Source organism: Motacilla alba, chromosome 3 (assembly GCF_015832195.1).
Source record: "Motacilla alba alba isolate MOTALB_02 chromosome 3, Motacilla_alba_V1.0_pri, whole genome shotgun sequence".
Lineage (NCBI taxonomy): Eukaryota > Metazoa > Chordata > Aves > Passeriformes > Motacillidae > Motacilla > Motacilla alba.
Genome location: NC_052018.1, coordinates 12315266 through 12387354, shown reverse-complemented (window position 1 = coordinate 12387354; position 72089 = coordinate 12315266). Strand labels below are relative to the sequence as shown.

General features: G+C 38.8%; 1 protein-coding gene across 9 annotated transcripts; it reads right to left on the bottom strand.

Annotated features, from left to right (window-relative positions):
* Positions 1-13781: 13781 nt before the first annotated feature.
* On the bottom strand, positions 13782-69761 carry CYRIA (CYFIP related Rac1 interactor A). 9 transcript variants are annotated; one of them, XM_038131335.1, is made up of 14 exons: positions 69580-69761; positions 53780-53827; positions 51921-51989; positions 33274-33353; positions 33006-33085; positions 25410-25531; positions 24363-24468; positions 23205-23341; positions 23043-23120; positions 22651-22767; positions 22477-22556; positions 20883-21009; positions 17079-17200; positions 13782-15947 (listed from the first exon to the last, which is right to left on the bottom strand). In XM_038131335.1, exons 5-14 carry the CDS (start codon positions 33076-33078, stop codon positions 15884-15886), a joined length of 1026 nt encoding a protein of 341 aa, XP_037987263.1. In that variant the 5' UTR covers positions 33079-33085; positions 33274-33353; positions 51921-51989; positions 53780-53827; positions 69580-69761; the 3' UTR covers positions 13782-15883. The 9 variants fall into 9 exon arrangements, with proteins under 9 accessions (XP_037987263.1, XP_037987262.1, XP_037987264.1 ...); XM_038131334.1 differs by lacking the exon at positions 33274-33353; XM_038131336.1 differs by lacking the exon at positions 33006-33085 and having other exon boundaries at positions 69580-69759.
* Between the last annotated feature and the right edge of the window lie 2328 nt (positions 69762-72089).

Sequence of the window (72089 nt, the reverse complement as noted above, 5' to 3'; positions counted from 1 at the left end):
GTGCTAAATAATAATGGATTTGACCCAATTTTCTTTTGTGGCTGAAAAGGAGTGAATCTGTAAAGCAAAATTTGTGGTGCTGACATGATGTCGTCCCCTGTATGCACATTTTGGAGGTTTTAGATAAGACAGATCTATTTTGGTGACGTGAAATGAATGGTCATGAGAAGCCAGAGCTGTGAAGCAAACTTTTGGAGCACATCACCTGGTTTGTTATCAGGGAAAAGTAGGGGTTTTTTTGTGTTCTCCAAGATAATTCCACCACATGGGTCAGAGACCTGCTTCAAAGACTCCATTCCCCTGATATAAATAAAAAAATTAAGGCAGATACACCCAAATATGTTGCTTAACTATTACCGTTATATGGATATGGATGCAAACTCTGCCATGTCAGTCTCCCTCATCTCAGACCCAGTCATGCAAAATGCTATATTATTTTGCCTATGCAAAATAAGCCACAGCAGTCCTACCCCCACCACACACATTCCATTTGATGGAGAAGAGGGGGGAAATGCAACTCACCTTTCTTCAACTTGATCTGCAGATTGGACATTAAAGAAGTGGGAAATATGTGTCTGATGACCTCTGTGCTTGTAAATAAACCATGCCAAAGATCACAGCTTGGCTCACACCCATACATGTAAGGTCTCTTTCCTCCAAAACCAGGGTCTTCCCTGGTAAAAGGCTTGTTTTCTTGTAGTGAAATTGCACATACCTCTTACCCATCTCCTGATTTTTCTTGTGTAATTTTTTGAGAGTTGAATAAAAAGTTTCCTCAGAGTCAGATAAATCTCTCTCTTCGAAAGAGTGGCACTGCAGCTTTTTTTCATGGGAATGACAAAGCTTTCTGAATTTGTTGTCCATTCCAGCAGAGACTGGTGAAAGAGGATGTGAGATGAAATGGTATTTCTGACTGGGAAGCCAGCATGGTGTACCCATCCTTTATTTTACCATCTCCAAGAAGCAGAATGCAGAGTGCATGAGCACACTTTAAGTCTGCAGCACCTACCACCCGACCTCAGAGACCAATGCATCCAAAATCCTCCATGCTTTGCACAAAACTAGTACAGCTAAAACCCATTCTGCAGGTTCTGTGTGTGTAGCTTTCCTGGCACTGATGAAGGTGCTGCTGATATTCAGGGGTCCCAATCATCATCACTTCTAGAGTTGGTAGTTCTGTAGGTGCTGTGGAGTATTGGGTAAAAATTACATTTTATCCTCAGTTCACACTGAAATATTCCCTGTCTTCTATTTTTGCCTTTTTTTATATAGTTCTATAACTGAAGACCAAAAATAGTATTCCTACAGACAACATGGTTCCACAGGGTTCAAGCATCAACAGTCCATATTTTGACTCAGAATGCAGTGCTAGGTAAGTTCACATCCTGTACTTGGATTAATTAGAGATGCTCATTAAATAGAGCTATTCTGATTTGTGCCAAATTAGGAGATGTTTTGATATGGAGAAAAAGTTCCTCAAAATTAGACACAGCATCCTTGAAGACTGATGAAGGAATATATTCCTCACAGTTGGCAGGAACAGTTTTTTGATTTAACATCTCTGCACATATAAAACTCATGTCCAAGGATTCCCTAAAAGTGCAAAACAATACTTGTCCTTGGAAATTACCAACTTAGCATTAACATTGTTGCAGACATACCTGCCTATAAAAAATTTAAAAAAACCCAACAAAATAAACAAAAAATCCATATTAATCCAAAATAATTCACTTAAATGAATCTCTTAAAGGAAAAATAATCAGTAATCAGTAGTTCACTTCCAGAAGGCAGGTGTGTATCAAAAGATTTGTGGGTGTCAATTTCTTCTCCCAAAGAAAAAAACGTCCTGGTAAATGGACTAGAGAATACTTCCAATGCATTTGTAGGTAATAGCGAACGACTATTAGTGAGTGACTAAAGAACGACTGAGAATGCAACAAAAAGGTTCAGGTGCATCTTGCTACTAAAAATGGCGCGGTTTTCCTGTTTTCTCTCAGATACATTCATGCTGGAGTTGATATTGCACATGGTATATGGGGAAGTGACATGACACCTGGCTGTGTCATTTCAGCCACAGACTTTGTAAAGGCACCTTGCAAATGCACCCCAATAAACACTGAAAACCAGAAACAGATTTCAAAATCTTGACAAGTGGGAAATTCACTGGAAATAGGATTAAACAGGATAGGAGTAAAGTACTGTACTTAAGAAATACAGATGTCCATTGCAGGTGACTTACAAGATTTTAATTCTCCCTTTGAAGTTTTGGTGGGTTTTGTGTGTTTGGTTTTTTGGTTTGTTGTTTTTTGTTTTGTTTTGGTTTTTTTTTTAAGCCCATGGTGACTTCTGATTGCACTGTCTTGATCCTGTACTTCTGTGTTCTGTGCTACCTATGTGGGTTTTGGGTTGTCTTTCCAGTTTGGTTATGATTAAGTAGTAGAGCAAAACAGAGAGAAGGCTGTCCCACAAGTCAGTGACCCGATACTAAACCTGCTGCCAATGCTTACTGCACAAAACACCTGTAGCAATCCCTGTGTTCTTTATCATTGTTTCACCTGCAGCCTCCAGCTTCTGCCTTTTCAAACAAAGCAGGAGACAAAACAAGCAAAAAATCTGCTCTCCCAAGCAAAAATCACTTTTTTGTGAACTTAAATGACATGGTTAGGCGGCTTCACATCTCTCCTGCTGTATATCCAGAATTAAAGCTGACGCTGATCTCTCCTCAGTTCTCAAGGAGACCTTACTCAGGTGGAAACCTTTTGGAAGGGTTCAGTTCACCAGAGATCTCAGCTGCCTCCTCTAGATATCATTCTATCTTTATATGAATTTGCCTTCATAGAGAGGCACTCAGAAACTGTACCTGCACCCTTCTATTCTTCAACAGGATACAAGGAATATATAATTTCCATACTGCACTGCCCCCATTACCTTCTCACTATGAATGGAGCAATATTATGTGTATCTAACAGATAAGATTTCTCTTCTTAGGCTTTTACCACAGGGATAATAATTTATTTCCTAACTTTTAGATTACAGGAAAAGTTTGTTGTTTTTCTTTTTTTGAGAATTGCCTTCTTATGGGATTTAAACTAACAGTCATACATAAAAATATAAACAATATGCAAAAGAAGAGACTTGGGCTCCTCAACCATGTTTACACAGGCATCTGAGTAAGGAAACCCTTGTTCTGAGCCCCACACACATCATTCTCCATGGAGTGTGGTTTGTAAAAAGCTTTATTTTTCCCTTTTCCAACTCAGTCTGAGGCCTTTCTGTGTTTTTTTTCTGCTTTCCTCTCCTCCAGTCCTGTACATAGCTCATTTTTCTCCTTTTATTCTTACTGCTGCTGTGTCCTGCTTCCTTCTTTGGCTTCTTCGCAGGATGCATCCGAGCTCAGATTCCTGCCTTTCAGCAGGAAGACCAGAGGAACACACTGCAGGGTCAGCCCTGCTGGGGACAGTGAGCTCCTCCGAGCTGATCCTGAGACCCTTGGCTGCTGGCAGCACAGGGAGCCACAGGATGGGGAACTCCACAGCTCAGCATTTAGCCTGGGTCAGCCATAGCTCACATGCCTCTGGTTTTACTCTGCAGACATACTGAGAAAAAAGAAAAAAAAAAAAAACAACAACCAACAAACCAAACCTAATCAAACAAAAAAAAAAAGGAAGAAATTCATAAAATGTGTAATACTTAAGTTTGCTGCCAAAACATTGTTCTCAACAGTTTATGCTGAAAAGAGAGGAGTCTTTTTATCCCCAGGTAATATCAAACACTGATGGAAGTGAGATAAAGAATGGGTCACAAAATTTTGCTGTTGTTTGGCATCTATGTTTATTAAATCTGTCATTATAACAATTAGATTTTCATTTGTTCTTGTCTTACCTATTTTGACTATCTGCTGATAAATATTATACAGCAGGAATATAGGAGTGAGAGTAACATTTTACCCATATTCAATTATGGTACACATCACCTTTCTCAGATTATATTTAATTATCATTCATAGCTTTCGCAAACCACTCATAGTTAAAGGGCAGTCAAATAAAGAAGAAAAACAAATGTAGTCTCTGACTCCAGGGTATTCATGCAAGCCCTGTTAACCCACTGATTAAATTATCCAGCCTTGCGTAATTATTCCTGTTCTCTGATCTGGTAAATAAAGGCAAAATGGTGGCTTTCCTAGTGAGACCCAGCACAAGGTAACCTTATCCATTAATTTCTACTGAAGCTTTAAAAATATTATTGTTAGAATGTTAGTATTTTGCCTTAACATTCATAAAGTTCAGGACTACTACATTTTAAATCAATGATGGTGTTCCAGCAGGGTGCAAGGTACAAGAGATGACATCCAAATGCTTTACGTTTTAGACTCCATGGGAGTGGTTGTATTTCATCAGCTGGCTGCATTTTTATTTAATACCACTTAATAATTAATCACTTAATTGAACATTTTCCTTGATACAAATGAACAGATTTTGGTGTTTGTTTAAAGGAATAACTACACAAAAAGTATAATGGAATACAAAACCTGTCGGATGAACAATTTTTTTTCCCCACCCAACAGCTCTGTCTCCTTGAACCACAGTTACCTGGAGTAAGATCCAGTGTCTACACAAAAAGGCTACATCACTACTAATAAATTGAACATGTGCAGTCGCTGGCCAGTGGGCTGACTTGCAGGATGTGACTACAGCCATGCCCTTGCTCTGCTTCTGCCTCCAAAATAACCCAGTCCCAACTGACAGAGCAAAGGCTCAAGCTGTACACAGACCTTTGTGGGTTCTTGGGTCACAGGGTGGGAGCATGGCTGAGGAGGCTCTCAGTCCGCACCCTGTGCCCTGTAGAGCTGGAATGTCTGCATACCAGAAAGGGGGTTTATTTGCCCTGTCTACATTTATCTCGACCACATTGCTCTAGCTGCTTACAGGCCATCAGTGTGGGGTAGTATCAAAAGCCTCATGGAGGCAAATGAACATGACATTGCTGCTTCTTCTGTGCTTCTTCCTTCTGTTAAGGGAACTGCTGCTTGGACATGGTCTGTTATCTATGCAGGCTTGTTTTCACACCCCTACCTGACTTCTAAGAGCAGGCACATGGCACCTCCCTTTTGGAAGTAACTACACTCTGTGGTAACCCATTTCATCAAATTCCTTACAATGAAGTTCATCAGGCCCAACCTACTTGAAGATATTGCAATTAGCTAAGGCTGGGAAGCATGGAATCAATATTTAAGGATATTACTTGCAGCATATGAGATCAGCTCAGTTGGTCAGTGCAGGATATTAATAATACCAAGATTGTGGATTTGATCCCCATATGGGCCATTCGCTTAAGAGCTGGACTTGATAATCCTTGTGGGGCCCTTCCAACTCCAAATATTCTGTGATTCTGTGATATCTCTTACTTGCTGTGGGATAACAGTGAATAAAGACTAGCTAATGGACTGAGCAGCAAGTAGCACTACAAAGCTCTTCTGTTACCAAGGGTTCTGTTTTCTCATCTCAGTATTGTGCCACTGGAAGCATAATTCTTTTCCTTTCTCCATCCGTTTTAATGCTTACACATTTTTAATATTTTATGTTGAGAAAGTTTCTTTCTCTATAAATATCTCCACTACTATCAATGTAGAAGCAGAGTACCTCTACCAAGTCAATGCTTATAGGAAACAGTCTCTGTTTTTAAACATTCCAAAAAGCTGAACTGCTCTGCAATGTCTCAAGTTCACTGCCTAGTTCTAGAGGCTTTTTGTGGATCTTAAATATTTCCAGGTCTCCCTGTCTCTGGTTGTTTGCATTCACCTCTCACGTTCTGATTTCACTGTTTAAAGGGCAAGGAAAGTTTACTGAATGGAAAGACCTTGGAGTCTACAATATCAAACAGCAGAGTGACCTCAAAGGAAAACATATTTCATTAAAAAGAAAAAAGAGTTTCCTTGCAAATCCAGCTTGTTTTACCCACCCAGATCTGCCTTTTTGCTGCCTCTGTGGTGACACATGTTTTATATGAATCTATATTAAGATGAATTTTAACCTACAAATAACTAGATACAGCTATGCAGTAGGAGGGAATTCCTACAAGATGATGTAAAGTTTTTTAAGCAGTAAAATTAAAAATAGCACGTAAAACCTGACCAGTAGATTTGGATTTGAACCAAGGCAAAACATTTGGGAAACATTATCAAGTTTATCAGGGGTAACATATCACAGAAAATCTGCTTCTGTTTATATGCCATTTATTATTCATTTTTGACATTTCCCTTTTTTCCTCAACCTTTTTTACCCCTAAGCAAATATATGTTAGACTTAACTGAAATGTGAGATAACAGACCAGTCTCTTAGTTTTCCTCCTCTGTAAGAAAAAGGCAGATCTGAGTAGAAGTAAAAGAAAAGTTCTATGAAATTTAAGTAAAGGAGAAAAAAAAGTTGCCAGAGTAGGACTTGTAATAAGGGAGAAATCTGTCTCACAGTGAAAGCCCAGAAAAAAATAATTGCCTAATAAGATTAAACTAAGGGCCAAATTCTGTCCCTCCCTATGCTGTCTTGCATTTCATGATGTATAAATAGCACATGAAAGCCTTTGCTTCATGTAACACACCACATGTGTGATAAAGGCTGGTTTTTATGTCTAGGACACTTATATTAATGGGATTATGCCAGCAGAGAGTTCTTTGCCCAGGACTGGCAGAATGTTTGCAGTTTATAGTAATCAAGTCTAACTCAGGGAAAAATATAAGCAATAAAAGTAATTTCACTCTTATTAAACAATTTAGTCCCCCAACTTTACTTAAATTCTCACTTATACCATCACAATAAATTTGAGAATGAGCTGTATGTTTAGCTGCACCTGATCTGATCAAAACAAAGGTAATCATGAAAAGTCAGCTTAAAGCTGGTCAGACAAGATTCATAGAGTCTTTCTACTGAATGCAAGCTAAAGCTCAAATTTTAATTATTTTGTAATTTTTTTTCCATCAGTAGTGTGTAAATTTCTTCAGTGGATTCCAATGCAAAATATCAGTATTTTTTGAAAGCTGTTATTGAACAGTGGTTTGTTTCAATGCTGAAATCTCCAGCTGAGTTGAATGTTTACTATTCTTTGCTAGGATGAGGAAAAGTTTTGGAGTGGTTTCAGGAGCAAATCTTTCCTGTGTGCTCTAGAATCCACACTTAGACCTGGTTCTATCAGCAAACACTCCTTATATCTCAAAGAAAACAAACACAGTAATGGGCATAAAATGGGGAATATATTTGTTTCAAAATGCAAGCAAATCCCCAGAATATAATAATATAAATAGATATTATTTATATTTATTGTTTAGTTTTATTTTAGCAAGTGCTGTTGTTTCTAGAATCTATGTGATAAAAAAGCTCTGCAATTTTATGAGTTGTTGCATACTGTTGCTGATGTAAATGCTTTGATTATCTATTGAATAGTTCAATTTGAACAATTATTTGTAATTAGAATTAAAAATTACTTGCAATTACAATTAGGATTCTTGTTATTTAGACATACAATGAGTGCAGAATTGTACCCAGACCTTACTAAAGAAATGCTGGGTAACTCTCCAATACTGCGGCAGAGCAAAAACTTGTGATTTGGCAAATGTAAGGTAACATGCCTTAAAACATGGTATTTAGAGGACATTTATTCTAAGTGGATACAGATGGAAGAGACCAGAGAGAGTAAGTCAAAGGAGTTCCTAGTAACCCAGTAAGGTTGAACTGCTGACCCCTGTTGAGGAAATTAGCATTGCTGGTGATGCTGTCAGGTAGCTGAGTGCTACTAGACAGAGAAGATGATTTATAAGCACACATGAAGAAAAAGGTACCACTCGTAAGAGTGAAGAAGTTTTGCTTGACCTTTTTAAGGTTTATTTTCAGCTTGGCAATTTGAAAGCTAATGACTCAAACAGACTTTGAATCAGATCCTCAAAGATAAACTAAATTAGAATGAAAACCATGTCATTTATTTTATAATGCTGCTTGTGTTGCCTCCCTCTTGCTGTTGCAGAAATCCCAGAACAGGATAGCAACAGATACTGCTCAAAGCAAAAAACTTTCAGATACTGAGAACACTTAGATGCTTTGTTGCCCTGCCTGAAGATGAGTGTAAGAGCTGGCATTTCATCCAAGGTAATAACCCAGGATCTCCACAGGCAACAGTGGAGAGACAGAAAATGGGGCCCATGGGAATTTCATGACGTTCAACAAGACCAAGTGCTGGTGCTGCACCAGGGTTGAGGCAACCCCAGGTATCACTCCAGGCTGGGGGATGAACAGATCCAGAGCAGCCTGGCCAAGAAGGACTTGGGAGTGCTGTGGGTGAGAGGCTGGACATGACCCAGCCATGTGCCCTTGCAGCCCAGAATGACAAATGTCCTGGGCTGCATCCAAAGCAGTGTGGGCAGCAGGTGAGGGAGGGGATTCTGCCCCTCTGTTCTGCCCTGGTGGGACCCCACCTGCAGTGCTGCATCAGCTCTGTGTCCCCAGCACAGGAAGGACATGGATATGTTGGAGTGAGTCCAGGGGAGGCCACCAAGATGATCAGATGGATGGAGTATCTCTTTTCAGGGAAAAGTTGAGAGAGTTGGAATTGCTCAGCCTGGAAAAGAGAAGGCTCCGAGATGACCTAAATGTGGTCTTCCAGCACCTGAAGGAAGCCACCAAAATAGACGGGAGTTTTTACAAGAGACTGAAGTGACAGGACAGGTAGGAATGGTTTCAAACACAGTAGGTTCAGTTTAGGTATTAGGAAGAAATTCTTTAATGTGAAGGTGGCGAGACACTGGAACAGGGTTGTGCAAAGAAGCTGTGGATGCCCCCATCCCTGGAAGTGTTCAGGGCCAGGTTGGATGGGGCTCTCGAGCAACCTAGTCTACCAGGAGGTGTCCCTGAGCACTGCAGGGTGGTCAGAACTGGATGAATTTTAATGTCCCTTCCAACTCAAACCATTCTATAGTTTCTGAGGACAAATTAGTCTACCCTAACACAAAGAACAAGGGTCTTTAGAGGTCTTTCTCTCCATGCCCTTTGGAGGACTGCGTATGTGGTATAATTTGCTACCTCAAGCATTTAAAACCTATGGCTGTTCCAAGTGCTCTGCTTTGAAATATCCCAGGAGTAAGCCTGTAACACCTGTCACCTGTTTTTTCAAGAGGTTTGTATCAGGCAGGATAAAAAACTCCGTGCTTCAAACAGTGTATCAGGTTAATATCTATATAAGCAAAGCTGTGGAAGAACTGATCTATTTAAAATGGAGGCAAAAAATACATTTTCTAATTTTGAAAAGAGAATTAAAAAAAATACATTACTGCCCTTAAAAAGAAGGCGAGAGGATGACATTTTAGGAACTCTGATACCAGTATTATGACCATGAATTAGTTTCACTTTGCTCTTAAGATCATGGAGGTAAATGACCTGATATTGCCATGTCTAGAACACTATCTTTCATTTTTATGCTTTTTGACCCATAAAGTCATGGGTGTCCCAGAATTCTTCCAGCAGAATTTTCCAATACAGCTGTGATACAATTGAATGAAAGCCCCAGGAGAATTGAACTTTTCACATACATGCAAAACCCCAGACTGACTTTGGCAAGGCCAAATCTCTGCTGTTTTCTGGGCCTTTTGTTTCACGTGGTAATGTTCCTACTAGTACCTGGCATGAAAATAATCTGAATTAAATTGAAGCCTGTGCCTTTCAAAGCTAAAACTCACAATGTTTGCTTGTTAGACTGACTAATTTTTATTAAGTATGGCATTTCAAATTTTACTTGGGGTCAAAGACAAATGAATTTTTTTTCTTCTAATTTAATCAGTATGAAAGAACTGAGGAATCTCTAACTTTCCAACATGAACAGAGATCAGTTTCTTGGGCACCTGTGTCAAACTCTAACAAAATTGTTGTCTTTTCTCAGCTCAGTTACACTGCACCTCTTGATTTAAACTACTCACATACTCAGGCAATATCTGTAACAGTAAACCCTCAGTTTCTATTTGAAAAAAACAAAATACAAAAATACTATTACTCGTTTATAAAATAATCTTGTCTCAGAAGTAATATTTTTCAACAAAATGCTTAAAGTAATTTTCATGTAGCATGCATTTACTTTTGCTGATTCTATTTAACCTAAACTTGTATCATTTTAAACTCTGGTCAATTATATTGCAAATTACAAGAATAAAGAAGAAAAAATTGGTCTTATCTGTGTATCTAAATTAATTACAATTGTACAATATATAATCAGAACAGTGGGTCTCTATGTGAATCTGAAACCACTGAACAAAAGGAATCTTAAGCTTCAAATTTAATAAAGCAAATGTCAATCTGACAGGCTGTGTAAAACAAATGTGGCATTCACTCTGTAGTTTCAAAACACAGCTGCAAACAGGCTACAAAAAATCTCTCATTGTATAAGTATCATAGCTATTACTATGAATATATACCTGAATATGGGGAATTCAAAATTACTCAGAACAAATATCTTCATTTAATTTGATACACAACAAAAATCTCCACAAAATCTTTTAATTAGGTTGGCTATATAACACAACTTTTCTTTCCCCAAACTAAAAATTTCCCTAGAGATGTAATACCTGCTTCAGTCGTATATTGATATATTCAGTATCTCAGTAACTAGAACACATTTACCTGTTCAGTAAATTAATCTTAGAAACCTAATTCAACTCCCCTGTAAGGCATCTAGTTTGGGAAGGTTTCTATTAAAGAGCCTTTGAGCTCTGATGCTGTACATTATTTAAGCCTGAGTTTAATAGTCAAAGTGCCTGTAGTTTAACACAGCCTCGTATGCAATACAAAAAAAAATTGCCCAAACAAAACCAAAACCAAACAAAAAGAAAACAGAAACAAAACAATCTCCACCTTACATGAAATGGAGAATTATCACAAGCCACAAAAGCACTTTTGACTCAAGCCACATACAAATAGTCTAACCTTTAAGTTCTGGGAGCAATTTTAAAATGTCAAGATATGTCAAGTTCTTAATACCTAAGTCTACATATTTAATTGTCAACAGGCAAAATACCCAAGACAAGAGAGTTATATTAATTCCAGCTTGAATCCAAACTAACATGTGCTGGAAAATAATGTTTCTTCCTCTTAAACTAGGGAATAGTGCTTGGTGGCCTGTACTTTAACTATATAGTTATTTTCTAGAACACCTACTACATTGTTAATTTTAGCTTTATTTTCAAAGCAGTCAAGCACAGGAGATCTCTGCAAGACTATCATGTTACGCCATTGATCCTCACAAGGAGAAGACTCAATTTGCTCAGTAATAAGCAACCTGGGTCAAAGGCCACAACTGAGAAAAGACAAAGGGCATTGTTTACACCTGTGTCAATCAGAAAGCTCTATTGAAGTCAGTGGAGTTATATTTGACTCAAATCCTTATGAAAAACTTCTGTGTTTGCTGAATCTGGATTATGTGGCAGCCAGGAATTCACATGTATTAGTCTGTAGCAGGAAGCATTACAGACTGCTACATTAAAATACTAGTTTGCTATACTGGCTTTTTAACCAAAACTGGGTTTTGTTCTCTTATTGGCAATTCAAATTCATGTCACTGCCTCAGCCTGCTCACTTGCACTGTTACCTAGTGTGCTGCACAGTACGAAGTAATAGATTCTGTAATTTTGGATAAGAGAGTTCATCTGAGGCAAGGAAACAGTAATTAGTGTCCTACCTCTCCCAACTATTTCCAACCACAAGCAAACTTTTGGATATGCAAGATTTTGTATTTCTTGACTTTTGATGTTCACAGAACACTTCTAACAGTCCAAAAACATTAAAAGCATATTTCTGACTACACAGCCGCAAGATGATTTACAAAAAAGACTTGGGAATTTCAATTTAGCTTGTTCAGGGATCTGGTTGGAAGCATTGCATAGAATACAACCCCAGAGAGATTTGTCCAGGAGAGCAGAGCTGGCTTACTTTCAAAGATCACCTCCTCCAAATTCAAGACAGGTCCTTCCTGACAAGCATGAAACCAAGCAAAGATGGCATGGCTGGACTTAGGAAAGCCAAGGCCCTTCTGAAGTGAAATTTGGTGAAGGACATGAAGGTCAATAAAAAAGGAATTCTATATGTTTAGTAGCAACAACAGGAAAGGTACAGAAAATGTCTGCCTGCTACTAAATGGGCTATGGGACCTGTGACAGAGAATACAGAAAAGATCAAGGAATTCAGTGTCCACTTTGCCTCAGTCTTTTAAGGGGAGGATTTGCCTTCAGGAATCCCAGGCCTCTGAAACCAGAAAGTCTGGAGCAAGAAAGACTTGACTCTGGGCAGATCAGGCATCAGGGTGGGAACACTTAAACAAGGCAGACCTACACAATTAGTGGGATCTGATGGGATGCACCATAAATGTGGAGTGAGCTGGCCGATGTCTTGTTTATCTTGACTTCAAGGCTTCTGGCACTTTAACTTCCTCACAGGCAAACTGGTGAACTCTGGATGAGATAAATTGGCAGTGGGGTATACCGAGAACTGGCTGCACCCTAAGCTCAAAGGAGATGTCATCAGCAGCACAAAATGCATATTGACAGTCAGTAGTGGTGTTCCCCTGTGGTTGGACTGGGATCAATACTATTTAACACATTCATAAATGAGCCAGAGGATGGGGCAGAATGACCCTCAGGAATTTTGCAGCTGATACAAGACTGGGAGGAGCTGTTGAGACACCAGATGGTTGTGCTGCCATTCAGAGGGACCTTGACAGAATGAGAAATGGACATCTGTACTGCTTTGGTTCACATGTGGCATGAAAATGTGATGCTCCATTTCCCAAATGGGAATCTACTGAACTGGCACTGTATTGTCATAGGAATATATTGATTACACCAAACTGCTCAAGAAATAAATGGGGGAGGAGGAGGACAGATCATGTCATATGAAGAATTTATGTCTTACTTCCAGTTCAGATTTAGCTGAAATACAACAGAGCAAGCAACACAGAGAGGACTTCTTGTTGGTTTGTAAATTTTAGTAGACATGGAAAATGAAGACAATTTATCTGAGTGATGTGGTCTACCAGCGACCAGTAAATGCAATTTCAGAAGCTATCTTTCATGACAGCCACTCAGTAGCAGCAGAAAGCTTAGAAGTCATAAATTATGTTTCAAACACATTCTGTTGTTCAAGGTGACAAATCTTAGTCTTTCAAATTCATACAAACCTAAAATAGTATTTTATTCCACCACAAAATTAGCAAAATTCTTAGGGCTCTTCTGAATCCAACTATTTACACTCATTTATGAGCATTCTGAACTACTGTCATTATGAAACTTAAATATTTATAATACCACAAACATGTACTCTTACACAACAAGGAGACAAAATGAGAAGAAGCATTGACAAAATGGAGATCAATAACTTTGATCATTAGTCTATACAGATCTTCTTCCAAAAGTTATTAATTTGAATTTATCTTACAATTACATGAATAATCATCTGATAACCTTATTGATTATAATCACAACCTGAGATGGCCCCCATAGGTCAGGATGACTAATGTGAAGATAAAGAAGTCAGAGATGGGATTTATGCCCACAGCAGTATTAACAATTCCCCTTGGCCATGATGTCAAACAAGTGCTAATATATGTCAAAAAACCACAAATTTTTTTAAGTGATGTGAGGTTATACTGTTGCAGCACACAAGTGAAATAAGTGCTTTTAGGACTACTATATGATCCAAAACTTTAAATAAGGTATTTCTCAAACTGTTTATGTTGTCACTAAATATAGGGAGTCCCAAAGCTTACTGTACCAAATTTTTTATTATTTCAAACAAACTTCTGTACAAAAACATCAAAGCAGGCCAAGAAATCCCATGACTTCACAAACAGCACATGACAACTCACAGAATTCTTTAAGGTTTACATTTTTATTATACAAGTGACAAATAGTTTTTCTCTGGGCTACTTAAAGATAAGACTTCATTGTTTGACAAAAAATTGCAGGTAAGCATATATTAACTTCAGTTACCAAAGCTCAACAGAATGGCCTGTCATCCACCTAATTTACCTAACTGGAAGTGACTATGAACAAAGCAGGATTTTCCCTAACATACATTTTTAAATGTCCTCCCATTAAAAATGGAGCCTGTAAACAGTGGATTTACTACTGTGAAAAAAGTGTTGTCATTGCTTTCAGAAAAAGAAAAAGATCTAATGTGAGTGAATTCTAACTCCCTCCCCAACAACAAGATAGCAACTGGAAGCCGCACCTGCAGGGGTGTGACATGAATGCTGGAGTTGTGGTGCTGTCCAGCATCAGAACACGCATGACATTGGCACCTGTGGGTTCTGATCAGGTCTGAGAAACCTCACAGGGGTTGCTCTGCTCAGAAATAAGCTCTCAAGTTAATCCCTACTCCAGAGAACTTGTGACATTAATACTGTTTAAGGACTGAGTTCAATGACACAGTTTGTCACAGTGCAGCCCAGTTCCAGCGGACCAAATGCATCTTCAAAGTCTTAAGGTAATGTTTTTAGAAGAGATGTGCATGAAAATTCCAGTGAAAGCACACAAACCCTGATTTACCTATATGGGGATAAGCAAATACAAATCTGAATCTGTGCACAAGCACTGGAGTTTCCACACATACATGCAAGCAAAGTACACAAAATCAAACACATTTTCTGAACGTGACCTCTGCAAGAATATGTACAGCAACTGCAGACCACCCACTAGACACACATAACAGAACATGAGCACTTTGCTGCTTTTGGCAAAGTATTTCTATTCCATTAACTGGAAAATTTACCAGAAAGCAAGAACAAACAACTCAGCAAGTAACTTAACTTCTTGAAGTATCAATCACATCTCAAAAGCCAGTGAAGAGCAGTCAGCTGATAAATATTTCTGTGTTGACTGAGTCATCTAATGAATAACACTACCAGGAACTTAATGGAGCTCCTAAGAACAGATCAGCTCTTAATTTTAAACCATCCTTAGCCTGATGCAGCCGATATGAAACCAGGGAAGTTTGCTACAGAAGAGTGTAATAGTTTAGATCAGCCAAAAAATTACTGGCTAGAGCTGTCTGGTAGTTAAATGTTCACTGTGATATATTTACACTGACAAACCTTTTCCAGTTAAGTCAAGGCATTAGTATTTTCCCTTTCCTTTCTAAATCTAATAAAATTATACAGAGTTTTCAAAATCTGTCAATGATCTTTAAGCATATTTTCTGTTTATTTATACTGCATCTGAAAAAAGGATATCAGTTTCCTCAGTTGTTGAAAGGTACGGGTTATACTTAATTAAAAAGGTAAAATTACTTGTTTGAAATACATTTTTGGATGCCAGACAGCACATAATCCATAAAATTAGGTGGATCTCCACTTATTACAGGAAAGACAATGCATTTTATGAGTGATGAACATTCAGGTATTCTCCTATTCATACTAGTTGGACAAGATCCTAAAACTGTCCAAAAAACTGTGCACATGTTCTTCAAAACATACCAAATGAATTTTGCTATCTCTTATATTAACTTTATTTTTCTTTAAAGTTCATTTTCTGTGGTACCTGTGACATTTCAGTTTGATTTCCATTTTGTCTTCACTACTACTTCTCTGATAGAGAAGATGTTTAAGGATTAAAATGCACAGATAAACTGTCTTAACTGAAGTATCTAAGTAAAAAAGTATTTTAAAAGTCAAAAGATAAAGACTAGAATAAAAACTTAGGTTGCACTATATAAAGTCAGGCAGGTTATGAACAGATTCATATATTTTAGCAATGTGAAGAAAATGGTTATGTAAATACACACAAGTATTAACATCAAACTGTATTAAATTATGTAAACATACACATCTTCTGTGATCAATACAAACATCTACTTGTCTGTGGACACTACTGCAGCATAGCTCGAATTTGTTTTGAAGTAGATTCATCATTCAGGTGTTTTGTAGTGAACCTAGAAATCACAAGTTAAAACAATAATTTATAAAATGAACAGAGATAGGAAGTCTGAACACTTGAGCCTGTTTTTAAAATCAGCACAGTTCAGTTACACAAAGGAGGAAGTTACATGTTCCTCTACTGATCACTGGAATTTAACTGCCAAGAATCTCGTGCTCTTTATCTTCTAAATATCCTATGCAATAAATTATTCCCTGCTAAAAGGTGAAGAAATGTGGCTAAATCCTCTTTGGTATCTGTCTATGACATTGTCATAATCTTGGGTCAAAATTATCTCTCATTTTTTCTAGCTAAAAGCCTCAAAATAAGCAAAATCATGAAAAGATGTAAGAAATATGGTAAATACTAAAATCACTTAGGAATCTAGACTGAATTTTGGCATAATCTATGATTTTAAGCAGTTTTCGTTAATCTTCTGAGAGGACTGAAGAGCTTCAGTGTGGTTTTTTTTTCCGTTTAAACCCAAGCATTCTCCACTGTTTATGCTAATAGGGAGACTGATTATAACATAAGCTTGAAACACACTTGATACCTGTAGATTTAACTCCACATCAACTTTAATTAAAAAGACATGATAAGCAAACGTGGAAGTGCAGTTCTCCCTCTATCCAAGCATTCAACAGCTAGAGAACTCAAAACAGTTCTGAAAAACTTGGGTTTGACAACATTCTCAGCTTCAGAGAAGCGTCAGACCCCTCTGTGTCCTCCTTCCCAAGACAGCACCATCAACAGGACTGGGATTTAGGATGCTGTTTTCTTGAAGCTGAATAATTTGGCAAGATTAAAAAAAGAAAAAAAAAAAAAAGTCTTACTGAGATGGAAAGGGAAAAGGGAAGTACTTAGGGTTTGAAATATAGAAATCTGACACTTCATTTCTAAAATGTTCTAGATTCTGGGGTATTTTATATAGCAAATCTTAGCTAGGATATACTGTTTAAATATTAACATTTATTGTTTATTCAAATGAAAGAAAATGGGAAGAAATTAGTATTAAAAAAACCCAGGTGATGAAGAGGAAACCTGAGAGGACAATCTTATTAAATCAATGTTCTAAAGTGAAAAATCTTGAATATAAAGAGATTGGGATAAAAAAAGGAGGAATTTTCAAAGGCTGAATCACACATACCTGAGAGCATTCAGAAGTCCTTCCACAGAGTCAGGTGGTTGTTCCTTTAAAACTTTTATGCATCCCTTCATCTGGGAACAGAAGCATGCCACTATTGAACAATAATATATGAATTGCACTAGCTGAAAACAAGGAAAAATTCACTATATACAGGCAGGTTTCTTTTCTTACTGAGTGCTAATACTGCTTTACATGACACAACAAAGCATTGCAACTTACTAAAATTATCTCAAGGTTAAAAACTTTGGAGAAAACATCTACTTTAGAAGTGTTTGTAGAGAGTAAATTATGTATCAAGTGTCTATATTTTAACTTGCAGACTGCTTCTTCAATTCCAAGTAAAAATTACAAAAATCAAAACCATCTGATACAAGCTGAAAAAAAAGAGATTTTGGGAGATCTGTGTCATTGCTGTTAACAACTCTAAGAAGAGATGTTTCAACTTTAAGTTTTATTTTTATATTTGCATACAAGGAAGTAATTTTCAGTATTCAGTTTTTAGTTGTAAAACTAACCAGTGACAACTTATTATTTGTTTCATAACTAGTGGTTAAAAATTTAATCTAAGAAATCCGTGGTGCTGATTTTAACACCACACTGAATGAACATCTTTATGAGGACTGTAAAAAACAGGCTGAAACACTGTCCAAATTCACAAAAGGGGAAATGAAGCAGAGAAAGCAGGAGTAGAACTCATTTGACCCATTGTTCAGACTCCCTAGCTAGTCAATAGAGAGAAACAAGGAATTCTTCTAACCTTTTCAGAATATATCTTCCCCAGTAGTACTTTTTTCTTCCCACTGCTATGAAGACATCAAATCTAGCTATTCAGAAATTAGCCTAGATTAATTTCAGCTTATTCAAAATGACAGATAAAGACACAGCTGAGTCAAGACTTGAATCCTTTAATTTTCCAAGTCACACTGGAGTGCTAAATCTACATGTAGAAATTTCTTTGCAGCTGAAGAGCATCTCTGCCTTATTAAGGAAGCAGATGATGAAACACTTAATTTAAGTCAAGGTCCCATTATGTGCCAGCAAAAATTAGTCAGAAAATGTAGCTCAGCATCCCCGACAGGGAGCAGCCCAACAAACACTGCTCACTGCTCAGCTGGCTCATTTCTACCTGAAAAGTGTAACTAGCTTTGCAAATAACAGATCACATGAGATTCTCAGGCTAGCACCATGTGTTTTGAAGTGACACAGTTATTTTTCCTAAATTAGAGAAGCTCAAGCTCTTCAATTAGAAGAGCACATCACTCACTACAGGTTTACATGTCCCAGCAGATCTGATCAGACCAGACCAAGTCAAAGGGGATAAAAATTCAAACAATTATTTTTCATTTCTCTTAGAATCAGAATACCTAAGACAAGTAGGATAATGTTGGTGTTTAGGACTCTTCCTTCTGTTTCTTTCTCTCAGGGAATTTTTCTCCCATATGTGTTGCTAGGAGACAATAACGACCGGATACTCAAAAGAGACAAAAGAAGTTGCCACAGCTCAGGGGAGGAGAGCAGCTGGCTACTCTCTCTTTTTACCTGGGGGTTTCTCTGGGAAAAGCAGAGAATTGGGTTGGGAAAAAGGCAGTCGCTGAGGGGAGAATTCATCACCATTGCAAGGCTCCATTTCCTGCTGCCTTTCTTCTACCGGGAGCGGAGCTCTGCTCCTAAGAGCGGCTGCTGCACTGGGACCTTACAAACACCCCTCTCAGGAAAACAAAGGACCCTTCGCCATCTGCTGGGATGCCTCAGCGCAAACCCCAGGGTCCCAAGCCCGCCTTTCCCCTGCCCTGCTCAGAGCCAGGCTGCGGCTGCCCAGCCCCTGTGTTCCTCTTCCATGGCTCCGGTTTCTCTGGTGCAACGTAGCCCTGCACCCCCTGCCTGTCGGGACGGCCCGCGGTTCCAGCTACAGCTGCAGAATTTCTGACACAACTCCTCCACCACCCTGGGGCTTTTGCTCCTTTCTGCCATTCCAGCTTGCTGGTCCCGAGGAGCCCGCTGGGGCAGTGGGATCGGCGGCCCCTGGGGCTTTGTACAGAACGCCTTTTTCCCATCCCGCCATTGCCGCCTGCTCCCCGAGCCCGCGCCACAGCGCCCCCTGCAGCCGCGGGGGAATCAACGCACCCGCCCTGCCCGCCGGGAGCCAGCAGCGCCCCTGCCGGCTGTGCCCGGAACTGCACCGGAGGGGACAGTGCTTGGGGAGCAGGAACACACTGTTCATTGGGTTTTCTGGGGTTTTTTCTTTTGTTTGTTTTTGCTGCCATTGTTGTTGTTTGTTTGCCTTGTTAGACACTGTACATACCAGTAAAGAACTGTTATTCCTTTTCCTGTACCTTTGTCTTGCGCTTAATTTCAAAGTCATAACAATTCAGTAGGAGGGGGTCATATTTTCCATTCCAAGGGAGGTTCTCTCCTTCCTTGGCAGACACCTGTCTTTCAAAGACAGACAGATGTCTAAGCTAGGAGACTGTCATTAATAGCTTAAGATACAGCCTCCAGTCTTGAAAAGGAAAGGGTAACATACTCCACTGTCCCTGAAATTCTCTTGAAATGGCTTGAATGGCTGAAGTGGCTTGAATGGCTTGAATTGGAGAAAATAATTTGTTTACCACAGTAAAACAAACTCATCATCTGAAACATTAAGAGACTTTTTGAATTACAAAAAAATCATGGAGCTAATTACACACATCAAGATTTGGGACAATGTACTTTTTTTTAAACTGAGTTGTACATCTCCTGCCTCACATTTACACCTACCTAACTGTCCTGTAAGATGACAGGGCTTTAGGATAGATGTGAGAAACAAAGTACCCACAATGTACATTTGGTTCTATCAGAATTTCATTTGTGTTGCCTCTGTAGGCAAGAGACTGAACCAGCATTCAAGAAATCTGCATTCAGGTCTCAGGCTCTATCTGTTTCATGACCTTGAGCAAATCTATTCACCTCTGTGACAAATCTTTCCCTCTGTAGAGAATCAAAGAGGGAAAGATTTCAGAATATATCTTCCCCAAAGAGAAGAGAATCAAAGAGGAGACGTGGCAAAATTCTGGTATCTGCAGATGCAAAATGCTAAGGAAGACCCAGTGTCATAGAGAGCAATAATATATGGTTTTTGTCTTTTCTTTTGAAGAAGTCTCTCTTGCAAAGCGAAAGACTTGGCATCTTTTTCATTATTAACAGCTTATTTCTGCTGAAAGAAGTGGTGTGTGAGATTTAGGTTTGTAAAAACATGTAGAAAAGACAAGAGTACTCTTTTCATGTGCTTGCAGTTTCTCAAATGGAAAAATAAGATTGATTTCTCTGTGACTGGCCATGTGAAAGATAAAACTGAAGGGTCATTATCAACATTACAACAGTAACATTTCAGTTCTGCTACTTCAGATCTCAGGCAAAGCAGAGACAACACTGAATATCTACTTATTTACAAGAGAACTACTGCCAAAGACGAGCATTTTGGCATCGATATATTACATGATTTAAAAAAAAACTATGAGCACAGAACATATTCCAGGCTAGGTATGATATAAAATTATTTTAGCCTAACTATACAGTTGGCAAAAAAGCAGATGTAACTAAGAAAAATTATTATCTGTGTCTGGAAGAAAATAAAAAGGAAAAAGGCTGGTCCTTATTTTATTTTCAAAGAAACTGATGTATCAAAGAGCACAGGTGAAGACAAATTCTAAATTGTCATTCAAAAGTAATTAAAGTTATTTCTACCAAGCCATAAGCTTGTGCTGAAAAAGAACTGCAGACTAGTACTCTCAAACCTACAGAGTATTAAAGAAAGGCTTCTCTTACATCAATCTTTGATGTCTTTGAGAAAGCTCCCACAGGATGAACGTGATCATACAGGATAATAACTCCCACCATTACTCGCATGCAGAACATAAGGGTCTCTTCACTGGTGAATCTACTTCTGTACTCTCTGGAAGACAGAACAAAAGAAATAAAGATTACAGACCTTTTACTAGACAATTTTAAAAACTAGACTGGGAGTGCATGAAATCTGAACCAAAAGTATATTTTAAGGTTGCAGATGCACATTAGTAAGACTTTAAATATCAGTGAATTCTGTAAGCCTGTGCCAATTTACAAGAATGGTTAGAGAGTAGATAGATGTAAACCTCTCATCATACCCATGCACAGCTGAGAGCCTCAAAATGTATGTGATGATGGCTTAATAGAAAACTTAATGAAATATGATGGGGACTGATCTGAAACACTTCAGTTTAATCTCAGAAACACCACATTCAGGGACCTCAAAGGAAAGCCACTGTTTTTGCCTAAATTCCTACTTTGGTATAGTTCAGTGGGATCCAAGTTCAGCAGCTGGGAAGTTCAGGGCTTCACCAAGGTGGATTGTAATAGTCATTGTGCTCTCTCTCTCTCTCTCTGTGTATTGTAGTACCTCTCAGTCTACAATAACTTCCACTTTTATTCTTCCACAGCATTGTAACTTGAACAGACTTGAAGGTGACAGAAATTTTGATGTGAAAATGCTTGATTATCCCACAATTAGAATTAAATATCAGATAATCTTCTAGATGACTCACAACTTTTTTCTCTGCTTTTGCCAAAAAAAGAGCTGACTCGTAAGGCTACTTTTCAATTACCACTTCTATGATGTCTCAGGATTGCGAGATGAGTCCCACCACTACAGACACTTCTCCAGAATTTTCATGAACAAACACAAACCTCAGGAGTTCTACCTTTTACATGGCTCCATGAACAAATGACTCATAGGCAGAAAGACTACCTTGACTCTATCTTATACATGTTTTCCAGTCGAAGAGACATCTAACCTAAAATATACTCCACTAAATGCATAGCAAAATATAGAACCCCACCGGCTATTACTGTCTACACTAGCAGATATGAACACAATTGTATAGCTGAATATGTTTATATGAATGGAAATTCATACAGCTGGTTTTTTTCGTACCTAGAATAAGATGGATGCATCCAAAAAAATATCTACTTAAATGATCCTTGGAATAGCCCCTGTGTGTTTGCTAAAGTACTGCCTGGAAGAGCCAAAATCTTGCCCTCTGTGTGCTAATTGAGGAGCATGGGCAAGCAGGAGGCCTTCTGCCCCAGTTAGACAAGACACAGACATTGAAGCCTGCGATTTCATAAGATTATTGCACTTGTATTTTAACCTTTTCAGAAATGCAGGCTGACCATGTAAGCTCTCCCCAGCAGAACTCAACACTGACTGGTAAGAACAGGAGGCAAGGCTTTCTAACACCAGGTCATGCTTTTTATACAAAAGAAATAACAACTTAAGGCAAAGATACAGGAATTCACTTGGAAAAAAATGTGTTATCCCAGGTGGCTAATCAAAATATAAGTTCTATAATACAAACCCCCCAAGATTTAAGATAAAACTTACGGTGTTTCCAACATGACTTTACATACACTAGCCATAGTGCTTAGACAGTCCGTTGTATTTTCAATTGGTAATGTTTTGTTCTGGAAGGGAAAGAAAAAGGCAGTGTTCAGTAAACTACCTTGTAAAATTAAAATCAAGAATGTCTGTGTTAGACCCTTCTCCCCCTTTACATACTTCTGATACAAAATGTGTCGTTGCATTACTGAGGGTTTTCAGCATTGGTGTGGCCTCTGCATAGAACAGGGACATCCTATTGGCCATTTCGTTGTTCACTTCATTCTCAATGTCTAGCTGATGAAAACAGGAGAAAAAATAGTCAGTAAAGCTCTTTAAAATCTTGCCAGCAGCAAGAAAAAGATGCAGTATGTGTTCATGTCAGAAAGCAGATTGTTACTTGAACAGTCCTCTCTAATCACTTCATCCGGACTGCTGATTAACTCTCAGTGTGAAGGAAAGAACATGACAGCTACTGAATCAAAAACAAAACCTTTACCAAAAATGGCATAAATGCATCCTGATAAATAAATACCTCACTGCATTCAGCACATCAGAGTTTATTTACTTACATGCATGTTGTTTATTCTGTTGCGACTTATTGTCCGCCTGTAATAACTGAAGTCATTCTGAATTGCTGGGTTTCTCATCTTCCAGGAAGAGAAAAAGGAAATAATCAGTTTTGGTTCAAAATACACAGCAACAATCAACATGTATTGAAAGATATTATTAACCTTAAGTTCATCAAAACGAAGAGTAAAATGTAAGATTTCTGCAAACTCTTTTGCTAGAGCCTGTTCCCGTTCCAGGTGTTGAGTTGGAGTGTAGGGAGGGCATGTCAAAGATTCCAGTAAACTCTGCAGGGCTTTCTCTGAATAAAAATCAGAAGCACAAATTGTAGTCAGTCCACACAAAGTTTTAACTACATATCTAAAAATACTGCATTTGAAGGAAAGAAACCCTCCAAACACGCTGAGCCCTAAACATGTTTTTTCTTACTATTCTGAAGTGAGAAGCATTAATTAAAGACACCTGCCTCTTCAGGCTCTGCCATTTTCTCTCCATTTTGTATCATTGAATTATTTTCCATTTTTGTCACCCTTTATCTGGGATCCTTATCAAAAAGTCTAGAGGAGGCATTTTTCTTGCATTCAGATATTCAATGCTTTCATCCTCCTCAATTAGCCATCAGCTCAGTATAGAGATTATTCTGGCATCTCTGTTACTAAAAGTGTACTCTCAGGCACTGATAGCAATATAAATCAGTTTCTGTGCCTGTAATTACTAGCATAACTCAAAAAGTGAAAGACATAGTTAGAGGATGTTGTAGAAGAAACCTCTTGCACTAGGAGACCTCTCACTACATACATATATTTTTATTCCAGAGTTCTAATTCAAAGAGTAATTATTCACCTTCTTGTTTATTGGGATGACAGAGTCAGTGTACAACACGTCCAACTTTGGATTTTCACCCTGTGAGAGAGTTTACTGATACACTTTCCCCATTATCCCTGCTTTTAAAAAGTCTCAAAATATGACTGGCTTACATTCCTTTTAAAGCTCCAGGGGATCTAAATTACGAAAAATAAATTGCATTAGTCCAACATGGACCAGAGAAGTGCAGAAACGTGGCAGGAAATCGAGAAAAGCGGTGTAGTTTTATCATGTTTTTTGCTTGTAGGCTATTTAGGTAATATAGAAAACTAATGAAATATGAAATTAAGATTAAAGAGACACCTTAGTAAATGCAATTGCAGTTAAATATCTGATGATATCAGACAGAGATAATATTAATTCTAAAAGTCTTTAAAAAAAGTTGGTGGAAAGACAAAACTTCCTCTTTCGTTATATATAAAAAAGCTATAAAACAGATGTACTAAAACAGGGCTCACCTAATCTGAGTGAAAACTCATAAAAGCGCTTTAGCCTTACAACCAGGGGACAGACTGAATTCCATGCTTTTTCTTGCAGCTGGATATCATTGGGATTTTGTATTGCCTGAAATGAAAATATTACTGTAAAGACCTGTGATAAATAAATAACAAGCAAGAAGTGGCTTGGAATTTTCCTACATTATTTTAAAAAGTATTGTAAAACACAGAAGAATTCTGAGAAATTACATTGCATAGGATTCAAAAAAATACCATCACCTTTTTCACCTTCCTTCTCCCCCTGTAACATAGTGTTTTAAAATCATTCATTACACTGAGCCATTGATACATAGAAATATGTTCTAGCATATTCTTTTGGGAGCAAAACTATTGTAAAAGCATCAGGTAAAATCTTTTGTGTACCCACTGGTTGCAAAAGTAGCCTTTTTTCAGGTTTTAATGCTTTTGAAAGCTTCAACATGTTGTGGTTTTTAAGCAACCAACCCCTCACATTTGTTGATAACCCCTCAACATTATTTGTTGGTAAGAGTATCAACAAATCTGATGCAGGAAAAGTTTTGGTCACCTGAGAAAAATTCTGAGTTACAGTTCAGAAGTACTTCAGGACCAGTTTCAGAGAATAAGATGCCTCTAAAGTGGATGTGAAGTTATAATTTACTGAGGTTCATTATTCCACTTACAGAATAGAACAACTATTTGTATCATGTATTTCTGACACCTGAGTATTACTTCTTCCATGTCCTCAAATTTGACTTCTGCCATGAGGTACATGAAACAAGGTATATGAAATGGTGCTTCTTAAAGTGAAAAACAGTAACTAATTACTAACAAAAAACCCGAAAGAAGTTCCAACAGCCATCATTTAATTATTTCAAGCTAGAGCTTTATACTGAACATTATGTGTGATCTGTTACGTTATCTTATAAATGCATTTTGAGGAGATTTTCACTTGAGTTCATTGAATGTACTTCGATAGACACCAGAAGCAAGGAACACATTGAGTTTTGCCTGATTTTGCTTCCAAAGAACTGTCATTAACAAACATACATCTCTAATTTCTTGTCCAGCTCCTTTGTAAGCCTGAAGGTCTGCAAGCATGCTTTCTGAGTCCTGTAAAACTGCACTGATCTGGTTCCAGACCTCCCTTTCTCCATCCGTGGGCTGTGCATCTAAGAAAGAGAAAAGCAAAATGCACAAAGTCAAAAGGAAGCTGCAGTACAAATGGCAAGATTACACAATTCTACTTAACAATACCATATGCAGCTTGAGTATGTGTAACTCCATTCTGATGTAGTTTTTTTTCCAAATATACAATTATACAGCCATTCTGCTAACATCCAAGCTTCTGCTTTTTATAGCAAGGAAGGAAGAACAGTACAGTTTTTGTATGCTCTGGCTCATAATGCCTCTTCTCATAATGCAGCATTTTAAAGAGCAGCAGTATCATAAAGCAATGTTATTAGAAAATAGGATAATGCATCAGTCCCTCTCTTTCATGAGCTCCATGGCTCAATTACAAAGAATTGCTCACTTTTCTTGCAGCTTGGGGATAAAATCAGGCCTTTCAATGGATGGAGCAGTGGGATATTGCTCCACTTTGACTTTCCTCCAGGCTTCCTCAACCAGGGTAATTTATTTCTCCTTTTGTAAAACAGTACTGTTAAAAATAATTTACTGTTAAAAATAAGATACAGTACTGTTAAAAATAATTTTTTTTCTTATGTATGTCAGGGATCATTCCTGCCACTAAAATAAATATAGCTCTGCTAGTTATCAGTTTTCAGGGTGTGAGTGACCTGTAGACCTTTACTGTTGAGAGAAATGACATTTGAAAGTAGATCAATTTTCCTATTCAAATCTCCTCCGATGGGATTTACACAGCAGTGTGACACCAGGGAGTGATGTTATCCCCAGAACACTGACACATGAGACAAGGTAGAGATCTTCTGTCTTCTTTTGCTTTAAAGCATAAAGATGACAGGCACTGACCAAAGACTGGATGACCTACATATGCGATTGCAGTCTATATGTGAAGGAACAATGAGATTCTACAGAGACACAACTATTTCTTCCCTTAGATTTGTATTAGCTTATAAAGATAGAATGTTAATTTTTATGAAAGAAAAAATTACCTTGAAGTTGAATCTTAGAACTTAAAGATTATTTGAATTAAAAGCAGTGAGGTAAATTCAGTTCAAAACTCACCAACTAGGATAAGCTATTGTATTCATCTCTACATTAATAGACAAGAAATATTAAAAACACTTATTCCATTTAGTTGCCTCACTCTCCTTAAGGAACCTGCCTGAGTTTTCTACCCATGTATCAGTATGGGATTAAACTACCCAGTCCCCATTAGAAACAAATGAACTGGTTCACACTGGAGTATATGCAAAACAGGCATTCTCTCCATGATGTTTCAGGTTAGGATAATTTGTTTAAACGTATGAAGTTACCTATGGACCTTGTACAAACAGGACACAAATGTAAATGAGATTTACATGTCTGTAGCTTCAAAGCAACTCATACTTAAAACTCCTCCCATATTCCTATGGCACCATGAGTTCCATGAGACTGAGCACATAATACTGATTGGACTTTCCTTTTGTTCTGGAAGTTTTCCTCTCTCTTATTTAAAAAGTGAAAATGAATATAAGCTGGGCTTACTTAGCTGGGTTTTATAGCCAAAATATGTCATGTAACTAAAAAATTCCACTATCCTTCAAAAAGTGAGGGAAAGGAGCACTGAAGGGAAAAACTCCCCACAGGAAAATCCTATTTAGGACATGGCTGTTGAACTGACCCATCAGTCACTTTAAATTTACAGTGTTCCAGACCGGTTCTTTCCTCAAGCTGCAAGAAATCTCAGGTACACACCGTAAGGGGTTTGCCATCTTGTGATAAGCAAAACAAAAAACTCTTCTGACTTTAACAAGGAAAGCAGTGATCCTGAGAAACAGTTACATACCATACAACAACAGAGCAGGGGAAGGTGGGAGTCACATAAAAATCAGTATCTATATTTTATTAGTTAAGATAATGAAAATAACATTTCAGTGAATACTAACACAAAAGAGAATAAATAACTTGTTAGTGCAGTTCATTAATGTAAAATTTACATGTGCAGGTAACCTGAAGCATCTTGTTTAACCTTGTTGGTTAACAAGGTACTTCTGTGTTAATTTTTACAATTTATCTGCTTTAAAAGTACTAGTGCTTAAGGGGGATGCAAATGTTATACACTGCCCAGCACTCTGGGACTTCAAAAAGGCCTTTAGTAACTTCCTTTATTGTAAGTTTTTTTCAGAAGTTCCCAATTCATCTTTTGGAAGTTGGTGGAAGGAGGAATATTTGAAACTCATTGAGCTTTCTGTAGTATCCCAGCACCTGGAGATAGAGTAGGAGCAAGAGGCAGGTAGGTGTATGGAAGAGGGAGAGGAAGGGAAGGGAGAGGAAGAGGGCTGCAAAGGCTCCAGAGCAGCAGGCTTAGCTTGCACTTGCAGAAGCAGTTTATATTTATGTTGGGAGTGTTTAGCTTAAAAAGAAAGGTAGGGAGGATGATTCAGGCTTCTTTTTTTTAAAAAAAAACATGCATTTATTTATGAAATAGAAGTTATGCAAACAGATGTTCTGATAAGACCATGGCCATTTTTCAAAAGGGATTTTACAAGAACATCCTGCCAAAAATGGTCAGCTAAAATAACTGAAATGGATCACTTTGAAAACAATTTAATCTTACTGTCAACAACAATAATAATAGCAGCAACAACTAAAAGGAATTGAGACTTCTTCGTGACAGATTTTGACTTTTAGAACTGGCTTGCTATTTCAACGAAACCAAAGCTTCTTTCTCTGCTCTGAGTTAAACAGCGCCAGTCCTGAACCATGGTGTGGAATCGCTGGCTGGCCGTGCTTACCTCTTATCCCCACACTGCCAGAGAACCAGCACGAGCTTCAGAAACCCAAGCCCATTTATAAATGAAACCACTTCCACTGGCCAACCCATGGTGAATGCAAGCCCCCTCAGTAACAAGTTACCATAATGGCCAGACTCACTGCATTTCAAGGCTAAGTTTTTAGAATGCTCATGATTAGCAATCAGAGCATTCTGTCTTTAATAAGACAAAATAGAAAACCCTTTTACCTCCCTTTGGACAAAAGTTTCTAATGTGAACCCTAAACCAAACAACTATATGAATCCTGTATCAAATTAATGCAAGAGTCAGATGAGGCTTGAATCTCTCATATACAGATTCTACCAGCAAAATTTGAAAATTTTCTGGAAAGAAATACACTTCCACTGGCTCCATCAGAAATAACCAGGACGTGGTAATTCATCCATTCCAATGAGCACATGCCCTCCTTCACATTTACACATGGCTTATGCCATGTTTTGGATGGAACTTCAGACTTCAAAAAGAACAAGAGGAAATCTGGACCCACTACAGTTCATTTGTGGATGCATTAAGAATTTCAGGTGAACGGTGGGGTATGAAATTGCAGTCATCATTATTTTCTTAGCAAAATACCTGCCATTTGTTTCAGAAAACCCTTCTACCAGAGTAAGGTATCTACCTCATCCTTCACCAAATGTGCATTAGAAACAAACACAGAAACTTCTAGATAGGTAAAACATTAATATTCATAGGATAAGACTAAATATAGAAAGCATATGATGCCTTTACCAATACCAAATTAAGTACAAAAACACCTCAGTAATCAATTTAAATGAAGAAAGAACAGTACTATGAAGAGTACTAACAACAGGACTACAAGAAGCACTTCCAACTCACACACCCTTTCTGAATCTGAAATGCAGAACAAAAGCTGAAAACCCTTAGGTGGTTAAGAAGATTCCCACTGAAGCTGGTTAGTTCTTCCATTTCAGTGAATGTAGAATCATATTTGTCCTAAAAATACCATGCTCTTCTGGCCTCCAGAGCATAGCAAAGAAAGTGAGTTAAACAAGAGCTTTCACGGGTTCTGCTTTCAGCTTTTCTTGTCATGCCCACTGCATGGCAAATAATTCCTCAGCCAGCAAGTTAGAGAGCAGTATACATATTTAACTGCATAATGCTGAAGTCCTATTTCAGATTTGTCACCATGACAGTCATTTTTTTTTCCATGTCAATCTGGAACAAAAGTAAAAAAAAAAGCTCAGAAATGAGCAAAGGCATTATAATTACAGCAAGTAATGCACTTTAGAGGCTACATACATTAATGAATCTCCAGTATTGGACAGAAGCAGTACCCCACCCTAACAGGCTACACAGGATTTTTAAATTTCATTCTTTCTAAACTAGCTAGAATAAAGTGAAGCTCACAAAATTGTTAACACTGGCTCCAGGCAGGGTGCTGTGCCAGGGAGATCAGTGCCCAGCTTCAGCTCTGTGGTGGATGGGGGACGGACACCCCACACCTCTCTGACTGAGCTGCAGTTTCTGCCTCAGGGCACTCCACAGCTCGGGAATTGAGTGCAACCTCCCACAGGCTGGACTCAGATTATATCCTCAGCCTTGCTGCCTGTGCAACAAGAGTATTAATTAATAGCCTATTATGTGAAAAGTGGGTAGTTGCTCTGCTGCCAGACACATTCTAATAATAGACCCTTTTAATTGTACATGAATAATAACTGAAGATTTCATTACTCTTTCTGGGGAAGTGGGGGAATCCTAGAAAATAAGATTCTTGGAGTGGATGAGACAGATTTCACTTGGCTCAAGTGAAATCCACCTAGCTAACAGTAAAAAAAAAAAAAAAGAACCTGCTCACATTAAGGTTAGAAACATCTTATAAAAAGTATTTTATAAAAAGTTATAAAAAGAGGATGGGACTGTAGGTGTCACTTAAGGACATCGTCAAATAACTTCAAATAATCTATAAGCTTTAGTCTTTTAGATTCAAGTTAAATTGTTGCCTCAACTTTCAAATTATTTCCAAGTATTCATGTAGAATTATTTGTTTACTTTGCCTGAAAAAGGCAGCAGTTATTTGACAATAGATTTTCTGCAAAAAAGAGCAATTTTAAGATGATACAAAAAGAGCTCAAATACCCAGAATTAATTTATCTGCAACTAATTTAAATAAGGTCAACATTTAAAGTACAAAACAGTTCTTGAACTGACAAAACTGACAAATCCATTTCAAGAGAATTTGATGTGAAATCCTGAAAGCCACAGACTCTCAAGACTTGCCACTCTCAAGACTTGCCAGGTACTCACTTTTCCTAACGTTATTTTCAAGCTGAGCACTAAGAAAGAATTAAGGTAAAGTAAATGACATATAATCAAACCAAGAGGTAGCAGCTTGATTAAAATACTCCTATCAAGATCCAAGTGTAAAACAGCAAAATGGTGCACCTTCTAATAAGGATGAAACTATTTTTCTCTATTTAAACCTTTCAGTAGACCTTAAAAAAGAGTAATTTGGCTGAATGCATTAAGTCTGCATTACCCCTTTAAAGAAAAGGTCTTTCCACCTGCATTGAGAATGCTATTCTCCACACAAACCCAGCATAACTGCCCAACTCTAAAATGAATACTGGGGAGCAAACAGAACTGCTTTTGCTATACAGCATTAACTGAAATTAATGCTGGATTCAAGTTTTTTCAAGTATGACCATGGAGTTACAAAACTTGATTTCCAGTTTGGATTGAAGAATAACGTTAGGTGTCAAAAAGAATTGCAACTGATAATGTGGACACCTGCATGTAAAACATTTATTTTTCTTTTTTTCTTTTTATTTTTTTAGCCAGCTAATGAAAAAGCCCACAGAAACTAAAAAGCAAGATGCTGAGGCAAATAATGAATACAGAAAACACATCAGCTCAGCACACCCGTCATCCTTTGAAATGGCTAACTGCAGTGACCACACTCACCCATGAGCTCAAAGTGACAGCTGAGGCCACACGTCCAGCAAGCCCACACCAGACTCTGACCCATGTCCACACACTCAGAATGTCCTATTCCACTGTGTAATAGCCAGTTACAGGAGGCCAAAGCACAAAACCACAGCCCTTTTTCTAGTCACATCCCTTTGAGCCAATACAGATTTTGTGCCACTAAAAACCTCTGGCACTGTATTTAGTGAGAAAAACTTTTAAACTTTCACTTACAAGCATGAAATTCTCTGAAATTTGGAGATGATAGTTTTGTTCCTCTCCAGGTAGGTGTGCCTAACTAGTGTGCCCTAACCACTGGCACCTCCTGTGGGAGAGGGTACTTCATTCAGTTCTTGGCCACGTGCTTTTGGAAAAAAAAACAACCTTCACTGCCAAGGCAACAAATTCGGTATTTTCCCCTCTCACCACCACCTCTACCAAGGCTCCCCACTGCCAGAGCACCTGTTTCCTGCCAAGCCTGCAGCCTGGGTCAGGAACAATTTCTTGTCAACAAGGACACAATGGGGCTGATTAAACTTGTAAGCTCAGAGCAGCTGAAATCTTTCACAATAGCTTGGCAAAGCCACAGAGCACTGCCAAGGCCCTCAAAAGTTAGGTAGAAAAAAATTAAGTGGTGGTTTAGATAGAGGTTTGACATCCTGGGATGACAGCAAAGTTTCCAAACTATATAGACAGAGAAGAAGGGATAGATACATGGCTCCTCCTAAACCCAAACTAGCCAATTTATCTTTTTTCCATATTTTAAAACTAATTTTTCATAATGAGGTAATTAAGCTCTAGATGAGAATATTAAAATGTGTGCAGAGTTCCAGTCATACATTCTAGCTCTCATCTAAGAATGCGTGTTTGAACAATTTCATCAGATTTAAATATGTATTTAAATGACTTTTTGAAGCAGTGCTTCTGAATGTATACAGACATACACACTCATAACATGTCAGTTACTTCTTCCAGAAAATAATTCAGGAATAAATTATTAAAGAACAAAACTATTTAAAGATGACAAAATATGTGTCTAATCATCTGAAATGCTCTTTTAAACCATGCTACAAAAGGAAAGAATTTTAAAAACACTAGATTTTCTCAAAACTTTTTGGTTGGCTTTTTTTTTTTTTTTTTTTAGAACAGAGGTATTAAGAGAGAAAAAGTCACACACTGTTAGTGTTTCAAATAAAATACAATTCATGTATTAAAGGATTTGGTGACAGTGTCTAGAAGTAGATGCAGGGGAAACACTGTTCTGCAACTGATAACCACGCCATTTAGAGATGCAATCAAGCACATACACTTTGACCATTTCACTACTTTTTAGAAACTATTAACCCAGCTAAATCATCGCTGAACCAAGCAAAAGTAGTTCTACCTCCACTGCTTATTTTTTTCAGCTTTTTATTTCCATGTGTATTTCCATTCAAGAAAGAATCATAATTTTTTTAACCCTGATTTGTTAAAGAAAGCCGAGGTTGAGTTTATTCATACGTAAGTTTAACAATGGCTCATAAATGTTTTGAATTTAATTCAAGATAGGGTTTTACTTGCATATCTGCCTCTCTGCCCTCTTCTCTGCTCAGAATGAAGTAATTTTGTATGGTTTTATAAATATCAGAAAGTAATATTCTACTGAAATGTAATTTGATTTGTTTGCAAATCCCTTTTGAATTGCTTTATGATGCATAAGCACATGCAGTTTATCAGGAAATAATAAGCAAAGAAGGCAAGCCAGGCAAGAAGCTTTGCTCACTTTCAAAGTCAAGGAAAAAATTTGGCCCCTGATCAAGCTCTGTGCAAGTGAGAACTTTTAAAAGATTTCCCATTTGGTTCCTGAAAAATAGAAAAGGAAGAGAAAAGGAGTCCTGAGTGAACAAATGATTTTAGAGACAAGGACTTGGACAGATCGGTTGTGCTGGAAAATACACACTGTAAGCAATCAGATTTTAAAAGTTTTTCCTCAGTTTGCTGCTAAGTCAAGCAAAAGATTTTCTCATTGTCTTGTAATTGTTTGAACTTACTTTCAAAATCCAGGAAAAAATGTGGATAGTTTTCAATTTCCCTGGTAAGGACCTTAAGAAGATTACCCATCCCAGCAAACCTAGTAAATGCAACAAAATCATAAACAGTTATACATGTAAACTCAGAATACTGCATCTAAGAGCTTGACACAGTCTGCATCAGAAATTCAACATTTTGGCAAGTTCTGGACCATGAGAAACATTTTGATGGTCAATTCTGTGATATTTATGCAGAAAAAGGAAGACCTCAGATAAACATAAATAATTCTGTTCAACAAATTGGAATTTAAACATGAGGATAACATCCTAGTGTATAAACAGATATTTATGAATTTATTCACTTAGCAAGAGAAATAAACCCAGAGCTATATCTGTATTTGTTAATTCTCTAAATTGCTGGACTCCAGATTACTTAATAACATTTCAAATTAAAAACTGAAATCTTAACACTTATTTTAGATCTTCAGCAAAAATCCATGTTATTTTAAGAAAATAACTCACTATAAGGAAAAAAATCTAGTTGTTTCTAGTCAGTAAGATTTATAATAAGATTACTATAAAACTCTATCAAAAAGGACAGCTAAAAAGCTTTTTAGCTTTTAAAAGTGTATGTATGCATTTAAAAAAAAAAGAAAGAGATTAAAAAGGGGAGGTTTGAACCCTATTTTTTCTTTTATTCCTATCTTTTATCATCTTGGACTTCTTTGCATTTCAAGTTATGAACAACTTCCAAAAGGAAAAGCAATCAGTTCTCAAAAAAGCAAGTCTCTATGGAAGACAAAAAGAAAAGAGATTTGAAAAAAGGTTTTTTGCCAGTACAGTCTTTAGGAAAGTAAGTTATTTTAATACTGTGTAGAAGTAGAGCTTTCTTGGTCAAATTTAAACTTTCTCTCAGAAGACAGAAAAATTAAACCATGAAAAGCACGTATCAGGATAAAGAGATCTGCCTGGAGGGATGTAGAAAAATGTAATTTTAGATTTAAAACACAGATTGAAAACTGATTTTTGCCTCAAAGAGAAATATTCTCATTACTCTAAACCACGGCTCTTGGGGATCACATCTGATGTTCATCTGTGATTCAGTGTAACTCTTTTCCCACTTAAGAAATCAGACCACAAAAATTATTCTAAGCATGTACATGGCTGACACTCCGCATAAGGAGACAAAGCTTTTTTCAAGTTTTCCCACAAGCATTACAGTAGGAAAAGTATCATCAACCCTAATTTCTATGGGCATATAAAGGATGTATTTCTACATCAGGAAAACGTAGGAAAGTAATGTGAGGCTCAAAGCAGCCATAGTCATAACATAAAATGATATAAATTTAATCAATTGTCTGTTCAGAACATGCAGTTTCATGTAAGCAAGGCTTTTGTTAAATAAATGGCTTTGTTTTGCATTAAATACTTCTTCAAAGTTTTCTCTCCAGAACAAATCCAGTGAGCAGACTGTCAAGCCCTTCGTAATTAGCAACATTTTGCATATACAATATTGAAACACAAAGAAACATTTTCCATTATTCATAAAGTCACATTCATTACATGCAGGAAAAATATTTACACTTTTACTTGCAGAACAAGATCAGAACCTTATATACTGAGTTTGACTTTCTGATTAGCCTACAAAGAGGAAAAACATGCAAACAGAGCGAAATAGATTTTATAGTGTTAAAACTTATATCTTCAATAATTTAATATTTTCATCACACTGGTATAATACATTTTATCAGCATCAGCTAGGAGAAATACGATAAAGTACACACACTTATTTTCCTTTTGGTAACCTTGAAAAAAAAATTATATTATGTAATACTATCACAATCGACATGACTGACTCAGCTTGGATTCTTCACTTTCAACTCTTTTTAAGCCATAACTTACCTCATCGCCTTCAATCTTCAGAGAGTACCCAAGCATTTCTTCTGCTGCCAAAGCTTGCACTGCATCCAGAACTGGTTTAGCTGATAGCATGCTTCGAACAGCGAGGAACCCTTTGTGCCAAAAACCTGAGGATACGCTCCCTTGTTTGCATTGAGTCACTTGGGGTCATGTGCCCAAGTTCTGCTTCTGATCCTTCTTAAACAAGTACAGCACATCTCGGCTTGGGAGATTTCTGAGTGTTTTTCCAGAACTTTTGTTACATTTCCTAGATTGTTTTTCACTTTATTCCCTCTCTTTCAATCCCTGTGTAGAAACTGATCCAGCTATTCAGGTCATGAGTATGAAACAGAAGCCTACCACAAACTTACACACGTCCATGTTCATGCAGGTGGCATTTTCCAATGATATTGGAGGCTCTGGTTGGACACCACCCATTTTCAAAGTATACCAACCCCAAAATTAGTCATATTCAACATCAACATCCAGAAAAATATGGTTCAGGCAGCTGCTAATCATGTTTTAATTATTTTTATATAATTTCTTTATGGTTTCCTAAAAAAGAAAACTAAAAGCAAGATCTGGTTCCATCAAATTTCACTTTCAAGTGTAATTCATCATTCAGCACTAAATTTCAGTTTCAAATTAAAAGGCCAAACTTAAAGGAAGTGCTAATAAATGCAAATCTTTGCCTTTAACTGAATTATTTTATTCAGCATAGCCTGCTGCTTCCCAGTACTTGGCTCTTTCAAACTGTCTTTCCTCAATAACTCTAATAACATATTCCAAACCTCAGGAACTGAAAGTCACCTCCAGGATAATTTTAATGAGATTTCAAAGCAACTAACGGCACACATTTTGAGCAGTTCTATATATATATATATATATACTGTGATTGCAAGAGAAATGCAAATAACAGCTGATATACAGAAGCAAATCATGAAGGTTTAACGTAGGCGCATAAAACTCTATTTCATTAGACCAGAAAGCATTTTATTTTTACTTACTGTAAAATCAGATTAAATGCTGAACTGAGACTCAATGAATATATAAAAATATTGCTGATGCTGCACCACTAAATGCTAGCAGCTTCTCTTTAGTGTTTAAATCCCTTAAAATTGCAACTTGTAACTATGCTTTAAAAATTATGACATGTTGGCAATGATGTTGGCATTTTTCCCTATTGTTTTCCAACCATTAAAGAGCTTACCGTAAGATATTAGTAAGCATATAGAAAATAGTTTTTAAGCTGTTGTTGACAATTTTAAGCCCATTGCTTAATTTTTGATGCTCAACATCTAATTAGTAGCACACAGACATAAATAAACCATAACCCAGCAATGAACAGGAAGTTACATTTAGCATTTTGCATTTTATTTACCATTATCCAGTAGCAGGTTTTAAAACTTGAGCTTTGAACAAAATATCACAGGCTGGCTTTCCAACAAATAACTGTGTTCCTAAAATTCCACTGATTTAGTTTCAACATTGTAGAGGTATTACCTTGTATGGGAAAATAAATTCCTTCTACCCCACTAAAGCAATCAGTTTATTTCTGAATTGTGATATATAAAATACTATCCCCCCAAAAAAATCAAATTCAATCCTACAAATCTGCCATGGGTTTTACATGCATATACTAAAAAATATACTGAAATATTTATTGTATACTGAATATATATTGAATATATACTGAATATATATTTATACTGAATATTTATTGTATACTTAAATCCACTTTTGAAAATATAGTAAGTGTTCCCAAAATGGGTATTACTAACTGAACACTGAATATCATGTTATTCAACACATCTTTAAAATTTTGGTTTACACACTGTTTTAAGCAACTACACAATTCTCAAGTGTGAAGTTTTGCACCACTTTGATGTAACAGCTACAGTACTATACAAATTGCTATTTCTTCTCTTACAGGACTAATTTAATCAGTACCCATTCAACACCATCAGCAGCACTGCAGCACACTGAAGACGTAATAGAGAGACAAAGCTTTAAAACTCTGTGTTAGTAAAAAAGGACACATTCACCAGCTCAAGGCCTTTGCAGCCCATCAGTGCTCCTTTGCCAGATAATACTTCCTAAATCTGTCTGCTCACTTAAACATGGTCTGAAAGGCTTTTGTCAGAATGAGTTGGATCAGCAAATACCTACTGCTTAACCTCATTTAGATCATCCTAACGAAAGCAGGGCTCGATCATCCTAACGAAAGCAGGGCTCGTGCATGTTTTCATGAGCAGCTCCACTGGGAGTTTCTGGAGAGAAGCTCCCAAGCTCAGGAGTGGCAATGGATGATTCAGAATGGTAACTTCTAGTGGCACACCTAAGTAGGTAGAGACAGGAGGCATCCAGTCCACAGTCTGAGGGAAATGTACTAAGCACATCAGCATCATTAAAGTACTGGAACCGACCTTACTGCATGAGTAATTAATCATGGCTTCAAAAATATACTAGCATTTGAACAAACTCAAGATCTGTCAGATCAAAAGCATGATTCCAAATCACTGTGAATCACTTCACTCATACAGTTGAAGTGCTTGTAAGGAAACAGCAGAAGTGCAAGATGGAAAAAATTATCTTCATAAAACTGGCTTCTCATGGCCTGGACAGGTACACAGAGTAAAAAACCATGGTGGTAAATGGAGCTAGATCCAAATGGTGGCTGGACACCAGTGGTATTCCCCAGGGCTCGGTACTGGGGCCAGTCCCAGTTACTATATTTACACTGGATCTGGGCAAGGGGATTTGTAGTCGTCAGGCAACACCTCAAGTGCTGTGCCCAGTTCTGAGCCCCTCACTACAAGAACGGCATTGAGGTGCTAGAGCGTGTCCAGAGAAAGGCCATGGAGCTGGGGAAGGATCTGGGGCACAAGTCTGCTGAGGAGTAGCTGAGGGAGCTGGGGGTCTTTAGCCTGGAGAAAAGGAGGCTCAGGGGAGACCTTAACACTCTGAACAACCACCTGAAGAGAGGCTGGAGCCAGGTGGGGTTTGGTCTCTTCTCCCAGGCAACAGGCGTTAGGATGAGAGGACATGGCCTCGAGCTGCATCACTGGAGGCTCAGGTTGGATACCAGGAAGGATTTCTTCATGGAAAGAGTGGTTAAACACAGGGAACAGCCTGGCCAGGGAGGCAGTGGAGTCACCACTCCAAAAGTGTTCAGGAAACAGCTGGACGTGGCACTTGGCTCTAGCTGGCATGATGATGTTCAATCAGAGGTTGGACTCGATAATCTTGGAGCTCTTTTCCAAACTCAATGATTCTGTGATTGACTGCATTCTCAGTCAGTCCACAGACAATACCAAGCTGGGCAGGAGTGCTGACCTGCTGGAGGGCAGGAAGGCTCTGCACAGGGATCTGGACAGTCTGGATTGATGCTGAGGCCAATGGTGTGAGGTTCAACAAGGCCAAGTGCTGGGTCCTGCCCTTGGATCACAACAACCCCTGCAGTGCTACAGGGTGGGGAACAGTAGCTGGAAAGTGACCAAGAGGAAAACGACCTGGGGTGGTGGTCAACAGCAGCTGAACATGAGCCAGGGTGGGCCCAGAGTGGCCAGCAGGACCAGCACAGTGGTAACGAGCAATAAGGCAAGAGGAAATGGCCTCAAGTTGCACCAGGGAGGTTTAGATTGGATATTAGGAAAAATTTATTTTCTGAGAGGGCAGTCAAGCACTGGCACAAGCTGCATGGGGAAGTGGGTGAGTCAGCATCTCCAGAGGTATTTAAAAGACGTATACATGTCATGCTTAGGGACATGGTGGATTTGGCAGGATCAGATCAACATCTGGACTCAATGAACTCAAGAGATCTTTTCCAACCTAAATGATTCTATGTTTCTATTACTTCTTCCCATCAAATTCCACAGTAGGTTTCTTTTTAATAATGTCTTCAATTTTCTTATCATTGAGAATATTTGCATGGATATGGTGTTATTACTATCTTCAGCTGTTTTCCTGCTAAGTGTTTAAACCTTATAAACAGCAGTTGCATTGATGAACAAAAATATAACACCTCATATTTAATATTTAATAGTCTCAGTTGTGCAAATACTGTTAGTTTTCAAAAATGGTATTACTTCTCTAAGGGCTTTATTCTAAAAATAAGTTAAAAAAGGTGTAGTTATACTAAGAAAAAAGTAAAATAGCATACATTTGTATTGAGGTGATAATTGCACAAAACCTCCAAAGATATTTGATAATGAAGTATGTACTGTATTGTCTAGAAAGGCATAGATAAGACAAAAGCATAACCAAACTCTTTTCAGAAAGCAAGCCATATTCATTTTCCAGAAAAAAGAAATTATCCCCAATGCTGGCCTCTAAACAATGGATTTATAAGGTTTTCATAATATAAATAACATACATAAAGAGCACCAAGTGGCAACCTATACACAAGCAAAGAAAAATCAGTGCCACACATTCCTTAGGCAGGTGAAGTATAAACAGACAAAAAGAAACCCCAACAAAACTCAAAGCCAGAAAACAGCTATAAGGAAGTGAAAAGTAGAATAAGAGAATAAAGTTGCTCAAGGTGAAAGTAACTCAAGATAAAAGAATCATTCCCTCCTTGAACAACCATTTTATTAAAATTCCTAGTTAAGGAACACTTCTAGGCAAGAGTTTTTGCTGTTAACTGATACTCAAATTGCATGCCACAATTAAAACCTACAAAAAAGTGATGCAAGTCAAAGGGATTTAATAAATGGGTTGTAATGACAAATATGTTTTTCAGTTATCACAAAATGTTTGAAGAGTTGGCCAGCATTAATACCTGTAGCCTCAAGGATTACAGAGCTTGGCTTGTGGTTTCTCTAAAATTAAAAGTAAAAAAAAGAAAAAATTACCTTAGATGAACTTAAAACTTATTCAGCAGGGGGATTTTTCTATATGCCAACTCTCACACCTGAATTTACTTTGAACAGAACTCCTGTATATTTTCAGTCTATAATGTCAGAGCAGCCATCATGAAAGAATGAAAACCAGGCATCCAAAGTATCTGGATTTTGATTCATATGTCATAATAAAAAACAAAACAAAACACAAACCAGACAAACAAAAAAACACCAACAAAAACATAGAATGGAATCCAATTAAGCAATTAGAGTAAAATTATATTTGAATTTAAGAAAGTACTGCTGCACTTTCATCCTTCTGCCTGAGCACAGAGTAACTAGAGTAACCTAGTTTGAACATGGCATTGCCTGCACAGATGCTTTACACAAACCAGTGTACTCAATTCCTCTGTACACAACAAACGGAGCCTCTTTCAATTTTCACAGCAGGGAGACACCTTTAGAAGGCACAAGACAGATTTGGATAGTTTGAGTATTTCTTCCTTCAAAATAAAATCACTATATTTTGTTCCAAGTGGAGTTTTACTTAGTTCCTCCAAAATCTTGTAAGAGAGCCACACTACAATCTTCCTCTTAAAAGTTTTCTTGTCCTCATCATCTCCCACCAAATTCATAGTGGGGAAAGAAATAGGCCATCTTAGAACCACCCATTCAGTTTTGGAAATCTAAAGATTTGAACATTTTAGAAGATATGTGGTTTCAATATTTGTGAATATAATGAATGAAAAATCTTTGCTAGATCAGGTAAGAATTAGAATCAGAAACAGGACTTTTAGGTGAAAATTCAGAAACAGAAAAAAAAAAAGTTCCTGGTCCTTTTCACCTATAAATGACTGCTGATCATTCAGTCTTCTGAGTATGCCACACAGAGTATTTTTATTATATACACAGAAAATCCAATGCAAGTGTCTGAAAGACAAGACGAAAACCATCATATTCTAGTTCTCTGAATAACTATGGTAAAAACTTTCCTCAAAGTGATTTTATATTCCAGTTATTTCTTGTGCCAGTTGATAACAGGAGTAAGTCTTTACATGCCAGCTTTCTCCTATTTCTATTTTACTTCTTGTTTTAATACATAAATGCCAAAACAGCACATCTAATCTCAGTAAGTCAAACATAAATCCTACAGGGACTGGATTTCTTAATGCACACTTCTTAGTGATCTGCTCTGAATATGTCAGTATGTAGGATAGAATGCATTTTGCCATTTTGTATTTATGGTATGGAGGGTAATAATTTATAAGACATGGATCAGAGCAGTCTTTACAAGTATGGTTTCCTAGGAAAGGGGAAAGAAGTTAAAGAACATCTTAAAATACTAAAAGGACAATTAATTCAAAGACAGTGACATTAGTGGAATTAAAACAGCTATGGCTGGCAATAGTTACCAATAGCTCAAGATTTGAGGAATTAGGGATGAAATGTGGATCTTTTTAGGAATTTGCTGCTTTTAGTTTAAATATATTAACTATTTAATATCTCATTACAAAAATAAGAAAACTTGCTGACCGATTACAAGGCTATTACAAGGCTGCTGATGGAAATAACAAGAGTTCCACTACTAAAAAAAAATCAAAACCCACTTTAAATAAACTGGAGGTTAATGTACACTTTTAAAATGTATTTAAAATTTCAGAAAAAGGTAGAAGAAAAATTTCTATGTGTGTCTGGGTGAGGGAGAAAAAAGAAACAATAGGTAACATCCCAAAACAGCAACTTGAGAGACCACATAACCCAGGGAAGTGTTTAAGAAGGTTCTGCTGAAGTGTGGAGGCATACGAGTAACAGAATGGGGCTTCAGGAGGATTAATTAACCATGCATCTCGACAGGCTTCTGGAGTAACAAACGTCCTTTTGAGAGGCTATTATTGACTTTTATGGTAGTTATGGGAAGAATTAACTGAACATAAGGACGGAAACATGAGAAATTAAAAATAGAGGAGGTAACTAAACAAGGAGAAACAGCAAATTGAACTGATTTCACAAAAGCAGTTTTAATACTCTCGGGTACCTGGAAGGACAGGTCTCTTGAAAAGTTGATTTAAGGGATAAAGGAGTGCAGGAAACTTAGCAGAAAAGAAAATACACAACAGGTTATTCTGATGGACGAGAGAGACAAAACAGAGTCTCAGAAATCAATATACGCATAAGCATAGGGCAGAATTGAAGAAATATACAGAGGGAACTTCGACAAAGCACTGGAGATGAGGAAAGAGAAAATGTTATTTACTACCATAAATTTGCTAGAAGACTGAAAATCTGAAAAAGTAGCTGTCAGCAGTTTACTGGCAAAAAAAAAAAAAAAGATGATGGTATTTTTAAACAGTATTTGTTGTATAGATCTGATTTTGTTCAATACTTTTAATTAGTGACACACAGAGAAGAAGAAAATACCCTTTTAAAATATGCACTAAGATAGAAGGGAATTAAAATATTCTGGAAAACAGTATCGTAATTCAAAATACTTTAATAAACTAGAGGTGCTATCCAGAAGACATTCCATAAGTACAAATGTAAATTATTCCACTCAACGATAAAACCAAATCAATCCCACAGAGATAGATAGACTGGTAAGCAGAAAGACCAAGGAAAAATATTTAATTATTATACTGGACTATAAATTAAACATAAGGCAGGTTAGAAAGGTGCTAAACTCTGGAATTTTTCAATGACTGCTCTCACAGTCAAGTTAAGGGATGAGGAGACTGAATATTGAACAATGAAAAGTTTTCTCAAAACATTAGTCTAACCTGTAAGTATGCAGGAGTTACTGAAAAGTATAAATTTCAATAAAAAACCTCAATTTCAATAAAACACCTCCTTTCTTTCTTAATTAATTCTGTGTAATTTTTTTTTAATCCTTCTGATATTATTTTGTTAGTGCACATACTTTCAAATTAAAGACTCAATTCATTAAGGTGTACAGAGCAAAATGGGTGTGTGACATTTTTCTGCTAAAGAGCCTGCCTTGGAAATTGTGTTAATAGACAAGCACATTAGCCCTCTTAGTGATGGAAACACAAAGAGATTTTTAATTTTGCATTGTGCCTAATACTTTAAGAAGCATTCCTGAGTAAATCTATTTTCAAATAATGTGGTTTATTTACACTGATTGGCAAACAAGCCTTGTGCCTCAACGTGAGCTGCTAAAACCACTGCAATTTTTCTGGGAATATTAACAATTCTGGCATTTGCCTGAAATGACAAACAGGGAAGCACTAGTATGGATGGTGCAGAATTAAAACCATCCTTTTAATTAAAAATTAGATTTCTTGTAAGTGTAAATGAAAATTGAAAGCATGTACTGACCCTGGCAGGCTCTGCAGTAATTCCAATCACTCCTGGAAGCCATTCCTAGTACAGTAATGAAATTTGCACAATAACTGTTTATTAAGACAGTAAAATAGATGCTCGGTAGTGACTTTATACCCTACTCTCACTTTGCTGAATGTACTGCTGACTGACCAGTGTGGATGGCGGCCGGTCCCAGACCCATTCATGCCCGTTGGTTCCCCACCCTGGGAGGCGCACAGGCCTGCAGAGGCTCATTATCCGTTAGCCATTGTCCATTATCCTTTATCCACTGTCCATTATCCATGGAAAGCGGAGTGCGGACGGGACGGCGTGGGAGCGCCCCCTGGTGCCGAACGACCGCCACAGCACCGCCCCAGGCTTTGGAACAGCTCCGGCGAGGCAGATCGATCCACAGCCCCTGGGGGCCATCCACAGCCCCTGTGGGCCATCCACAGTCCCCCCGGGCCATCCACAGCCCCCCCGGGCGATCCACAGCCCCTCAGGGCGATCCACAGCCCCTCCGGGTGATCCACAGCCCCCCCGGGCGATCCACAGCCCCTGTGGGCCATCCACAGCCCCCCAGGCAATCCACAGCCCCTCAGGGTGATCCACAGCCCCCCAGGGTGATCCACAGCACCCCAGGCAATCCAAAGCCCCTCAGGGCCATCCACAGCCCCCCAGGCAATCCAAAGCCCCTCAGGGCCATCCACAGCCTCTCCGGGTAATACACAGCTTCCCCCCCCCTCCCCCCCCCACCCCAGGGCAACCTGCTGGGCGATCAACAGTCCCTCAGGGAAATCCACAGCCTCCCTGGGCAATCTACAGCCCCTGTAGGCAATCCACAGCCCCTCCGGGCAATCTGCTCCTGCACAGGGAAGCTTTTCCTCATGTTTAGGTGGAACTTCCTGTGCATCACTTTCTGCCCATTGCCTCTTGTCCTACTGCTGGGTGCCTCTAGAGAGCCTGGTCCATCCTCTCAGCACCCTCCCTTTTACACGTATTGATGGGGTCTACTCACACTTTTCTCCTCTCCAGGCTAAGCAGCCCCAGCTCCCTCAGCCTTTCCTTGTAAATGAGGTGCACCAGCTCCCTGACCGTCTCCATAGCTCACCTTCCCACCTAAAGAAAGGCCATGGAGCCCTCATGCCACTTGAAATCAGCCCAACAGTACCAACCTCCCTCTGCACAATCAACCAGCAGTTCTGTATGGGCTCCAGCTCCAGGGCATGACTTTCTCCTCTATTCTCGCAGCTCAAACAAAATCCAAACTAATCTAGACAATATTATAATAACTACATTTCAGAACTAATAGCAGTATTAGAAACCAAATCATATTGCTTTCCCTTTTTTTCCGGCTGAAACTCAGGATTTAGCTTAAAGGTAACTGTGACTGCATTTGAAATTATCAGAAGTGTCATTTCCACTCAAAGGTTGAGTGGAACACACATGGGGGCTGCCCAAACTTAGCCCAGTGAGATTCTGAGGCTGGTGAGGGTTCTCAGCAGGGCATTGCCCCCCACCTGGCATCTTCCATGTGCCACATCAGCTCTGGCACCAGTACAATCTGTACAGAAACACTGGTTTTATTCACACTTTCTCAAGAAGTATGGATTAACATTATTTCTTTTGAATTCAAAAAACAGCTTAGAAGCTGAGAATGAAGAAATGGTTTTGTGGTCTGACTAAAAGAGATACACAGGATGAGCTATCTAATTTTAAAATGCCAGTTACCTGCTACCAAAAAAGGAGGGAAGCAGTCACATCCAAGACGTTCTTACTGCCTTTGCTGAATCCCATTTGAAAGACAAATCATGCCTTCCAGAACTAGGAACTATACAAGATACACTATATTTAGGTTTAGAGAAAAATTTAAAATTTTACTTTTGCACAACCATGTTTCATTTTCACTTGTAACTAATCTGCCATCACACTTAGAGGTGACAGAATTTGCATCTAAAATAAAGGCATCCTTGAAAAGGCACCATCCATTAGTTTCTGAGAGCATTTCAAATTATAAATAACTATTTAAATAGGAAATGTAAAACATTTTAAAACTTTGTTGAAAAACTTACATTTTGTACAAAACATGCAGACATGCAAACACCCACCCATGTGCACATACACAGGGGCTTGCAAATGAGCTTGCTTAACCAAGAACTCAGAACTGGCTGCTTATTACAGAAAAAAAAGTTAGATACATCCAGATTATAACTGTAACAAAATCAAAAGATTAAACACATTGACTTAACCAAAGCTTTTTCTTTGGTGACTGAAAGCCGTCTATGGGCAGGAGGAATGCCTGGGTGACTTCAGCTGCATTAAGAAGAATCCTATAGCTCAGGTTCCTCTTATCTCATGACTTATGATGATGTGAGTTCTCTGGAGGAATGCAGGAGGCAGATAAAACCCTGCAATTATTCCTAATTTCATTGTAAACAAATGGAAGATAAGAAATTTTTGAAAAAATATTGCTACTCACAACACCAAAAGTTTTTGTATTGTCTTTCAATCTTCATCATTAATTAAACTGAAGTAAAAAAAAGTTTGAAGAACAGAATTCACAGACTAAAAAGAAATTGAAAGACCCGAATCAACACACATTTCAAAAGTCAAAAAAATCTTTTCCATAAAGAAAAAACAGCCTTTAAATTGCAAAAAGGATGATATCTTTTAGGTATAGACTAGATTTTTTTTTGGAAACACTAGCATTACAAAAAAAAATTATACTATATAGATTATATATGTATATATGTATTGGTATCAGATAAAAGACAGAATTTTATACATTTACATTTTGTATCAAATACACCAAATTACTAATACTACCATCCAAATTACTTAGCAAAAAAGAATCTTTACTAAAAATATATTCAGGAAATGATAATTTTTACTGACAGTGGTAGAACAGACATTACATTTGGTGTCTATCTCACCTTTCAGATCTTCCAAAGGGGAATTACAGAATCACAGAATATTGGGAATTGGAAGGGACCCACAAGGACCATCAAGTCCAACTCTGAAGAGAATGGCCCATGAGGGAATCAAATCCCCAACCTTGGCATTATCAGCACCCTGCTCTCACCAGTTATTTGAAGTGTGAAAAAGTCCAATCCCACTCCCACTTTGGATACATCAAACAAAAGGTACTCACTACTTTCTTCGAATCAGTTCTTGAACTATCAGCTTGTTCCACTTCAGTGTTTGCCCAGTCACCAACCAAAAGGGCTAAAACAAAGCACTGCCTAAACCACCAAAACTATCACCTTAGTATCAATTAATATTTCATTAACTTAAAGAATCAGTGCAAAGTGACCAAGACTGTTGTTTAATGTTTCAAATCAAATTAAACATTCAAATAAGATCCTTATTTTCCTCTAAGTTCAAAATTCTGTAATAAGTAATTCCTACATTTTAATAAATTTAATTAAAAAACAGAACAAGACATAATAAATTTCATAAAAAGCACCTGATAATTAAGTTTCTTGAAAACATCCTATAGTCAACATATTCTAGGCAGGAGGAAAACTCCAAAATACAAATTAAGAGCGCTGTCTGGCACCTGATTTGACTTTGGAACAGGCTGCAGTTAAGGCAGATATCCACTAAGTGGCATTAGCAACCCAAACACCTAATTTTGACAAAAAATAATCATAATACAGAACACGTTACCTCCCACAAACAAATCGATGGAAAACTTTTCCTTTGAATGATTAATTTTATTCAATTTTGTCATAAGCTTCGGCATAATTCCAAACAGCACTGGCAATTTTCTTTTCACATCAAGACATTTGCAAATATTTAGCAGGATGGTCAGATTAAAAATAAAACCATCATGACAAACATATTAAAACAAAGCAACCAAAATATGGGAGCTATGTGAGTTCCAATTAAGACACAGAAAACTACAGCAAGATATTTTAAAAGTAGTTGGGGTTTCAGAAGTGCTGTAAATCAACAAGCCTGTTGCGACGTGCAAAAGTACAAAAGTCACACCAAATGTTTACTTTACATAAACCTTAAAAAAAAAGATAATTCTAATAATTTAGATATACTGATGCTACCTGATTCTAGGGAGTATAAAAGATTATGACAACTGGGAAAGTAAGAAAACTACTACACTAATTGTTTAAGTATTTGTTTTCAAAATATTAATTAAGGGTTAATAACTGTAAATATAGGGTTCTGAAAATTGTTCACTGGAAAAATGCCTTTAGGAACAATATAAATACCAGAGAAAAAGTATTAGAACAGAATGCTCATTTTAAAATCGCTTTCCCCTATTCCTATTGTTTGTCCCTGGTCTTTTATCACTGTCAGTTTGGTCATACATAAACAGCTCATGAAAATAAAGGGGGTGAAAAAATCAGTACTACTGTATACAAGATTACAGAAAAATTAAATGAGCAAGTGCTTCCATCTCTCTGCCTCATCAAAGCATATATTTTAAGCTTGTGAAATATCCTATATAGGCACTCAAAATTCTCAGCATACTTAAATGCTACAAGGAGTAAGACATTCCTTTTCTTTTTTTTTTTTTTTGAAGTGATTTTTTTTTCTCCTTGCTGGCCACAGAGGAATTGCATTAGGACATAGTCCTTTTTCCCTACATCCGCCTACAACAAACATTTGCTGCAAGTCAGCGACTCCAAAACCAAATTGTTTACAATTAACTCAAAAAGCCATTAAAAAATTGTTTCTTTGTTCCAGTTGGAAAGAGAGAGAGCCAGATGTGTGGCTTGTTGATCTTGCTCTTTGCTGACCTCTGAGTGTAGGAAGAACTGCAGCTGAGGAAGGAAGTCAGCAAGTTGTGTTAATGAAGGTGAACATTGCAAAAAAGGGCTTGCAAATTTTTTCATTAAAAAAAATATTTGAAAGACTTTTTTATTAAAAAAGAGATAATACAAGGCCTTATTTTTTCCTGTGGGTGAAAAATTTGAGCCTTTGTTTCAGAAGTAACTGAGTTTGTGTCTTTTGCTACTTTTGAAAAATGTTACTCTTAATTTCAAAAACTTCATGAAGTTTCACTGAGGTGCCTGTAAATTATCAGACACCTCATCATTAACACCTGCTGGAAAACCATCATTCTTTGAGGATTTAAAACTCAGGAAAAGCATTTTAATTTTAGGCTCTGAGTCACAGTCTAGCACTACCGACCAAAATCTGGCATAAAGCTGAATTCCAGATTGAGAGTGTGCCCAGTTCTTGGGAAAACACATCTGCCCAACAATACGAGGCAATCCTGACAATTACCACAGTACTTTTCTTCACAGTTCTCCCTGAAACACATTTATGCATTAGATCTGTAAAATACCTGGCAATGAATTAACTAGAGGTCTTGTGTAAAAACTTCATTACTTCATTATTGGTACTCCTCATAACCATACAGAACATGCCTGTACAAGATACTCTGTGAGATAAAAACAGGCTCAAAAACTGAAGCAACAGGTGTGAAACGTTATCAACTTGTTTATAAACTTTTAATTACTTTCTGAAAAAATGTCTGAAATGTATTCTGAAATTCTACAACCACAGTGCTCCTCATTTTATCAAGATACCTGAGATGTTACTAAGTTGTCATGGCCTAAGGTAAACTAAGGACACATTTGTGTGCAAAGTACAAATTCACTCCAGAGATTAGTCTTTAGATATTAATTCTGGCACTCAACATCAATCCTTAAGCAGTTAGTCAAGCCTACTTCAGACATCCAACTTAATTGTCTGGATTGGGCTAAATGTTTGATCTTGCTCTCCGTGCATTGCTAACTTCATCTTAAACACTTCACACTACTTTTGGTGGAAAATGATGCCTAATTCTTGTCAAGCAGTTACTATTTTAAGTACATATTTACCATGTAAAGACCTGAATATAATCACAGTTCATCTTCCAACTGTCTATTATATTATTTAATTAAGAAACTTTCCAATGTATTCTTAGAAAACAGGAAATTGAAAATGAAAAACAGTTTACTCCCTTCCCACCACATATTCTCCTGCTCCCAAGGTCATTTAAAGAAAACAACAGTAATAGATCACCATACATATGTACACACAAAACACTTCTGAAAACAGTTATACTATTATTTAATCTGATAGTGACATTCAAACTCTGGAGAACTACAGCAATAATTCATGTCACATTTTTCAAAAGCTGTAAGGAATACTGGCCATTTTAAAAGGAGTCTACAAGATTCAATTTTCCTCTTTGCACTGACAGAAATTAAACCCTTATCATGTAAAGCTCCCAACAAGCAGCTCACACTTCAGAACACAAAAAATTGCTTCTGCTGCATTAGTATTTAGAATTTGGTATAGGCTTTTCACTTTTATATTAAGATTTGATTTTCAGAACTTTTCCTTTTACACAAAAAAAACTTCATATGTTTCTGCAGCTTGTATTTAGTTAGTCTGAAAAAAAAATCTTTAAGATCAGTAAAGTCATATTTGAGGGTTTCATTTTGAAAAAAAGTCTTAACTGTAAAAGGTCTAAAAGCCAATGGTTAGGACTTCAAAAATATATCAGGTAAAAAAAAACTAACTATTTTTCTTACCAGGTGTAATTCCTACCAGTTTATTACTTTCTACCAATGAACTTAATAAAAACAGTCAACCATGCCATAGTAGTATTAACTTTACATAGAATAAATATTAAATAGTCCACAATTTAACAAATCCTTATTTCCTCATTTCATTTCCTTTTTTTCCCTCCCCATTTCCTGTTTCTTCTGTCACTTCTTCTGTCACATCAAGAGTATTCATCTCCACTCCGACAATTTTTCTTTTTATTTTTCCTTTTCATTCTACTTGTCCTGTCTCTAAGATCTCCCTTCAACTCATCTCAGTCCCAGCCACTGGAGTGGATAAGTCCATGCTGAACACCCGGATTTGAGATTCTCTCCTTTCTGGCTCAGGATCATCCTGGGCCATTAATCTTAGTTGAAATGCTATTATAAAATTTAATAGGTATGTCATGTATACAATCCCTATTTCAACTCCCATATGACTGTAACAAAATAGGAGGCTGGAATCTCTTTTAACGGAGAAAGTAAAACCTAAACATAAAACATGCAAAACAGCTTTGCTGGCTATGTATACAGTCCTTACAAGTTCACATCAGTAGTTTAAAACACAGAGAATAATTTTCTACCCTGCAGAAATTGTCAAAGCTCTGATTGCAGTCTTTCATCTTAAGTCTCTCCTGCCACCTCTCCCATCCCCCTCCTCCCTTGGAGCTGGGTTTGTTGACCCATCCAATGAAATGAAAGAGGAATATTGCTGTCTTTCAGCTATGCTGGTTCTACATCCTTTGTGACCTTTAAGTGATGAATCTCTACACCTTCCACCTCTGCAGGTGGCTTTATTTCTCCGGCTCTGACAGAAACCCAGTCAGGCTGCTGCTGGGTTGGGCTTGTTTTTGCCTGCAAATGGAAATTTTTGCGGTCTTTTGCCCACAGCACCACTTGTTGGATGACTCTCACAGAAAGCTGAATTGAATAATGACAGCATTCACTGTTACTAAAGCAGGGTTAACCTAGAGAATCCTTTCCATACTCAATAGCTTCCATCTCTCCGAGAGATCACTGGATCAAAGCAACTATCTCACACAGCCTTATTACCAACAGTACAGTTAAGATGCTACTGCCTTTCAGATTTTAAGCGTTACATGCTGCAAGCACTCCAGGTCAAATGTCCTGTCTGCTTCAAGCTTCCCAGGAATCCAGGACGGGCTGGCAAACACCACTCTTTGGGTCACAACCAGAATAAAGTCTGTGACTCTCAGCCCAGCAGCCCTGACCACAATTCAGCTGCATGTGAAGTGTGACAGAGATGTCCCTTCTGGTCCCTACAATCTTTGCAGAAAACACAAGAAGCTGGACTGGCACAACCTCTAGTATTTCACTAATAAGTAGTTTGTTTCCAGTGACAAATTTTCTTTTAATTAAATCTTTTAATTACAGATCAAAACCTTCTAGCTCATCTCTATCACCCTCTGCTTCCCCCTCAGCTGTTGAAGTTTGCAGCTGTTCACAACCTCTTCATAGTCCTTCTCATGTATCAAACCTTTTCCTGGAGCAGAGAGAAATAAGAACTTTAAAGCCAATAAAACAATTTGTAGCTGCAGGTACTGGCACTGATTCCCTTGCGTTGATACCAGTACTTGTGTGAATCTGCAGTGAGCTGATGCAGAGGTCTAAACTGACAGAAGAGTAATCCTCTGGGAAGCCTTTGCAATCCCACAGATTTTCAGCAGCAAATTCCCTAAACCACCACATCCTGCTGAGTGAAGGTGTTGATGCAAGAGAAGGGGCAGACAGCACTCGGCTAACCTCTCTAGATGGCAATGATCTAATAGCATAACTATACACCTGATCACAAAATAAAGTCCTGTACATGTATTGACCACACAGAGTGGCTGGAGTGGTCTCTCTCAGGGAACATACATTTAGGACAAATGAACTATAAGCACTTAAAATCTCAAGTTACATTGGACTCATTCAACAAACACACAAACACTGCATAAAGCAAAGTCCAGCATACTGCACTCTTTAGCTTTCTCACAATTCACATATAAAAGAGGGTACTTAACACAAACACACAGTTGTGTCTTACCTAGAAATAAAGTGGTTCCAATTCACATTCAAAAATCCAAAGGGGCGATGCTAAACATTCAACGTCCGTCTGTCACGAAAAACATTCAAGATTACCCTTGAGGTTGGCTTTGCTCTTCCCTATCTCAATTTTGCAATAAAACTTTCTAGTTTAAAAAAGAAATTTCCATGAGAAATGGAGGTTATTCTATTGAAAGTGAGATTTTTAACATCCAAAAAGTTTTGTAGTCATACCATTAAAAATGCAGCTGGGTTGAAATGATTGGGTATTCAAACTAAATTTTAAATCATATAATTCTGCTGAATAGTTTCAGCAGATAAGTTGGATTTTATAATGAGCTGTTGCCAAGACTGGTACAGCCAAAGGAAAATAATATGCACAGATAGTGGTATGCATTATATTAAGAATTAAAAGATACAATAATGAAATCATGGAAATGGAATACATTTCCAAAACATTTAGCAATTTAGTATAAAGGCTATATTCATTTAAAACAATATTTATATTGAAAAAAGTCCAGTTAAAGCAGTTCTAAGTTCAGAAATTAATTTTCCAATATTTTGAAACTACTGAAATAAAGAATGTAATTTAAATATCCAATAGTGATCATTTCATTTTCCAAGTGTTGAGGCAGGGGATGTCACTAGAAAAACAAGGGGACCAGGTCCTTCATAAGGTTCTATACAGACAGCTATTTTAATGTTACTTTTTCAACTCTCTAAATAAAATAAGAGTGATGCAAGCTTGCTCCTGGAATAAAGGTGAAATTAATAAGGAAAGCTACAGAAAAGCTTGGAAGTGAACTTCAATTTCAACCATAACCTTAATAATGGTAATATAGCTCCACAAACACTTTACCCAAATATTCAGTCTCACTATCCTCATAGCCTCAGAGGTCAGCCATCCAGTTCATAAATCAGCTTAATTCAGCTTCATTAGGTTTTGGCTTTGAAAAACACATGGTTGTGTTTCTGCAGCTATATTTATAAATATGTGACTAAAAACTTGGTTTAATCTAATTATGGACTTTTATTAACTTAATTTCAAAACAGTAACCTTGACTGCTGCCTAAAGAGGAATTATCTCTCAAAACTCATGTGGTGCAGCGCAGATTTGGGCTTTTTTTTCCCTAAAAATACGTTCCTTACTGCAAATTGTGACAATTCATTATAAAAGCAGATTAAATTATATCAAAATGTAACACTAATTTCCCAAGTAGAACACCCACACGGGGAACTAATTAGGAATTGCTCCTCTGTGTAAACAAATCTTTGTACCAATTAGCAGCTGGTCAAGTCAGGGAACTCCCTCTCTCTAGGGGAAAAAAAATTTTTTTAGCATTGATTTATTTTGCTGCTGGCTGCAAATTCTCTCCAGTTCTGTAGCAAAGCATGGTATTTGCAACTTGTATTTCAGACACTTTGATGGAAACTCAGTCAAGATTTGGGGAAAAAAAAAAAAAGGTAGTAGAAGACCCATAAAAATCACAGAACCAGGACTTCAAACGGGATGTGAACAAATCCTGCTCTCTGCCTAAGCCAATTCTGTCCCAAGGGTTTAGACAGACCAGAACAATAACAGTGAAATGACTCAAAACAAACAGTGGAGTAAATGAAAAAAGTACATCGGAAGGAGAATTCTCAGTTGTTGTTCTATAACAAGAAAAGCAAACAAATAAAAACTTCAAGGTGAGAATATTATGCCCAGATAGCATTCTGAAAGCATCAGTGAGGCGCAACAGTAAAACTGCATAAAGGATGGTATTCAACAAGGGCTGAGAGTTCATTTATCATTGATGTCGTTCAAATCTGCTCCACAGCTGTTCTGTGCAAGTCTAAAGTACCAGAGTTGACTCTTACCTTGAAGATGATCCAGAGCCTTCCCAATACTTAAACAGAGGCTGCAATCTGTGGATTTTAAAATTTATTTAAAAGGATCATTATTAATGACACTTTTAATTAACAAGTAAAAATCAGAAAAGTTACTTAAATGCCTTCAATAGAGAACAATTTCATTTTTTTCAAAAGCAAAGAGTACTCTGCAAGGTGTCTTCTACTGTGCATTACTCCCAGAGCCAAAGTTCAATTAATCTCATACTAGCGTACACCAGGGTAGTGAAGGACTGTTGCAGAAACACCTCAGGACAGGGAAGGACTGGCAGCACTGCAGAGAACCCAGACACCCACCTTTCCCACAGAGCAGTGATGGAGTACAAGACAACTCCTGACCCTCCAGTGCTACAGGGCTGCAAAAATCAGCTCTAAATACCGCTGCTTAGTACAGCATTTACTGCTTCAAGATGTAAGAAAACATGTCCCCTTCCCTCTTGACCCAACAACAACAAAAATCACAGGTCTGAAAGACTCTGGAATTCCAGCACTAATTACATTTATAGAGAAAAACTAAATTTTCGAAAGAAAACCCCAGCAACTATCAAGGAGAACCTCTTTGTTCATCTGAGTTATAAAACTACAAAACCTTTGCAACTTATACAGAATAGCTATCCCTCAGCACAACTCAAGCAGTAGCTAGGACTGAACTACATTTTTAATCAAATACAACATTCTAGAAGTCTGCTTTTTAGTATTTTTAAAAAATATCTCAGATATCTAAATTTCGTTCAGTATAAAACAAATGAAAAACAAAATCAAATGGGATATAAAAACAATGTCAGTGTAATTTACGGAGTTAATGGGATTAGCAGGTATGAAAGGGGCATTAAAATAAGACTACAAACAGATGCCAGAAATCATTTCTTGTCTGTGAGCAATAACTGCATGGAATGGGCTGCAAGGCAAGCTCACTAAGGTATCACATTTGGATTGAGAGAGATTCCATTGAGTGAGAAAGCCAATGCCATGGGAGGGAAGGAGGATAAACTACTCTGAAAAGTTTAGTTTCCAGTTTGGTATCTTTAAAATATTCCTTAAAAGTGGAGATAAACATCCCAAGATTGGCATCAGAGTTTTCCATAGGAAAGCTGAGGGAAGGAAGAGGAACAACACTTTAATGACTTCAGAAAATAACTAAGTACCAAGACACTTTCTTACAACACTGTGACTTAACCACAGGGTGAAGAAACATATTTATGAGCAACCACTCTTCTTCTTGGGAGAATTTGCAAGTCAGAAAGAAAGGAAAGTGATCATTTCTTTAACACCAGCCTGGCAAAAATGGACTGAAATAAATAAAGAACTCTGAAACTTCAGTAAAATGCTGCTCGAAGGGAAGGATATTAGCAAGGAGGCAAACCATCATATATTAACACAGAAGAGAAAATTCTGGTTTACTGTTTTGGGAAGCTACAGCAAGTCTATTTATCTCTAGTTAAAATGCATTTATAAAATGAAACACGGGAGTCAGTTTGGTTTCCTTAGTGTAGTAGTCTGGGGGACCTGCTGGGAGTAAAGCTTATTATCCTCCCAGGGATTTGAGCAGTCATAGTTCACAACCAATTTGACTTAAGGAAAAACACAGCTGCTATTTTGAAGGTTTCCTGCTGTGTAAGAAATAATTAAGGCTGTACGATCAGTATTCAACAAAGCATAAATAGCAGAGATGCTAAATTAATTCTATTTGGAAATAAGGAGTTAAGTGAAGCTACATTACAGAATGGACTACATAATGTTCAAAGGCAGAAGAGGAGAGTTAAATGAGAGGAAGTGTGTGTCAGAGGCCAAACTCTCCATCCTAACTATGCAACCACAACATTATTTCATGTTTTAGAAGTCCTTTATTCAAGAAGTAGAAAGTACAAGTTCCAAAATGAAGCAATGACTTTTATTCTGATTTAAAATAAAAAACCAAGGAAAGGAGCAGCAACTGAACACACTTATCAACGTAAAAACTGAAAAAAGCACAGACTCATTAAAATCTCTACTACCAACCTGGTACTATTCAAATTTTAGGCAGAAAAATGCAAGAGATGGCAATGGCAATCCCGGTAATTCAGGGCACTTCATCCTTAGAGCATCCTGACCTGAGCTTTGATTCTTTCCCCACATAACCCTCAAAGCACAAACTGCAGCAGGAATTCCCAGCCCAGGAATGGCACTGTCTGTGTGGGGACTGGGAGGTCAGTTTCTGATCGCTGGACCACGGCCAGGAGGAGGACCACATGACAAGGTTACCAAGAAGCCTATGCCATCCCAACAGCTATTCCTCAAGTCCTGTAGAACTGAGGTGGTGAGACAGATGGCTGAGCTCCACAGACTGGAGTCAACCCATGAGGTGTCTGTCGGACCAGACAGTGTAAAGTCATTAGGATGCTAATAGCTTTAACACTGCTTAAAGAAAAAAAATACACCCACACACAAAACTTCACACCCTACAGTTTTTGCTAAATATAAGGTTAGACTTGCACCTCCTAGACAGGAGGCAAACAGACAATTAGAAGCAGGCTGAGACATCTGCTGAAGACAGGGATTCTCTAGGGAAAAGCTAAGGATCATGACAACTCAGGTTTGCACTAGCACTGCTCCTTTAGTTAACAGACAGCAAAGCTTAGTTAGGGATAAGTTTTACTCTATTGCCAGGATACACATCCTCTGGTTGAGGACATTCTAGATGCCATCTGCTTAATACTCAGGTTATTCATTTTGATTTAAAATGCCAGGCCATACTTCTTCAAATATATATATATATATTTTTTTTTTAACAAGTACTTTCAAAATGGCTGATTATACTTGTGTATTCTCTGGGGCTTGTCTTATAAAAGAAATATGAAACTCAATTATTCCATGATTTTAAGTTGCTCTGGCTCATTTTTCCAGCTTCCCAGACAGCTTCTCACTTCCAGGCTTGAAAGAATTGCTCTTCTAACTTCCTAAGCACACATTGATAATGCTGCTACTGCCTCCCCAAAGAAGCTGCTGAATCCCAGCTTCCTGGAAAGCAGGAATTGTGGCCACATATATGTCAAAAAATAAAACAGATCAGGGCACACAGCCACGTTCTGGGCTTGGAACCAGCAAACACATTACAGCTTGTAGCTGGACAACTAAAATCCTATTCCTCCATACAGCCCAGCCAGAACCAAACAGACTTTTGGAAACAGTCCATCGTCTCTCCCAACCTCAGAACTATGCTTGGGCATTATCTGGGAGAGTGTTAGTTGGCATAGAACAAAACTGTGTCATGAGCAGGACTAAAAATGTAACAGTAGAGTCGCACGCCATACCTACTCCTTATTTAGTTCCTGCTATGAACATGCATCACAAATACAGTACCCAGTTGCTTCTGGAGAACATAATTTTTAGAAGTTAATTCCATAACCAGCCAAATGTGTTTCAGAATTAACAGATCAACCTTGCTTAGCTGGCCGCTGCTTTCAGGGGAACAGAACCACATCATCATGTAACATCTGAGCATTTGTGTTTCCATGAGTATCATACGCAGCACACGTGAAAATTTGCATTCTCTAGGTTTTGAAGCTTTTTAATGTGTTCAGATGGACTGAACATGAGCATCTGATTTCTTAATTTCGGCAAGCCTGGACTGCTGCCAGTACAACATTAGCCCTGATTGTCAGCTGGTATAAAATGGGCATAGCTCTATCAACTGCATTCCGATGCACAGCTGAGATTCTGCTTCTCCAAGCTTCATTCACATAGGAGTGATGGGCAAGGAAGAAATTCATCTTACAAGATCAGCATTTTAGGAACAAATCTGTGGGTTTATTTCAGTAATTCACAAAGTTATATATGTCTTCACAAATTTGTCTTTTTACGTCTAAGTCAAAATTCCCAAATTAATTACTTTTAAAAAATCCATGCAAACCTGAATTGAAAACATTTACCCGTATTTTGTGCGAAAAGGAACACAAGCAAGAAGTTGTTGTAAAGACAAGAGAGGCATATAAAACTTTCCAAAGGAAAACACAACTACCGTGGTGCAAATATGGATGTAAATATTGTACTTGGCAAGAATTACTGTGTATAGATGTGATTATGCAGTGTCATAGGGGACTGAAAAACCATTCTGACAATACAAAAACATACAACCCTTCCACAACTGCTGACCCCCAGATCATCATCTTCAGTTCCAACTCCTCCCGTTGGAGTCTTAAGTGCAGTGACACTGTATATTGGGTTTCTGTGGCCAGGTTTTGGTAGTGGGGAGGGGCAGTGAAGGGGAACAGGATATGATGATACAACTTGCCACTGGCCAAGGCCAACCCCATCAGTGCTGGTGGCAGCACCTCTGGGATAACTAAGTTAAGAAGGGGGAAAAATCTGCTGCAGAAGAGCAGCTGAAGAGAAAGTGAGAGCATGAGCACAACAGCCCTGCAGACCCAAGGCCAGTGCAGAAGGAGGGACAGGAGGTGCTCCAGGTGCTGGAGCAGAGATTGTCCTGCAAGCCCTTGGTGCAGCCCATGGTAAGGCAGCTGTGCCCCTAGAGCCCATGAAGGACCATGGGGGTGCAGAGATCCATCTGCAGCCCATGAAGGACCCCACAGTGGAGCTGTGGGTGCCTGAAGGAGGCTGTGACCCTGTGGGAAGCCCACCCTGGAAAGGCTCCTGGCAGGACCTGAGGCTGATGGAGAGGAGCCCACACTGGAGGAGGTTTGCTGGCAGCATTTCTGACTCCATGGGGGATCCATGCTGGAACAGCCTGCTCCTGTGAGACTGCATCCCTTGAGAGAGTTCACACTGGAGCACTTCATGAAGAACTGCAGGCCATGGGAAGGACTCACATTAGAAAAGTTTATGAAGAACTGTCTCCTGTGGGAAGGGCCCCATGCTGGAGAAGAGAAAGAATGTCAGGAGGAAGGAGTGGCAGAGGTGAGCTGAACTGACAGCAACCTCCGTTCTCCCTTCTTCTCTCATTTTTGAGGGAAAGAAGTAGAAAAATTGACAGCAAAGTTGAGCACAAGAAGAAGAGTAGAGCGGGAAGAAGGTGTTTTAAGATTTGGGTTAACTTCTCATTATCCTACTCTGATATGATTGGTAATAAGTTAAACTAATTTCCCCAGGTGGAGTCTGTTTTGCCCATAACAGTCACTGGTGAGGGATCTCTCTGCCCTTATCTCATGCCACAAGCTTTTCATTATGTCTTCTGTTCTCTGCCAGCTGAAGAGGGCAGTGACGGAGCAGCTTTGGTGGGTACCTGCCATCCAACCAGGGTCAACCCATCGCAATATTGACAAAACTGCTTATTACTCTGTAAAATCGTGAGCACCCATTTATAACTGTTGCAATACCAGCTGCCAATCTGGTCCAGTGAGTCCACCTAATAATCTACCTAATAGCCATCTGCTCCAACCTAGTAGTCCCAGATGAACGCCCAGACTCTGATTTACCTGTGAATACTTTAACTGCAGTGCCTTGAACTACAGGTACAATTTCAGTCTTCCAAAGAGAAGAAAAGATGACAAATACGTCTCAACAATGACATCAACACTCAACTAAAAACCATCACTCCAATAAACCATAAAACTGGCAGATCTTTCAAGAAAAACAGCCAGAAGTCCACAACACAATAAAAACCCACCCACATACGCGAAGTAACAAATTTATTAAATCCCAGTGATGATAACACTGCAGGCATGAGACAGACATCTGTTTTTCACAGATCTTGGCCTACATCCTAGTTCGGATGTAAAAAAAAACAAACCTAAAAACCAACAGCTAGAGAAAAAACAAATTACTTTAGATCCATAATTAGTATGGTCCTTTTGCTCTCCCCCCAGGATACCTACAGTGATACTAGAAAAGGGTGATGTCAGGAAATGTAGGAAATGACTGTTCATTACTATGATCTGAATTTTCTCCAGCTCCCTTTGGACTCCTTGATAAAATGCTTCACTTTGTATGAAAGTAAATGTTTGGGTCGAAGATCTCCATTCTTCATAATTGTCAAAGAAAAAAGTCTGGTTTGCACAGACATTCTGCTGTGATTTCTAAAACTTCTTGTTTTGGACTGAGCAAGAAGAGAGACAGCTGATTTGTACATTCCCATGTCAAATCACTTCACAGCATCAGTAAATAAAGGGAGCAGCAAGACTGACTAAACCCAAGCCGATCAATACTGTGAATCATTGACTCAGAGATGGCTTTGAACACACACACACACACACACACACACACACATACAGAGGATTTTAGCTGGCAGCATGGGAGTTGACCATCCTGATGCTTGCTGTGCACTCTGATGCAGAATCAGTAGCCCATCAAACACCATCTAGTAATCCATGCCAGAAACTGGGTGGAACTCATTCAGAGGTGCTAATTGCCTTTGCTCTGTGGAGAAACTGTGACCCTCATCAGTGGGAGGGCTGTGCTTTTTGTCAGAATATGTCAAAGGAAGGCAGCAATTCTTGCTTTATTGTAAAAGAGAGTCACTGAGAGACTCCAGAGTAAGAGAGCTCAAGGACTTTGTGAAAAGGCACAGAGTTGTCCAGATTTGATCTGAGTAAATCTTCAGAGAATCACCTAATTAGTCTGATTTCTGGAAAAACTGGAGATGAAGCTTTTTAACAGTGCAAAATTAGGCAATGAATTCAGGCATGCCTACCTACAGTCACTGGCACAGGATGGGAGATTACCACATACAGTCATCCCTTAACAACCAGCAGGAAAGTGTCTGAAGGTTTGGAGGACAGCCTAATCCCTAAGAACAGAAGTTATCTCCTTCCAAACTCATTTATATCTCTTCCCTTCAGAATCTCTCATCCATGCAAAAAGAAAAAAAAAAAGTTGTTATAGGAATTAAATGTCTGATTGCAATGTCAGTTGAAGGAAATACTACCACATACTTTGCTAGTAATACCACATTAAACACAGCAGGCAGAATGTTTTGTATCATGTACAAGAAACAAAGCTACCTGAATAACTTCCCCCCCACCCCCTCCCTCTGGCCCCAACTTAATCTTGTGATTCTCTCTAAAGCAAGTCATATGGCAGCACTTTTCTCCTTTTATGGGCAGAAAAAAAGGAAAAGGAAGTCAGCAGCTGAGCGGGACTGCAGTGCCACATGAATTAAGCAGCTCAGAGCTGTGCTGCTCCTCTCGCATCCCTACCTCAGTGCATTATGGATAGGTACTCTCAGAAAGGGACACTATGAATCAACTTCCACTTAATGCATATATAATTACATGTCACTGAGTGTTTCACACTGAACTCGTCACCACAGCATGTATTAAAAACCAAAGCATAGAAGGCATGTAATATATTTGCATTGGCTTATCTACCATCTCCTTCCTTTGTGTAAATGTCCTGTCAATAGCAGGCAAACCTCTTCTTTGGGAAACAGCTGTAGTATGACACTGAGCAGCAATTAAAATTATAGTACTTTCTGCTGCGAGAATTTCCATGTGTTCCACACTGCCCCAGTGCACCCCCACACCACCCACACCCCCCTCGGTCCTTTTCACCAGCAGCTCTACGAGATGGAATCGGGGACAGTTATTAAGAATCAAGTTTAGCCAATTTGATGCTTTTTTTGAGAGAGAGAACTGTGTAAATTTCATTAGCTCAATGTAGGGAAAGGTAAATGACACAACAAAATTCCCTATGTATCAAGAATAAAAGCCTTATTGTTATTTTATCAATGGAAAGAAAGGAATCATTGTTTCTGCCTCAATAACTGATACTAGACAATATGAGGACTCACATCCATAAACAGCTACAGTATTGAGAAATTATATAGAAACCCACCTCCTCTCGATAAACAGGTGATGGGATCAAGAACTTCTCAGTACTCCCTTCTCCAACCCAAGCACAGGCAGCAGATCCATCAGCCAGAGAACCACAGTCTGCACATGACCATGGGCAGAACACCTGCTGTGGGTCTTAGAACACACCTGTCAGCCTTACAGGTACCACCACTGAGCCAGAGCCACCCTGCTTTCCTCCAGCTTTTTATACAGGCTCATTCCGAGTCATATGTGGCTATTACAACTTAATTTGACTACTAGAACTTGACTGCTTTGTTTGGAAGTGATGCTGAAAACAACTGAATTCAATTACATGAGCTAGGCTTGCTGGGTCACAGCCCACATACTTCAAAGCTAAAATGTAGATAAGCATTTCCAGGGTCAGAGGCCCTGTCCTTAAAACTTTTTTTTGGCTTTTTTTTTTTTTAGGAAGGAAGCAGTCTCCCTGGTTATCAGATCATTATCAGGTCAGATCAGATGGTCAAAACAACAGAGCTCAGTAAGGAGTTTAAAATAATCCCATCATTTTGTGAAGTCTAGCACTGCTCTTGCATGAAATATGACATTTGCAAATATATGAATATAAGTATATTTTTTATTAAAGATTAACTATCTACTCCTTAGAAGCTTTCAAGCTTCTAAGTTGCTACAGTGTATTTAATTCTCTATTGCCAAATATTATTTCTTTATAAACACTATTTCTTTAAAAAGTAGCATTTAAAATCTGTAGGTGTCCCTTTGCCTTATGAATAAATTAGAAGACACTGAATAACAGCAACCGACAAAGTACAAACACTTTATTACAATTGTGGTGACTCAGACTGTCAGGATTTGGCAGCCCACAGTGTTCCTCAGCAGCAGAACAAAAGGGGATTTTTTTTGGCAGTTTTACTTCTAGTTCAGTAAAGGACAACATGATACTGTCTGTGCCTTAATGAATCAAAACCTCTGTAAAACAAAGGCATAAGTAGTCAGACCCCAAAAATTTTCTGTCTCACAGTATAAAACCAGACAAACATATTACCTATACATCTAGGACCTCTAATATGTGTCCTATGGCCTTGTCTTTCTGGGAAAAAATAAAATAAAAGCAGGAAGAGTATCTAGCTAGAGAAATACATATCAGTTCTACAGGCAACACAGTCCCAAAATACCTCAAGATCAGGAAATATTTTCTGTTTTCCTGTTGAATACAAGAGACATTGATAAAAAATTCTAAGTAGATTTTTTAACACCTTCACTAACTAAAAACATAAACCCCAAAGACCTAAGTATTGCACTATAATAACACAATCTCTAATGTATTCAGAGCATAAAACACATTTTAAGGGAGACTCATTTTCCAGCACCCCCATCATGATCTCATCTGGAACAGCAAAACCATCCCTGCAGTAATTGGTATTACAGAGCCCTGCTGCAGCACAGCCTTGGGAGAGGGAAGCATTCCAGTCAGTCCTACAGGGCTTTTATGCTTTAATAATAAAAAAAAAGAAAAAAAAAAAAAAAAGGAAAAGAGTTACAAAATATCAGAACCCATTTCCCCTGCCACCATCCCAATTCTTAGGGAGAGGATTACAGACTTATTTCCAGAAGCTTCTAAAGATGCCAACGTCCATCATGAAATCTGTATTTGAAGAAGTCGCCAACTGCCTACAGATGATCCTTGAAGCAAAATACAGCAATTACAGAGCAATACAGTACAGACTGTGTGTATGTGGGTGGGACAAAGTACAACTGAGACAAAATTAGACTGTTCTTGGAAATAAAACATAACAAATTTAACAAGCTAGACTTCTCAAATCTAAACAGATCTCAACAACTCTGAGAAATGTTATCGAATTTTCCCCTTGCCATTGCTTCCCTCCCCAGTTTCCACAGTATTATAGCAATGCACTCTGAAAAATTAGGACCAACAGATCACCCATACCAAATAAATATTACTGTATGTCTTCCATGGAGGCTATTTAGAATTCTGGAATCAATTTACTGGAGATAGAATCATAAGGATCAGTTACCAGAGAGAATTTTCCTTCTTCTCCAAAACCAATTCTGCTCTGTAAGTGGCACCATCACTCAGCATTTTGATAACAGCTAAAAAACCAGTAATCAATTTTTGCCCCACAGCTCCACACCATTATTAACATGCACCAGAGAAACCGGAAGACGAACTTTATCACCTCTTCCCAGAAAGCCATTAACTCAAGCTAACCTTCCAGATTTTATCTGGGGCAGCTGCAAAATGAAAATTATAATGATCAAGCTAGGTATTAAATACACTCACAATAAAGAAAATAAAACAGAAACTAGGTTTGCTCTGAAATATCTTTGAAAACATGAAAACAACCCTTTCCTCCCACTTCTCAGAGTAACCACATACAGCTTAGGCAACAATAGTCTTAGGACACTACTGGGCTCAGTTCAATTCCAGAGGCAAATAATACTGAGCTGTTTTGAAATATCCCAGTAGGTGCTCCAGGACATGGGTCTATGCAGGACATGGGTCTTCTAGCCTCCTTGAGCCTGCTAACCAAGCATAGATGCAACAGTTGTTGCAAAGCATCTCATCCAGGACAAAACATTTGCACTGGACAACTGAATCAAACCAGACTCAAACTGCATCCTAAAACCAAAAGAAAGACTTTCTCCAGAAGTCCTCAGTCTTGCCAAAGTCTGGCCTTCATCCCTTCAAAATCTGCGCTCTTCCTAGATTTACTTATCCGTGTAAGTCTAGAAACCCAAATTGGACTCACAAGAGAATTCTGAGCATGGCTGCAACAAATTTGGGTGTAGAAGGGAAAGCAAGATAACTGGGATAGCAAGCAGGACACCACCTAACCTAATAGGTTAGAAAGTTGTGAAGGCTTTACCTTAAACTGATGTCACCTATTCCTGGAAGCTCAAGAGGTACCTATGTTATTAAAAAGGGTTGTAAAACCCTCAGGCCTCTCTAGAAGCAAGATACATTCCTTTCACAAGCTCCTGAGGAAAGGAGTCATGCAATTTTGAAGTTTCGGATGAGAGGGCAGGAGCATGCCCTCAAGCACCACCGAGCTATTTAAAAGCATCAGGAAAGCAACCACAGAGGAAGTAGAAGTGGGTGGTAGGCTCCTTTCAGGTTGAGAGACTGCCTCCCAACCACATCTCTGCACACCAGGGTAGAGCCCTAAACCACAGGCTATTGTCTGTCCTAAGACTATTTCTGTAGAAGTTATAAATTGGAAAAATATTTACTGGATGAAGAATGAAACACCTATAGAAACCAGATTTCCCTCACCTGAATGCCTTAGTCATAGGGCAGGAGTTTAGGCCTCTGGCCTAATTACTGTCTTGTTTTTGTTTTATTTTTTTCCCAAAGGTGACAGGTGAAATAAAGGACACTGTATGACACTCTGTTTCAGTCTCTTGGGAAGAGGGTGATGTGAGCTCAAGGTACTTAAAGCTAAAAAGGACAGGGAATAAAATGTCACACTTAATGAATGAGGCATGCAACTAATGCACCATAAAACATGAAGAGAAGAGAGATTAACATAATTGCAAATGCTTTTACTCAAGTTTGAGTAAATAGCTTACACTTATTTCTTAGCAAAACAAGCTTTTCTAATCCTGAGGGAACAATCCCATATCTGGGTGCCAAAGGCAGTGAAGCAGGAGAGAGATTCCACTCTCCAGAACAGTCTCAGTAGTTAACAGCTATGGATGGATGCAGAATGGTGCATCTCATTTTCTTCACAGTAAAAAATGTAAAAAAGTGTGCTTTCAGACATGGATTTTAGGACCATCAACCTCAGCTTTGAGGCATCTAGTTGTAAAATAGGCCACTCAAATAATTTATGAACTCAGGCAGTAATACAGCAGAGAGAAGAATCCCCCCCCCAACAAATCCCATAAATTATATATAAGAAAGCTTCTAACAACTATTTAAACTTTAAGTTAAACCTGTGTATCAGAGAGATACAGGACAGTGCAGAATTACTTTTATCTAAAATGTCAGTTTAAGTATACACATTCCCTTAAAAACACCAAACCACCTCCACAGTGTTTTTATATTGTGCAAACTTGCACTCTGTCGCCCCAAGCTCATCACAGACAAATGGGATCAAACTCAAGATTTCAGTATGCTCCATGCCATACTCTAGACACAACTCCCATGCTGAATGGATGTTATGGATGCTCTTCACCAGGCCTGAAGAACACAGGTTCATGAATCACATTTATTAACCCAAGACTTGAACCAAACCAGACTAGCATTTTGATAGGCACACTTAACACAACAAGCTGCACTGCTACTGGAACCTTCAAAATTAATGTTTCACACATTATAAACATCACAAATTCCTTACACAGATTTACTCAAAGATAAGACTAAAACTTATGCACTAGCTTCACCTTTTATGGACTGCTGGTCATCCAAACCATGTTATTAAAATCAGTCAACCCATCCACAATGAAAAGCACTACAGAAGTACTGTCATGGACAGGAGGAAAAAAAAAAAGTAATATGCACAAAGAAATCCCTCAGAGCACTGGTTTTCTAGTCTATTGACAAGTTCATGAAGTAGATGAGAGTATTTCAGTTGTTAGCATGCCAAAGTAACCATTCCTGAGTTAAGGCTGAGTGATGTTTAACTAAATCTCATGGCTGGTATCTTCATGTTGGCATAATTTCTAAACATTTTAAACCTACAATACTACATAAAAATCTTTCAAGCACTTGTGTGTTAGTGCTGCACTGGGTCAGTCCTGAAAGGTTATGTCCCATACCTATTACTGTTATTTTGTTTCTGTAGGATCAACTGCTGCTGCCAGTTTAAATCAAGAACTTGTATTGAGCAGTATGTAAAGACAGAAAATAAGACACGTTTTTCATTTTAATTGGAAGCAGGAATTGTTTTTCTGTCTAAGTAGAAGAATGATAAATTCCTGGTACTTCATAACAATTAGGACCTGTACAGCTCAAATCATTCAGATTGCTCTCGTCATCATTCACAAAAGTGCAGAGCAGCTTCTATTACAATTTTAATTTAAACAACAAAATTCAAATTTATGACTGCATTTTTTTGCAGCTCTCAAACTGCCCCATATATTAAATATTTTAATTCATGCCTCTCAAACTGTTTTCTCTGATTTAGTGTTACTGTTTTGCATTCCTAGATAACAGGAGTAGAAAGCACTGCTAAAAGAATGATTGATAATATTGAAATGGATCCAAATACATACTGAATTCAGTACAGAGGAAACACTAAGATGTTTGGCTGCTTCAAATTAACATACATCGTTAGCATCCATACACCCCTATCCACTGACATTATAGGTCCCAATAAAATACCCTGTTTGTCTCCAGGGATTTTAACAGAAGACTTAATGATGTCTGGATCATATACAGGGTTTGGATACAGAATAGCATTTTTCTGGTTTGTATAAAATGTGAACTGAATGATTAAGTTCATGTGCTACTGCATGTAATATACATCTAGTGCTCAAGAATGCCAGTAATTCCACAAAAAATATTTTACAGTTTCTCCAAAAACTCTAATTAGAATGGCAATTGGAAGTAGATAAAAATATGATCAAGAGATCTTATAGTATCTGTACACCTACAAAATATTATTTCTGTCGAAGTACAGGAATTGTTATTCATCTAAATAACATGTAGCATTTAAGCTCGTTTTGTATATCACACAATGTGGAAATCTGCAACATACTGCACATGCAAATCCTCAATGCCTTTGTAAGGCTGCCATACTGCTGAGGACAAGATATTTCAGCCTGACAAAACAGCGTCAAAAGTGATGTCATGAGGACAAGCTAAGCACACTAACAATGAATTATCTTCTCAGTACTGTAAAATTCACTAATAGACTCACTGTCATGGCAAAATGACATCTGACGACAGTAATTATGCAATAGTATCCAAGATGAACACCATTTTTCCTTTCTGACTTAATCAAGGGTGTTTTATTCTAATTACTGGTATACACTGTCTTTTCAATCACTTGTGGTTTGTTTATTTTCAGTTTTTAATAAAGAGCAGAAGTTCTTGGTGGGAAAAAACAAAGCATCACTGCAAAAGCAGCACAGGGGGGTACTGAAGAAGTGCAGAGCAGAATACACTAAAATATTGCAGTCTTTGAAAAACCATGTATGTAGCTCAGAAAGCCTTGCTTATACTTGCCATAGTTTACATTAAGTGAAACTTTAAAGACCAGCAGTTAAACTATACTACAGCAGTTTAAGTTGAAGAATAAAATTCTTAGAATTTTATTCTTGTTTGCTACTCTATGCTCTTTATAAAATAAAGTCAAACCTTTCACGATGTTCCCATAATCTGTAATTTATTTTCATTAAAACACTTATTTTAAAGTCTACCATAGGAAACAGTAGGACTTTATAATTAATTTTTAATTTGGGCCTGGTGAGATGGAGGATTGGGGGTATTACAGGAGAGTAGAAAAAAGATTTAAATGTGAGAAATTACAAGGTTTATTTTTTAAATTACTTTCAAAAAGTACATTGCTGATGTAACGGTCTTCCTTACATGTTACAGAAATACGAAAGTCACCATAACAGAGAAAAAGGAAGTATCAGCTCCATTCTTCCATGTGTAATAGGAGTTGGGGTATTTTTGTAGAGCTGTGCTGAGCATGTGAAAATCTTTGCCCTCAAGGCAACCTCAACCTCATGTCACGACAGCATTTCATTCGAAATCTCCCCCCTCTAAGAGTTCACTGCCAAAGTAATTTTAATTTTTTATGGCCTTGCAGATGATCAAAACAGAAGAAACAATGCAAAGATATCTCTGTCCCCCTTAACCTACCCTTTCCCCAAACACATATAAACTGACTTTAGAACTGGTAACAAAACCGGAGTGTGAAGGTGGTCTGTATGGCAATTAGAGACCAAGAACAGACTGGAAATCAACTCACATCACCACCCTCGGCAAGTTATTAGCAGCACCACTGAAAGCCTATGCAGTTAAGTGCCTCTCTGTGTAGCCAGTGAATTACAGAGCATTCGATTTTACACAGTGGCACAATGTATTACTGAGATCTGAGCAAAACAAACCCCAGATGAAGATAATAAAACTAAACGGTCTTGGAATCAAATGAGGAGCAAAATAATAATAGGAATAATAGATACAAGCGTGCTATCTGCTCGCTGCAACACCTCCCAACATGGACAGCGATTTAAATGAGATGAATGCAGCATTACAGAGCCTGTCTTTCATCTCCTGTCTAGCTACATCCCTCTGGAAACGCCACGCTTATGGCACCCTGCATCCAGCAATCACCAGCAGCTGGAATAGAAAGTTTTCGGTATAATCAAAGTTTGAAGCTTAATCTCCCTTTGCCCACCCCCCACTCAGTCCAGCCAGGCACAGCGACGCGCTGTCTGACCGCCACCCCGGGCCAGCGCGGAGCTCCGCCGGGCTCCCCGGGCCCTGCCGCGGGCACAGCCGGCTCCGCACCGGCGCTGCTCGTCCCTGCAGCCGCGGCGGCTCCGGCACCCACCCGCCGGCAGCGAAAACCCGGAGACTTCCACCCGGGAGAGCCCGGTGGCCGGGGAGGCGTCTCCTCGGCTCGGCGAGGCCAATCGGGCGCCTCCGCTGGGGCTCGCACAGCACCCGATGCCTCTCCAAGCGGGGCTGGGGGCGAAGCCAGGTCCCGGCGCTCACTGCCCCGGGGCCGCTGGCAGCGCTCCGGGGCCGGCGCTTCCCAGGCAACAGTTGGCCGGGTCCCGCCGGGTCCCCCCCGCCACCGCCCGCAGCCCCCCCCCCCCCCCGGTGCGAGGGACAGGGGCACCTCGGGGAGGACGCCGCGGGGCCGGGGAGCGGGCACAAAGGCGGCTGAGGAGGCTCAGAGGGCGAGGGGAGCGGGGAGACTCCGGGGCTGCAGCGCGCCGTCCCCGCCCCGCCGCGATGCGGGGGCGCCGAGAGAAGGAGCAGCAGAGGCGGCTCAGCCCCGACCCCGCGCAGCCCCGGGCTCCGCCGTGCCTCCCCGCTCTTACCTGGGCCGCCCGTCGCCGCTGGCCGCCGCAGGTACCCTCGTCCATCCCCCGCCGCTGCCTCCGAATCAGCCGCCGGCGCTGCGGCGCGGCCCAGCCCGCCCGGCCCAGCGCGACGCTGGCAGACCCGCCCCGCCCCGCGGTGGCTGCGTGCGGCTCCCGCCGGCGGCCGCCCCGGGCGCGGCTCCCCCGGACCCGCCTCCCGCCGCCGCGGGGCGAGGCGCCCTCCGATGGGGATGGGGGTGGGATGGGGCCAGGGATGCGTGTCCCATCGCGTGCAGACCGTACGCGGGGACGCCCTCGCTGCCCAGCCGGCGGGTCGGGGCGCTGGGCTGTCCGCTCGGCCGCTCGGCGGAATCAGGGCATGGGTGCGTGTGACTGTCACCCGCACTGGGGACATCGGCGCTGCTCCAAACCCTCCCTGTTTCGCAGGGATCCCATCCTCCTCTCTCCGGTGGCCTCTGTTGTGGGGTGGGGGGAAGTGGGACGGGACGGTTTCTGTGTGATTCTGCGACTCTGAACCCTGGAGTTCGGAATTTCACATACATTTTTTTGTGTGTGTGTTTCTGGCTTTGCAGAAGGCATCGCTTCCTCAAGACGTCAAAACCAGATCTGAGCCCATTCACAGCTCGTGAAAATACTTTGTACTTCCTCTTGCTGTGCTGGGGGTTAAATGAGGTTAAAGTCGCCAGAATGGCTGTGCAGCACTTGGTTTCCCCCTTCCCCAAAAGCCAGTCTGTGCGTCATTTAGAGCGGGAATGCAAGAAAAGGAAAAACAAAACAAAAAGTGACAATATTAGAAATACAGAAATACCTGCTTGATTGTTCAAAGGGCTTTGCTGGCTAAGCTCTTTAAATGTGAGAAAAGCTGTAATGCTGACCACAAAGCCATCACAGCTCCGTGCCAGTGAACCTGAGAGTTCACAGCTGCGTTCTGCCTCGGGCAAATATGTTGAGGAGAGCTGTGTGCTCAGAGAGGTGTGATTCTCATGAATAAGGCAAGTTTTGGAGCGCTGCGAAGTGGAGTGGTTTGGTGGAGCTGTGAACATGTAGGGCCTGCTGCTGACTTGACCCTCTGGCCTGTCACTCCCTCTGAGCAAGGAGTCCAAAGCACCATCACTTTCATGATTTAACTTCTTCCCTTTACCCAGGCTTGATCCAGATGTCCTTGAATCGTTCTTTTTTTAGTCTGAAAATTCCAAATTGTCTAGTTAGAAAATGATTCGAGTGACATACTTAGTCTATTAAAAGGCTGTCTCTGTTGCTGTAGCACATTTAGTATAGCTACCCTTACTGCACCCAGCTTAGTAGAACACTGAGCTGCTGGCTTGCATTTTTTACCCACAAGTTTCAAAGTACCTTTTAAAAGAAGTAAATAGCATTGCTCCACTTTCAAGCGGGAAGAACAGTCACGTGGAAAACTTGAACCAGGAGAAAGAACTGAACCTCAGATTCCCAGCTAGCAACGCAATGTCCTCTTTTAATTATTTTTCTGGGGCATGCATTCTTACTGCTTTTACAATGGTTATATGTTGAACTGGATGCTTTTACAAAAGAAGAGGCAGCTGTCATCCATCTTTTGGTAATATCCTAACTCTAGTTTTTAGAGAGTATATTCATGCTTGCTATGTATGCTCTCAAGTTGTCTGTACTGAATACATCAAGGACTTAGCCAGAAGAATATTTTTATTCTGCATTCAGGTAATATTTAGGAGTTAGAAAAATCCTACTTTTAAATCCTGCAAAATTAAAGGGACTGCTAGATATTGATGAAATTAATTGTAGAGCATCTATGTGTAGTGTCACATACTACCATAAGACTGAAGTTGATCAGCCTGTAGGGGAAATGGCAGGCGAGTGATAGATTTCGGATTCTCAGCTTTGGACAATGACGTTAGAGACAAGGAAACAATTATTTAACTGCCTACTGGCATAGTAGCCAAGCCACAACTGTCTGTGTGAAACTGTTATCTTAGTGCTTGTGTGAGACAAAATCAGTTTGCAGCACATTGGGTAGGGTTCAGATTCCTCAGTAAAGTAACTTCTGATCACATAGATTCTGTGACTGATCTCACATATCAGCCAGTTTTTCTTTGAAAAGATTCAGGATACCTATGATTTTCTGTCTTATCTCTGCTAGCCCCATCCCAATACCTCAAGCACCCTAAACTTTCTCAGGTTAAAGGATGTGCTTGCATTTACACTGGCAAATTGTGCCTCTAAATTTGGGTATGCAGACACCTCTATTTCTTAGACATTATTTAGGTGTCTAATCTCCCATAACAGGCAGTACTAAAGTCCAGGTCTTGTGCTTTCATGAAGTAGTTTCACACATCACAAGAAGCAGGTAGGCGTCTAAAATCAGTTCTCCAGTGAGCAATGCAGTGGGCCAGCCAGGAACAGTCTGGTTATCACAGCTTAAAGCTACCCCAGTTCTGATCCATAGGTGGGATAAGCACAAACATCCAGAGATTTTGAAGTTACCCTTGGGTGTCTTGCCTTACTTTCTGCTA

Excerpts from the sequence above, each read along its gene's own strand:
- CYRIA (XM_038131333.1), bottom strand. Across the intron at positions 24,469-25,409 it reads CTGGACAAGAAATTAGAGAT|GCAATACAAAATCCCAATGA; the intron begins GTATGTTTGTTA and ends TTTTCATTTCAG. Across the intron at positions 23,121-23,204 it reads TTCGTTTTGATGAACTTAAG|ATGAGAAACCCAGCAATTCA; the intron begins GTTAATAATATC and ends TCTTCCTGGAAG.